The sequence below is a fragment of the Schistocerca gregaria genome, chromosome 7, assembly GCF_023897955.1.
Source record: "Schistocerca gregaria isolate iqSchGreg1 chromosome 7, iqSchGreg1.2, whole genome shotgun sequence".
In the NCBI taxonomy this organism is placed as follows: Eukaryota; Metazoa; Arthropoda; class Insecta; order Orthoptera; family Acrididae; genus Schistocerca; species Schistocerca gregaria.
In genome coordinates this window covers 103,397,237-103,469,325 of record NC_064926.1, presented here as the reverse complement: position 1 = coordinate 103,469,325, position 72,089 = coordinate 103,397,237, and the positions used below count along the sequence as shown (strand labels likewise).

Below are 72,089 nucleotides of genomic sequence, written 5' to 3'. Positions count from 1 at the left end.
GACTATTGATGCCTTATTACGAGTGAGCTGTTAACAATGAATCTGGTAGATCGGTCTATCGAGTACTGATATGTGTAAAAATGCCTACTGAGGAGAAAAAATTCTTAAGGTTTAACGATTTTCTCCATGAGTAGCGAGTACCCTTTGCCGTATATGCAGACTTTGAATGTAATCTCGCTCCTGTGGTGGGCTGTGAGGGTGATCCCACTGCCTCACATTCTCATCTTACACGATGGCATGAACCTTCTGTGGTAGCATATCAAAATGAATGCGCATATTATTCTAGCCTTAATAATTTTGATTCATACCTGGGGATAATTCAGTGGGATGGTTGCTCTCTGAGCTTGCAATCCTGCAATGAAAGTTGATGAGATTTATAGCACTGCCGTTTCTGTGACCAAAATGCAGGAAGATAAATTACTGTAAAGGAATGCAGACACAGAGCCAGAAATATCTCATAGAGATTATTGCCACTTATCGGGCAAATTCCATGGTACTGCACACAATGCATGCAACTTGAATCACCAACTCCCAGGACACATACCTGTTTTCATCCACAATTTGTGGTTATATGCTTACTTCCTAGTCGAGCCCTTGACTCATTACAGGCTCATCAAAATCAGGGTAGTATCCTACCTAAGAGATAGATTTCATTTTTGAAGAGAATCACCAAAAATGTTAGACTAGATTTACTTGACTCACAGGTATTCTTACTGGCACTACTACAGAAAATTGTTGAAACCAAGCATTAGGAGGGTTTACATCTTTCGAGCGATGATTTTAAGTTTCAGCTCATAACGAAGAAGGAGGTTTTTCCCATATAAATATCTGGATTCGAGGGAGAAAATAAATCCATATTGCCTGACATAACCGCATTCGCCATAAACTCTCAGGTATTTATATAGTGGATGTGGAGCATGAGGACATAATGAGCGTATGGCAGGAATGCTTCATCTCTAAATTAGAGAAATATGCAGAGTTTTGTGTGGCCACAGACGTGCACTTCCTTGCAGACATTTTTGAACGATCGCAGAGTGTATGCCTGGAAATATACTATCTGGAACCTGTCTACTACTACGCTTTCATGGGACGCCATGTTGAAAAAGATATGTGTCAACATTGAACTCTTAACTGCTGTTGACATCCTGCTATTTCTCAAATGAGGTATAGTGGGAGACTTTGCCCATGTGTCCATAGGTACACCAAGGCATATAGTCCACAATAGCATGAACAGTTCAGTGCATCTGGCGATTTAAGTTACATAATGAACTTAGATGTAAACATCTTGAATGTAAATGCTGTGGAACAATCTCTACCCACTGAAGAGTTTCTATAGTTGCCTGATAAAGAAATAGTCAGATTGGATAAAAAAATTAAAGATGTGCCGACAGATTCTGAAACGTGATAAATTTGGAGGTGCATTTAAGGTATCCTAGAGTCTGCATGACAGGCACATAGATTTGCTGCTGTGTCCAGAGCTCCCAGTTCTGGAAAATGGTTTCCACCTCAACCAGATGACAACACAGGAGGAAACAGCAAGATACATACTACATTACCGTCATCTCCAGCAATGTGTTAAGTTTGGGTTGCTACTGGATACAGTCGCCCACTTCACATACTTTAAGCGGTGCCCTGGTTGAAGCAATACATTGAATTACATACCAAAAAAAGGACTCCGCAATTTGCGTATTTGAGAAAGAGTTTTAAAAATTTATGATAGAGAGACTCTTGGCACAACTGTGCAAAATATCCGAGAACACTGTGAAACTCAGTTAGTTATCCATTGAGATGGGCATCGTGGTGCAGCAGATTGTATCGCTAGGACAAATTTTAAATGGGCCTCAGTGTTCAATAAAGTTATCGTTGAACTGAGAAACTGTGTGGGGCTCAAAATTGAACCGTATGGGACTTTGCAGTACAAAACTTATTACGAACATCAGACGATGCATATGAAATGTGTGCTGAGATGTAGAACAACTGGCTGCTTTGCCAATGGATGCGACATCAGCACTAATGGGGGCTTTTAATGCTGCATTAAAAACATGGGACGAAGCTGACCATGTAGCGAGTCAGATTATTGTCAGAACTAACAAAGGAAGAGTCATGGCATTGTTGGTTGTCTGTGAGAGTGCACGAGATGTGTGTTCTGTTTGAACAGAAAACAAAGCAAGCTGCGTATTCTATTCAGTCAGAATTCTTCAGTTTTCACATGCGTTCAGGTGATGATATGATGACACATATCATTCGATTTCAAAAGTTGCTTCAACGAATGCAACACCGCACTGTGAAACCTGATGAATAATGAGTAATGGTGCAACTACCTGTCACGCTGCCTGACAGTTACGGAAGTGTACAACAGTCATAGAGGGCAAAAAAAAATGGTTCAAATGGCTCTGAGCACTATGGGACTTAACATCTGAGATCATCAGTCTCGTAGAACTTAGAACTACTTAAACCTAAGTAACCTAAAGACATCACACACATCCATGCCCGAAGCAGGATTCGAACCTGCGACTGTGGCGGTCGCGCGGTTCCAGACTGTAGCGCCTAGAACAGCTCGACCACTCCGGTTGGCCCATAGAGGGCAATATCCAAAGATTAACAGACACTAAAACATTTAATGGATGTATTAAATCCTAACGATAGTCGATGTGCTTAACAGAGAGAGAAGTGAGACGAGTTAAATGCACTCTTCACTATCAAGACAAATCTTAAAGAATCGAAAAATGCATGCCACACCACTGGCAGGAATGTTATTTCATCAACTAAATACAAAAACTCGATATACAAAAATAAGCTGAAATGTTTTGGTTGTCGTTGATTTGGTCATATAAAAAATGTGTCTAAATTTCAAACAAAAGTAAAAAACTCTTCATAATCAAAATAAAACTGTAGCTTTGGCAATTACAGCTAAAAAACTTGTACAATATGAATGACTGTCAAACAATTTAAAATCCGATATGGTAAAATAATCTATATTCAACTGAGTGAGAGTCCAAGGATTTGAACTTTCACCCAGTTTAATGGAGACCATTTATCGTCTCTGATTTTAAATTGTTTGATTGTCCCTCACACTGTGTAAAAGTGAAATGGCTGAGTTGACCTTCAGTGATGAAGAAATGAGTTCAGAGTAGGATGAGAACTCGTGAATTGCCGATTGTGGAGCAACATGGCCAAGAAAACTGAGTGGTATACATTGTTTATTAAGTTTGCAAAATCACAGCAGATATGCATGGGGAATGATTTGACTCGGAATACACAAGTTAATGGCACTATTTATTTTGAAGCCTTCATTGAGAACAGAAGTAACGTCTTATGGATATGTTTTGTGTACTCCAGAAGGTCAGAAAAAAATCTACTTTCTGTGTAATCTGCTATGGACAAAGGATTAGACTTTTATTCATCGTAACAGAAGTGTGTGTTTCGAAACATTGTGTTGTAAAAGCATGTGGTATACACACTGGCAGCTTATTGAAGATGCTGACTTGAGTGACAAAACAAATTCATCCTTGTAATCCAGAGATAAATCTTGCATCAAAAGAATCTCTGCTTGGGTCATCAGAATAAACAGCATGTCCAACAATTCCTGACGCAATGCAATGTTCATCTACATCTACATCCATACTCCGCAAGCCACCTGACGGTGTGTGGCGGAGGGTACCCTGAGTACCTCTATCGGTTCTCCCTTCTATTCCAGTCTCGTATTGTACGTGGAAAGAAGGATTGTCAGTATGCTTCTGTGTGGGCTCTAATCTCTCTGATTTTATCCTCATGGTCTCTTCGCGAGATATACGTAGGAGGGAGCAATATACTGCTTGACTCTTCGGTGAAGGTATGTTCTCGAAACTTTAACAAAAGCCCGTACCGAGCTACTGAGCGTCTCTCCTGCAGAGTCTTCCACTGGAGTTTATCTATCATCTCCGTAACGCTTTCGCAATTACTAAATGATCCTGTAACGAAGCGCGCTGCTCTCCGTTGGATCTTCTCTATCTCTTCTATCAACCCTACCTGGTACGGATCCCACACTGCTGAGCAGTATTCAAGCATTGGGCGAACAAGCGTACTGTAACCTACTTCCTTTGTTGTCGGATTGCATTTCCTTAAGATTCTTCCAATGAATCTCAGTCTGGCATCTGCTTTACCGACGACCAACTTTATATGATCATTCCATTTTAAATCACTCCTAATGAGTACTCCCAGATAATTTATGGAATTAACTACTTCCAGTTGCTGACCTGCTATTTTGTAGCTAAATGATAAGGGACCTATCTTTCTATGTATTCGCATCACATTACACTTGTCTACATTGAGATTCAATTGCCATTCCGTGCACCATGCGTCAATTCGCTGCAGATCCTCCTGCATTTCAGTACAATTTTCCATTGTTGCAACCTCTCAATACACCACAGCATCATCTGCAAAAAGCCTCAGTGAACTTCCGATGTCATCCACCAGGTCATTTATGTATATTGTGAATAGCAACGGTCCTATGACACTCCCCTGCGGCACACCTGAAATCACTCTTACTTTGGAAGACTTCTCTCCATTGAGAATGACATGCTGCGTTCTGTTATCTAGGAACTCCTCAATCCAATCACACAATTGATCTGATAGTCCGTATGCTCTTACTTTGTTCATTAAACGACTGTGGGGAACTGTGTCAAACGCCTTGCGGAAGTCAAGAAACACGGCATCTACCTGTGAACTCGTGTCTAAGGCCCTCTGAGTCTCGTGGACGAATAGCGAGAGCTGGGTTTCACACGATCGTCTTTTTCGAAACCCATGCTGATTCCTACAGAGTAGATTTCTAGTCTCCAGAAAAGACATTATACTCGAACATAATACGTGTTCCAAAATTCTACAACTGATCGACGTTAGAGATATAGGTCTATAGTTCTGCACATCTGTTTGACGTCCCTTCTTGAAAACTGGGATGACCTGTGCCCTTTTCCAATCCTTTGGAACGCTTCGCTCTTCTAGAGACCTACGGTACACCGCTGCAAGAAGGGGGGCAAGTTCCTTCGCGTACTCTGTGTAAAATCGAACTGGTATTCCATCAGGACCAGCGGCCTTTCCTCCTTTGAGCGATTTTAATTGTTTCTCTATCCCTCTGTCGTCTATTTCGATATCTACCATTTTGTCAACTGTGCGACAATCTAGAGAAGGAACTACAGTGCAGTCTTCCTCTGTGAAACAGCTTTGGAAGAAGACATTTAGTAATTCGGCCTTTAGTCTGTCATCCTCTGTTTCAGTACCATTTTGGTCACAGAGTGTCTGGACATTTTGTTTTGATCCACCTACCGCTTTGACATAGGACCAAAATTTCTTAGGATTTTCTGCCAAGTCAGTACATAGAACTTTACTTTCGAATTCATTGAAAGCCTCTCGCATAGCCCTCCTCACACTGCATTTCGCTTCGCGTAATTTTTGTTTGTCTGCAAGGCTTTGGCTATGTTTATGTTTGCTGTGAAGTTCCCTTTGCTTCCGCAGCAGTTTTCTAACTCGGTTGTTGTACCACGGTGGCTCTTTCCCATCTCTTACGATCCTGCTTGGCACATACTCATCTAACGCATATTGTACCATGGTTTTGAACTTTGTCCACTGATCCTCAACACTGTCTGTACTTGAGACAAAACTTTTGTGTTGAGCCACCAAGTACTCTGAAATCTGCTTTTTGTCACTTTTGCTAAACAGAAAAATCTTCCTACCTTTTTTAATATTTCTATTTACGGCTGAAATCATCGATGCAGTAACCGCTTTATGATCGCTGATTCCCTGTTCTGCATTAACTGATTCAAATAGTTCGGGTCTGTTTGTCACCAGAAGGTCTAATATGTTATCGCCACGAGTCGGTTTTCTGTTTAACTGCTCAAGGTAGTTTTCAGATAAAGCACTTAAAAATATTTCACTAGATTCTTTGTCCCTGCCACCCGTTATGAACGTCTGAGTTTCCCAGTCTATATCCGGCAAATTAAAATCTCCACCCAGAACTATAACATGGTGGGGAAATCTACTCGAAATATTTTCCAAATTATTCTTCAGGTGCTGAGCCACAACAGCTGCTGAGCCTGGGGGCCTATAGAGACATCCAATTACCATGTCTGAGCCTGCTTTAACCGTGACCTTCACCCAAATCATTTCACAATTCGAATCTCCGTCAATTTCCTTCGATACTATTGCACTTCTTATCGCTATAAACACGCCTCCCCCTTCACTGTCCAGCCTATCTCTGCGGTATACATTCCAATCCGAGTTTAGCATTTCATTACTGTTTACGTCTGGTTTCAGCCAACTTTCTGTTCCTAGTACTATATGGGCGTTGTGACCGTTTATTAATGAGAGCAGTTCTGGGACCTTTCTATAGACGCTCCTGCAGTTTACTATAAGCACATTAATATTGTTATTCCTTGTTGCGTTTTGCCTACTGCCTTGCCGCGTCTCAGGAGGCGTCTTGTCGGGCCTAGGGAGGGAATTCTCTAACCTAAAAAAACCCCATGTGCACTCCATGTTGAAGGTGAAGACTTTCTGGAAAAATTTTGTGAGGCAGTAGCGTCGACGCAGTTTTCAGTCATGACTGTAGCGAACCATGCAACATGGAGGAGTGACTAATGCTGATCTGTATTAACTTATTTAGTGTAAATCATTGGGAGGAACTGAATATTTTTGCTGCTTTACTTGTGATTTTTCAAGGCAACACATGGTACATTTTCTCAAGCAGAAGTCTGAGACTGCAGAGAAATTTGCAGATGTCGTGAGCATTATGAAGAATTTTTGTTCAACTACCAGAAACATTTCAATGTGATGGCATACGAGAATGTGATAATATTGAAGTTAAAGATTTGATGAAATTAAATAGTATATAACTTATCATCACAAATCCTTGCACTCCAGAGCAGAATGGATGTGGTGAGCATACCGACAGAACTGTTGTGGAACTACATCGAACCATGTTGCCAGCTAATGGTCCACCCGAGTTTTGGGGGGAAGAAACGATAAACATAGCTGTTTATGCGTTAAATAGAATTGGTACAAATTTTGTGAATGGCGGAACACCCTACCAAGTATTCACTGGAAAGATGATGCAGCCAAATAAACTTCATATTTTTTGGACAAAGTGTTTTGCTCATATTCCAAAAGAAAAGCGAAAGAAGTGGGATCCAAAAAGAACACAAAGACCCTTTGCTGGTTATTATAATGAAATTGATGGCTTCTGAGTGTGGATTGAATCAGAAAAAGGGATTTCTTGCAGTAAGGCTATTTCTTTTGAACCCAAGATAACTGGGAAGTCAATGGTATTGCTGCCAAATCAAATGGGCGATGAAGAATCGAAGAGTCATCTTGAAGATGACGCAAGTGTGTTTAAACAACCTGCAGAAGGAAATTCTAGCGAAGGAGAACTGAGGAATAGGCAACAGCCAAAGACACCAGAAGGTTTCATTCAAATTATACTGGGTGAAATAAATGAGCGTAAGAATTATACAGAGGTTTATTGTATCCTGCCTACTCATCAAATATGGGGTGCCTAGGAAACCTGCTTTCTCGGATTGCTAGACAACAATTCAAGCAAATCGTATTAATGAGCTCTTATTACAGTAAGATGAATGACAATACTTAACTTTGAGAAGCAAGCAAAGGATGACACGCAAATAAGAAAACTGTTCAGTATATAGAATGCTACACAGTAAAAGTGAAATGGTTGTTCTTGATGCTATTCTTTAAGTCGCTGCTGAAGAACTCGTAGGACTGGTGGTCTTCAACTGGGCCACGGCCAGGCGCTGCGTTGCTTATGCCCTCTCCATGTCGTGGGCGCTGCCATGCGGTTGGCGTCCTAGAGAGGGGTCAGTCTGTGTGCAATTGGCTGACGTTGTCTCACAGCCCTCTCTGCTCTAATGTTCCCCCACTTGGCTTTACACTAGAACAAGGTTAGTGATTCTATAGACCATGAACACTGGAGAATAGCAGTGGAGGAAGAAATGGCTTCGTTGGAAGAAAATGCTATGTGGCCTGTGGAACCTCTGTCACTAGATCATAAGCCCATTACAGACCATTGGATTTATACGATTATGCGTAAAGCTGGTGGTAAAATTGATTGCTACAAAGCAAGACTAGTTGTTCCTGGATTTAGTCTACAAGAAATTATTGACTATAATTAAATGTTTAGTCCTTTTCCTAGATATGGTATAATTAGTACAATAAAACAATTTTGAGTGTTGGTGCTAGTGAGCATCTTCAATTGGCATAGTCTGATGTAAAATCTGTTTTTAATGACTTCTTAAAGAGAGAGAGAGAGAGAGAGAGAGAGAGAGAGAGAGAGAGAGAGAGAGAGAGAGAGAGAGAGAGAGAGAGAGAGAGAGAGAGAGCAGCCTGAGGAATTTAATTATGGGACCGATAGGGTGTGCAAGCTTTTTAAAAGTTTATATGTTTTGAAACAGCTTCCAAGGTGCTAGAACCGATGGTTAAAGGACATACTAATGAATGTTGGTCTTGTGGAAAGTTTGGCAGATCTGTGCCTTTTCTATCAAGAAAATTGCAATGTGAAGTTGATGATAGTTCTGTATGTCGATGATGGATTAATACCTGCAAGTAAGAAGGACATTGACGTTTTCCTAAGGAAAATTCAAGATGAGTTTAAGACTGCTGCTGAATGTATAGGATTTTTCTTTAATATTATTATGACATGTCATGAAAATGGATTAACAGAGATTAATCAAGAAAATTATAATAAGACATTCTTCAATGGATTAACATGACAGAGGCAATTCCTGTATCAACTCCAGTTGAGCAATATCTACAGCCAGATGAGCTGACCAATTATAAACCAATTTATGCTCAATATCGAGAAGGAGCTGGCTGTCTCGTGTATTTACCTGTTGGTACAAGGCCTGATATAGCATTTTTAGTGAGCTATGTGTCGAAATTGTTATGACGAAAATCGTTGATCTTTGGTAAAAAGGATTCTAAAGTATATTAAAGGTTCAGTGTCACTGGGTATATGCAGACAGAAGGCTGGAGATGCTGATTCTGCCAGTGATCCAGCAGCTCAATGCCCAGTTAGCAAAGTGATCGCAAGATTTTGTGGAGGGCGGTTTTCTGGGCTAGTAAGCGGCAACAATGCATATCATGGCCAACAACTGAGTCAGAATATTTGGCTGCCAATGAATGGGCAAGAGAAGGAATATCGCTATCCAAGCTATATGAAGTAATTTCACCACTGGAGAGTTTTCCTATTCTCCTGGTTGATAATGCAAGTGCCATTAAACGGGGTCAAAATCTTGAATTTCACAAGAGATTAAACCATACTGATGTTTGTATGCACTAAATCTGTGAGAAAATTCAAAGTCAACTATTCATCGAGCAAGTACTGGGCAATAAGCAAGCTACAGATATTCTCACCAAACCAGTGTCATGTGTCCAGCTTGAATATTTAAAATCGTTTATGGGGTTGTGTTGAGCAATATAAGCATTTAGGGGAATTGCTGAAGTGAAATGTTTATATTAATCTCTATTCAATGCAGCATATCTCTGTTTTTCGTTGCTGTCCTAAGATATGTGTGTCTTATTATAGCAACCACGTTGTGAGTGTGCTTTATACTGTACCCTTTCTTCATAAAGGTTAGGCAATAGTCTGCACAGCAAAAGGCTTTTGACAACTCATGAAAAATTCCAGTATGTGACGTGTTGTTATTTATTGACTGAAGAATTATATTTGCGAGGGGGAAAAATAGCTTGTTCTATTACTTTGCTTTTTTTAGACAAAATTGGTCTCTATTGACTATATTGTGAACGAACTTGGACAGCATGGTCCAGAGGCATAACAATGATCTGGTGATACAGTTGGGTTAAAACAATAATCTAGTTCGCAATAGTATTTTATTAGTGATCAGTTTGGATTTTACGTAGAAGTGAACTTCAAAAAATGAATACTATAAGAACAGTAGCAGAGTTACAAGAGGTTTGGTGTATATGGTGTCAGAGGAGTATAATGAAGTAGCGATGTAGCATTCAACCATCTAGCTGCTGCTGGCAGTTCCTTCCATGCTCAAGCAGCACAATCATAAACTGCTGAGAGATGGCTGTGGGGCCATGGCTTAAATAGAATGCGAAATCATGTCAGACACAGATCACGTCAGCCCCTGACAAAATGTGAGATATTGATATTATTTAGTATTCACTAAATAAGTTATTATAAACTATGTACGAATTTACAGACAGATAAGTAGTTACATATCGTCAGACAGGTAGTCTTTTTCATGTTAAATTAGTGAGTTTACAGAATGAAAGAAAATGAAATGCCACCTAGCACCACTGGTACAAGGTGTGAAGACATCATTCTTAATAGTTCCCAGCTGATATACAAAAGAACACAACAAAAATTAATTTTTATATGCATGTTGGTGTAATATGACATACAACTAGCAAATAATTTCATTAAATGATGAAAATATACAGATAACGCTATTTATCTGCTAAGCAATAGTCTGTAATGTGTATTCAAAGTGACGCCATTGTCCAAGTAAAGCCAGGTTTCCATATGCATGAATTTCTTACATGTGCAACCCTTACCACTATGCTTAGTGTTTTGACATGTCAGGTAGGGAATGCTAGTTACGCGACTTTCAAGATAGCACCAAGTGAAATTATCCATACAGGAGTTTAACAGCTTTCAGCTGAAGATCTTAAAGCGATGTCGATGAACGAAAATAGGAAGCACAAATGTTGGGTATGGAAATGGGCATCTCGTAGGGATTGTTTGGGAGCATGCAATAACCTGATAAGGGAGATATCTGCTGAGGACAACAGTTCATTCGAAAATCAATCTCGAATGAGTAAAATCAATTTTGACATCTTTGTAAGTTACATTTCTGGGTCTATATGAAAGTCTAACACACATTTGCAAGATGCTGTGCCACCTCGCATTAAATTACAAACACTGAAATATCTGGGTGCAGGAGTCAGTGGAATACATGTAATGTATTTCAAAGAGCACTGTTTCTAAATGTTTTTTGTTATCTACAACACACTGAAGGTAGCTTGGAAAGTAAGGTTTTTGTTAGCAGTTTTATTTTATTGGTTAATCAAGATTCTGATAAGTCGCAAGTGCTGTAAATATACGTTTGTTTTACTGGTGTAGTAATTTTACAGCCAAATTTTGTACTACTGTGCAAAACAGTCATTACTCAATGGCAGGGCCAATATGGACACTGTCATACTTGCATAGGGTTATAATGAGGGCCAAGAGGAGTTTTAAATCTCTAAAGCTACAAATAAATTTCAATTTTGTCGACTCAAATGACGTTTTGTTACTGTACTATAAGTACGTTTTTATTAAAGAGTTACTGAATGCAGGAAAGATGTTCCTATCCCACTGTTTAAGGATATTTTGCCACTTTACAAAGTATTTATTTACTTAGCTGGAGACTAACTTTCCATAGTGCTGACTCACCATGTTCATAAACAAACAATTCTAGATCTGAGTGTCAAACTAATCAGAGGAAACTGAGACCAGATCCACCTGTCCTCCTGCTGAGGCTCATAGGCGATGGTGGGGGAAGTGACATCGTGCAAGAAAGCAGGCAAGACAGTGGGTAAGTAGGGTATTACCATATGTAAGTTGACACACGAGTGGTGGATGGGGTATGCACATGTAAGAAATTTATGCCTGTTGGAACCCGACTTAAAACAATGACCTTCGAGCAGCTAATAAATCAAAGAAGTATGCAAAGGGACTTCATCTGATTTCAGTCTGTAAGCTCACTAATTAACATAAAAAAGACTACCTGTCTGACGATCTGTACTATTTTTGTTTATGTATTCTTACCTAGTTTACAATCACTTCTTTTTAATTCCATATGACATCAATATATTTTTTGAAGTGTTTATCATTGGCTGGGGCTCACATGATCTGTTCCTGGAGTGAAATTTGCAAAGTATTTAAGCAGAAGCACTGTAGCCATCGGTCAGCAGTTTACCATTGTGTTCCATGCGAGCATCTGAGGAGCCACCAGCAGCAGTCAGATGGACAAATGCTGCATCATTATTTCATTATAGTTTCCTATGACGCTATACTCACAAAACCTTCTGTAACTCTGCTGTTATTGTTCTTACAGTACTCACTTTCTAAAGATGAGTTCTACATGAAATCGAAACTAGTCATTAGTAAAATATTATTGCGATCTAGACTGTTGTTTCAACATAGATGTCGTAAATGTAGAGGTCGTCTACAATTCTTTTGCACATTACTTTGTCGAATATTTTCGAGAAATGACTTAGCAGAGACATTGGACGCTATTTGGATAAATTAGTTATATCACCCTTGTTAAAAAGCAAACAATAGCAAACTTTAATCTTTCTTGGGTGCCACCTTGCTGCAAAGATCAATTGCAGATATATACACTCCTGGAAATTGAAATAAGAACACCGTGAATTCATTGTCCCAGGAAGGGGAAAATTTATTGACACATTCCTGGGGTCAGATACATCACATGATCACACTGACAGAACCACAGGCACATAGACACAGGCAACAGAGCATGCACAATGTCGGCACTAGTATAGTGTATATCCACCATTCGCAGCAATGTAGGCTGCTATTCTCCCATGGAGACGATCGTAGAGATGCTGGATGTAGTCCTGTGGAACGGCTTGCCATGCCATTTCCACCTGGCGCCTCTGTTGGACCAGCGTTCGTGCTGGACGTGCAGACCGCGTGAGACGACACTTCATCCAGTCCCAAACATGCTCAATGGGGGACAGATCCGGAGATCTTGCTGGCCAGGGTAGTTGACTTACACCTTCTAGAGCACGTTGGGTGTCACGGGATACATGCGGACGTGCATTGTCCTGTTGGAACAGCAAGTTCCCTTGCCGGTCTAGGAATGGTAGAACGATGGGTTCGATGACGGTTTGGATGTACCGTGCACTATTCAGTGTCCCCTCGACGATCACCAGAGGTGTACGGCCAGTGTAGGAGATCGCTCCCCACACCATGATGCCGGGTGTTGGCCCTGTGTTCCTCGGTCGTATGCAGTCCTGATTGTGGCGCTCACCTGCACGGCGCCAAACACGCATACGACCATCATTGGCACCAAGGCAGAAGCGACTCTCATCGCTGAAGACGACACGTCTCCATTCGTCCCTCCATTCACGCCTGTCGCGACGCCACTGGAGGCGGGCTGCACAATGTTGGGGCGTGAGCGGAAGACGGCCTAACGGTGTGTGGGACCGTAGCCCAGCTTCATGGAGACGGTTGCGAATGGTCCTCGCCGATACCCCAGGAGCAACAATGTCCCTAATTTGCTGGGAAGTGGCGGTGCGGTCCCCTACGGCACTGCGTAGGATCCTACGGTCTTGGCGTGCATCCGTGCGTCGCTGCGGTCTGGTCCCAGGTCGACGGGCACGTGCACCTTCCGCCGACCACTGGCGACAACATCGATTTACTGTGGAGACCTCACGCACCACGTGTTGAGCAATTCGGCGGTACGTCCACCCGGCCTCCCGCATGCCCACTATACGCCCTCGCTCAAAGTCCGTCAACTGCACATACAGTTCACGTCCACGCTGTCGCGGCATGCTACCAGTGTTAAAGACTGTGATGGAGCTCCGTATGCCACGGCAAACTGGCTGACACTGACGGCGGCGGTGCACAAATGCTGCGCAGCTAGCGCCATTCAACGGCCAACACCGCGGTTCCTGGTGTGTCCGCTGTGCTGTGCGTGTGATTATTGCTTGTACAGCCCTCTCGCAGTGTCCGGAGCAAGTATGGTGGGTCTGACACACCGGTGTCAATGTGTTCTTTTTTCCATTTCCAGGAGTGTATATAGGACAGCACAGAGAGCCATGGAGAGATCAATGCTGGGTTATACAAGAAAGGACAGGAAAAGGGCAGATGACATCCAGTCTGTGACGAAGGGTAATGACATCTAAGAGAGAGTAGGTTCCTTGAAATGGCAGTGGGCTGGCCATGTCGCAAGAAGAAAAGACAACTGATGGTCGAAGCTAGTGCTGGAGTGGAGTCCGAGAGAGCACCAGAGGCCTAGAGGAAGACCACCAAACAGATGGGACAAAGACATCAAGAAGATCGCTGGCAACACCTGGCAGAGAACTGCCCAAGACCGTCCCACTTGGAGAAGACTTCTGAAACCCCACGTGAATCCACGACTCGAAGAGGCCACATCACACACACACACACACACACACACACACACAGATATATATATATATATATATATATATATATATATATATATATATATATATATATTTTAACACAAACCTACGTTTTTTTAAAATGGAACCCCGTTAGTTTTGTTAGCACATCTGAACATGTAAACAAATGCGTAATCGGTGACGTTTGTTGCATTGTAAAATATTAATTACATCCGGAGATATTGTAACTTAAAGTTGAAGCTTGAAACCTCCGACGTTCAGTTGCGTGTTGTAACAAACACGGGCCACAGTCCGCGAGCAGCATCTGCAGGGACATGTTTACGAATACGACCGTGTTTACGAGTGTGGCTGTAATGCACTGTTGTGGATTGGTCTAGCTGTCGCAGTGTCCGCATGTAGCTCTTGCTGCTATTGTTATTCTGCATTCGTCTCTGTACGCAGACCAACTGTAGTACACCGTGTTAGCAGACGTCTGTGATAGTGTAGTGTTGTAGGAACTGTGATCATGGTGTATTCGAACTCTGAAAAGGCGGAGATGATACTCATCTATGACGAGTGTCGACGAAATGCAGCTGAAGCCTGCAGGGTGTATGCAGAACGGTACCCAGACAGAGAGCATCCAACGTGCCGCACATTGCAAAACATCTACCGCCAACTATATGCAACAGGTATGGTCGTAGCACTCAAACGGGTCCCTAACAGACCCGTCACAGGAGAAGCGGGTGCAGTTGGTGTGTTAGCTGCTGTTGCCATGAACCCACACGCGAGTACACGGGACATTGGGAGAGCTGGTGGACTGAGTCAAAGTAGTGTCATGCGCATACTGCATCGTCACCGCTTTCACCCGTTTCATGTGTCGCTACATCAGCAATTACATGGTGATGACTTTAATCATCAGGTGCAATTCTGTCAATGGGAATTAACAGAGAATGCGTTGCAGTTCTATCTGTTTACCGATGAAGCGGGTTTCACAAACCACAGGGCAGTGAATGTACAGAACATGCATTACTGGTCCGTGGACAATCCTCGCTGGCTCAGACAGGTAGAGCGACAGCAACCGTGGACTCTAAATGTATGGTGCGGAATCAATGGCAACCACCTCATGGGTCCTCACTTCATTGCAGGGGCCCAAACAGCTGCAACATACATCGCTTTTCTACAGAATGATCGGCCAACGTTGCTCGAAAATGTCCCACTGGAAACGTGTCGACATATGTTGTATCAGCATGATGGTGCACCTGCACATTCCGCAATTAACACTAGGCTGACCCTTGACAGGATGTTCGACGGGCGTTTCATAGGACGTGGAGGACGCATAAATTGGCCATCCCGTTCTCCTGATCTTACACCTCTGGACTTCTTTCTGTGGGGAACGTTAAAGGAGAATGTGTACCGTGATGTGCCTACAACCCCAGAGGATATGAAACAACGTATTGTGGTAGCCTACGGCGACATTACACCAGATGTACTGCGGCGTGTACGACATTCATTGCGCCAGAGATTGCAATTGTGTGAAGCAAATGATGGCCACCACATTGAACATCTACTGGCCTGACATGTTGGGACACACTCTATTCCACTCCGTAATTGAAAACGGAAACCACGTGTGTATGTGTACCTAACCCCTCATGGTAATGAACATGTGTATCAGTGAAAAAGACCAATGAAAAGGTGTTAGCATGTGGAAGTAATGTGCTGTTCCAGTCTCTTCTGTACCTAAGGTCCATCACCATTCCCTTTGGATCCCTACGTAATTCGGTGCTCTCTGATAAACACGATCGAACAGCGGAGGAGTGGTACTCAAGTGTCAACTTTAGGTTACAATATCTCCAGATGTAGTTAACATTTTACAATGCAACAACGGCACTGATTACGTATGTGTTTATATGTTCAAATGTGCTAACAAAACTAACGGGGTTCCATTTTTAAAAAACGTAGGTTTGTGTTAAAAAACATACTTCCGTGCATTTTTTTTATTGTTAGTATTAACCAATTACACTAGCCCCTCTCCTCACGTTCTGTCTGTGGAATCGATTCGTCAGTATTTGATGTGGTTTACGAAATATATCCAGCAGTAATGTTAGGTGACTCACCCTGTATATAGAATCACTACAATGTTTTAGAATCTGAGATGAAATGTTATCAATACCTGTGTTATTTTTCTGTGTCCTTGATTATATGTTTAAAAAGAGCGCCAGTTTGATATATCAAAGAAAGAAGTTTATTTTTACAAAAAACACAAACAAAAATCAGAAAGAGGTGCATATAAACTTCTCCTTTCGTGTAAGAAAAATGTGAGGCGTACGACCACCTCTATTGCACTGTCATGCAAGAACTTTGTCCATTAAATTAACTATGACTGCACGACAAGTTTCACTGACAACTTGTCGAATTTTCTCTTTCAAGTCATGGTTGTTTTGGGGTTTTTTGGTATACATTATTGATTTAACATGACCCCCAAGACAAAAAACCACAAGGAAGTAAGTCACATGACCTTGATGGCCATTGATGATCAGCATTGCACGAAATGAGGCGATCTGGGAACCGGTCATGAAGCAACTGGAAGTATGGTAGTTGGTAATATCCTGTTGAAACCACAACTTCAGTGTCCATACCATCCAAATGCTACAACAGCTCCTTTATCATCCATCATACAATACTATTAGATATTGACTCTAATTAGTCCTCAGTGAGATTAGAAAGTTGACCTTTTAATCAAATATGATATACACCATATTGCCAGGAACACACATTTTTAGAGACCATTTATTCAACGAAGTACATAATGAAGATCAGGGAGAAAACATAAACTACCATACATATAACACATCAAAGAGTAAAATATGAATGTTCCCAACACCCCCCACAAGTTCTCGAGATGTCAGTTCGTAAACTCTGAAAGTCCCACAGCTTGACAGCACCACTGATGTTTACCTTTAGGCAGTGCCTTTGTCAAAAAATCCGCTTGCTGCTTATCGGTACTTACAGGTTTCACACTGCATTTTCCTGTCTTAATTAAATCGCGAATATAGTGGGCCTCACATCAGTATGTTTTGTTAGAACGTGATGCACACCATTGTTACTCAGTGCAATGGCAAACCTCTATTTTCACAGCATACACTTACTAGTTTTTCACTATGCGTAAGACACAATTCACGAAGAGCAATCCTTGAAGGTATACCGCTTCTTGCGCTGCTGCTGATAGAGCCATGTACTCAGCTTCTGTAGTTGATAGAGCGACGGTTTGTTGTCGTTTTGAAGTCCAGGAAACTGCTGCCCCAGCTAACTTGAAGATATAACCGGTCGTTGATACCCGCTGACGGAGGTCTGATGCGTAATCAGCGTCACAGAAACCTTCAATTTCAGTTGTACCACTTTTTCGGAAAGTTAGTACTAAATCTATCGCATAATTCGCTTGACCGCTTCCCAGTGGATTTTCCGATAAATAGAATTGAACCTTCATATGCAACGTCCGGTCTTGTGCTTTGAGCTAAATACAGTAGTGATCCTACAGCTTGCTGATAAGGAATGCGATGTAACAAAAGGTTTTCATCATCTGTCGATTTATTTTCACATTTTTGCAGCTTTGAACCAGGTTCAAATGGATATGCAACCGGTTTACAATGTTCCATACCAAATTTCTTGCGTATGTTTGCTGCATATTTGCTTTGATCAATAATAATCGTCCTTTGTTTCCTGTTTCGTTTTATTCTCATGCCAAGACACCAACTAAGTTCACCAAGATCTCTCATCTTAAACTGATTCATTAATCCTTTCTTCAATTCTTTCTTCCACCTATTATTTCTATTAGAGAAAATGATCAAGTCTTCTACATAAAAAGCTATAATGAGTATATTTTGTTTCTCAATTCTGAAGTAAATGCAAGAATCATATTCGGACTTCTTTAGGTTCATTTTATGTAATGTCACATCTAATTTCATATTCCAAATGAGTGACGCTTGTTTTAGACCATAAATTGCCTTCTTCAGCTTGCAAACCTTCATCTCCTCCCCCTTCTTCACGTAGCCTTCACGTTGACGAATGTAAACTTCTTCATCGAGATCACCATATAGGAACGCAGTTTGAACATCCATATGTTCAATGTCAAGATCAAATTCAGCTGATAAAGCTAACAGGATGCGAAGTGAAGAATGATGAACAACAGGTGTTAACGTTTCATCAAAGTCTATTCCTGGTATTTGGGAATAAACTTTCGCTACAAAACGAGCCTTATAACGTTCAATTTCACCATTTGACGTTTCTTTCACTTTGAACGCGATTTCGAATTATTTACCTTCCTGGCTGGTGGTAAATCAGTCAAAATCCACGTTTCATTTTCAAGTAAAGATTTATATTCATTATCTAAGGTTTCCTTCCATTTTTCACAGTCATCACAATTCATTGCTTCTTCATACGAATTTGGGTCAGAAATACAAGCAAGACAAGCAAAATCATCATTAAAATATTTAGTATTTCGTTTTCTTTCACGTGATCATTTTCTAATTTCTAGTTGCATTTATAGCTGCGCAACTTACATGTGGCTGTGTATGTTGCTATTTATTGTTTTCTCTGTGTCACTTTGTGCTAATTCAAGATAAACTGCATTTCTGTCAACTTCAGCAGGTTGTGTCAGTCCAGTTGCCTCTTCATTGATGTTAGGTGCTGGCGCTAGTTGACGACTGTCTATACGATTATCGTCAATTGAGTTACTATTTGGAATACTGTTTCCACAAGTGCACTTTGAGTTTTCGATGAATTGCACATCACAGGTTTTCACAATTGCCTTTGGTGAATTTGGATCAATCAGATGATATGCTTTAGAATCTTCGCAATATCCAACAAAGATAAGTTCCTTAGATTTGTCTTCTAATTTCGTCCTTTTTTTCTTTTGGTATATGTACAAATGCTCGACATCCAAAGATTCGTAAATGACTCAGATGTTTCCGACGACCACTCCATAATTCCTCAGGAGTGACATTCTTAACAGATTTTGTTGGAGATCGATTCTTCAAATAAATTGCTGTGTTTACAGCTTCAATCCAAAATTGTCTACTTAGACTTGCATCTGTTAACATTGATCTTGCTTTTTCAATGATTGTCCGATTTAAGCGTTCTGCAACACCATTCTGTTCTGGCGTGTAAGGAGTTGTTGTTTCATGTTGAATTCCATTCGTCTTTAGAAATAACTTCATGCGCCGATTGGCGACCTCTTTTCCATTGTCTGTTCGAAGTATTTTGATTTTTCGACCAGTTTCATTTTCTACTCGTGCTTTGAATTGGATGAATGTGTCAAAGACTTCTGTTATTGATTTTAGCATATAACCAAAGGATTTTCTTGAGAGATCATCGGTAAAAGTGAGAAGATATCGTGATCCTCCCCATGCTCATTGATCCACAAACATCAAAATGCACAATGTCAAGTTGATCTTTTGCTCTTCTACCTAATTTTTTCGGAAAAGGTTGTCGAGACTGTTTACCTTTTATGCAGGAACGACATGGATCTAAATTGACGTTCGTCCAGTTCAGACAATCAGCCATTTTTCTTTTAATAAATGCACGCTTACACGATTCAAATGTCCCAGTCTTCGATGCCACAATTCATAACTGTCAATTTCTACAACATTTGCGTAATTATGCACTTCATTTAATTGATACATACCATTTATTTGAGTTGCAGTTGCTACTGGCGTTCCAGAAACAATTACATCACTTTTATTTTATACACCGCACTCCACATTGTCAAACAATACACACAATACACGTTTTGTCATCTGACTAACTTTGTTGCAAGCAAGGCTTGGAACATACACAAGATCATTAGCAGTTATCTGTTTATTCTTGTCATCACAAGTAACAAGAAGATAAACATCGCCTTCTCAAATAGCCTGAAGATTGATATTATCTGCTACTGTCACTTTAGCAGCTGTGATCGATTGGAAAGTGTTCAACGAGTCTCTTTGATTCGTCATGTGTCGTGAACACCCGGAACCCACATACCAGCCATCAATATGATGCGTAGATGCAGTTAGAGCCATTAACACAGTTTCGTTTTCAGTGTGTTCAACGAGTCTCTTTGATTCGTCATATGTCGTGAACACCCGGAATCCACATACCAGCCATCACTATGATGCGAAGATGCAGTTAGAGCCATTAACACAGTTTCGTTTTCAGTACTCACTGCATTCGCAGAATTTGAAAATTTATTTGGTTTCTTCTTTGTTCTACACCCATTCGCCTTGTGACCAGGTTTCTGTCGTTTATAACACTTAAAAGGGTTGATATTTCGCACATCACATTGGATATTCGTCTTTTGGTGTTTACTGTCCTGCTTCCTAGCTGGAAGTCCACTTAGCATAATTGCAGCTACGAAATTATCGTCCATATTCTTATCAATGCTTCGAATCTGTTGAGCAATTTTCGACAAATACGCCTCCATATTTTTCTCAGAAGCCAATCGTACATTCATTAATTTTTGTAACAGCCCAATATAACTAGATAAATGCTTATCTTCAAATGCAGATTGTAAATTTTTCCATGCTTCTTTAGTAGTCGTTGCTCCACGAAGTTTTGGATACACAGATAAATTTACAGATAAACATAATTTTGATAATGCTTTCTGCACATTCTTCTCATCTTCGTCATTGCCAGCAATGGTGTCCCTTAGTCCCTCACGTATCAGGTACATTTCCATCGTGAATTTCCACTCGTTGTAGTTTGTCATATCGGTCAACTTTTCAAAATTAAACAGTGATTGTCCACCCAAAGCCATCTTGAATACGTTCAGATAGTTAAACAAATAAATCTTGAAAGTTTCTCTGCATAAAGCAAATACGATAGCAACACATTTAACACTCGCAAAAATTATGTAACTTTGATTTATATTTATTTCTTTGGTATGGAAAGTTCCCTAATCTCTCTTGGGCACATAACTTATTAGATATTGACTCTAATTAGCTCTTAGTTAGATTAGAAAGTTGACTTTTAATCAAATACGCAATACACCATATTTCCAGGAACACACATTTTTAGAGACCATTTATTCAACGATGTAGCTGGCCAGTGTGGCCGAGTGGTTCTAGGAGCTTCAGTCTGGAACCGCGTGACTGCTATGGTCGCAAGCTCGAATCCTACCTCAGGCATGGATATGTGTGATGTCTTTAGGTTAGTTAGGTTTAAGTAGTTCTAAGTTCTAGGGGACTGATGAACTCAGATGTTAAGTTCCATAGTGCTCAAAGCCATTTGAACCATTTTCAACTATGTACATAACGCAGGTCAAGGAGAAAACATAAACTCCCATATATCTAACAAATCAAAGAGTAAAATATGAATGTTCCCAACAAGTACCAGTCTTTACTGACTGTCACAGTTTGCCCTGCTTTATCTTCAAAAAATAGGTGCTGACGACACCACACAGCCAAAAACCACACCACTTGTTATGGATGCGTTTCCCTTTCTTGGATCGTGTAAGGATTTTAAGTATGCTTTGTCACCAAAGATGATTTTGTTTTCAAAGTTGTCACCGTCACAGAACATAGTCAACAAACTCTCGTCTCTTCTGGTAAATAAATGTAAATGTCATGACTAGGGCCTTCCGTCAGGTAGACCATTCGCTGGATGCAAGTCTTTCGATTTGACGCCACTTCGGCGACTTGCGCGTCGATAGGGATGAAATGATGGTGATTAGGAGAACCAACTCCCAGTCCCTGACCGGAAAAAATCGCTGGGAAAGCCGGGAATCGAACTCGGGGCCTTAAGATTGACATTCTGTCGCGCTGATCACTCAGCTACCAGGGGCAGACGTCTCTTGTGGTGATCTGTCACTTTCAGCTGCTACATCAAGTGACTTTTATAGGGCCGTTAATGGAGATTATATGGGAGAATTCTCCATACTGAAGAAAAGCTTAAGCCCAGTGTTGGAAACGGTAACGAACTGAAATTCATCGGGCTAACAGCAACATTACCATGAACCACTCAGCCAGAAAGATGACGCTCAATGATTCATTTGGTGCCTCATTACGCCCGAGAATCGCGCGATGTTGCCTAACAGTTGCTGCTTAACTTTGTAAATTCTGATAACACGTTTTCACGATTAGCATACGTTATATAGAATTTAATAGCTCAATGATTAGACACCAAATGCGAGAAATTCAAACCGACTGAACAGTCAGAATGTTTCCTGGAAATAGAAATGAATCAAAACAATGTAACTAACAGACAAAGAAGAATTTACCAGCCGATTCAAAACTGGCGCTCTTTTTGAACCACCCTTTATTTTTAACTTCACAAGGCATGGCCTACATCTCAATAGGAAAGGGAAGGGTAAACTGGCAGAGTTGTTAACAAAATCCATAAGGGGGGACACTAGTACTCATGGATGTACCTCTTTTTTTAGGCTAATATCAGTATCCAATGAGAAGTTCAGGCAGGCAGGTGCTAAAGAGGTCCAAAACTCACAAAATTCTCACAACAGGAAAGTAAATATTAATATTACCATATTTAACCAAAATATTGGTGGATTAAAGATAAAAGTAGATTCTCCGAAAAGTAAAGTAAAAAATAATGTTACCATTTTTCACCAAAACATTCCGGGATTGAAGAATAAAGTAGATGAGCTCCTGGTTTGTTTAGATGACATTAAATCTAATAATGTAATAGATATGTTATGCCTGTCTGAGCATCACATTGCGTCTGATATGGAAAAAGTAAACAAACATCAGTGGTTATCAACTAGCTGCACATATGAGTAGAGAGAACAGGGTGGGAGGACGAGTTGCCACATATGTCAAAAGTTATCACTGTGTAGAAAACTTAGATAAAAAAAGTTTTGTCTAGAGCAAAGATATAGAAGCATGTGAAAGTCAACTTAAACTGGAGGGCTCTTTTATAATATTTGTTCCTGGAAAAATTGGATGCCTTGTTGTGCTATGTCAGATAGGGGAAAGCAAATTATTATTTGTGGGGACTTCAATGTTGATTCATTGAAAGAGTGTAATAGGAAGAATGACCTGGAAGTCTTGCTCGGTTCTTTCAATTTGACATCTGTCATTAATTTTCCTACTCGGATAGTAAAGGACAGCAGCACATAGATAGATAACACTTTTATAGACCAAGGCAGATTTAAAAACATAAATTCTTGACCTGTTGAGAATGGGTTTTCTTATCATGATGCTCAGTAGTTACAGTATATGAGATAGCTCCAGTCAGTAATTCAAAACTACCCTACAAAGTTGTGTGTTCAATTAATGACTCAGCAATTAGAAATTTCAGAGAAAATCTTCAGCAGTTAGACTGGCATGAGGTGTACAAGGAACCTGATGCTAATTTAAAATATAACTTACTTCATGATACACTTATAAGACGATTTGAAAACTTTAACCCCAAGAAAGTAGTTGAATCTAATTATAAGAAACTATGCAAAAAACCTTGGCTTACTAAAGGAATAAAAATATCTTGTAACCACAAAAGGGAACTGTATCCAACAGTGAGAAAGAATAATGACCCAGAAACAGCCAAATATTATAAAAACTACTGTGCTACATTAAGAAAGGTATTAAAAAGTCCAGAAGCATGTGCATCATGTCTGAGATTAATACCTCTGATAACAAAATCAAAACAATTTGGAATATTATTACAAGGTAGACAGGACAACAAAGAATACACGATGACGGCATCACCATCAAAGCCAAAGGAAACTTGATAAACAACAAGTTGGAAGTTGAAAACATTTTGAATAATCATTTTTTAAATGTTGTAGAGAAAATAGGATCTAAATGTTCATTAGAAGAAGCAAGGCAGTTAATGGAAGAGGCCTTACCCACACTATTTGATATAATTGAAATTCCACCCACCTCACCATCTGAAATTAGGAAGATAATAAACTCTCTCAAGAATAAATGCTCACATGGGATTGATGGCATTTCCAGCAGGATAATAAAAGTTTGTTCCCAAGAAATAAGTGGGATTCTTAGCCACATATGTAATAGCTCTCTGATGCAGGGTATTTTCCCATATAGACTGAAGTATGCCATTGTTATACCACTGCATGAAAAAGGGGATACGTCTGATGACAACTACCGCCCAATCTCTGTTCTGACTGTGTTATCCAAAATTCTTGAAAAACTAGTGTATTGTAGAGTAGCTTCACGCCTTTGTAAAAATAAAGTTTTAACAAAATGTCAGTTTGGTTTCCAGAAGGGTTTTGCAACGGAAAATGCTATATATACTTTCACTAATGAAATATTAAATGCGCTGAGCAACCGGAAGTCACCTGTTGGGATTTTTTGTGATCTATCAAAGGCTTTTGATTGTGTAAATCATGGAATACGTCTAGATAAGCTCAAGTACTGTAATATGAATGGGACAGTGCTCAAATGGTTTAAATCATACCTAACTGGAAGAGTGCGGAAAGTTGAAATAAACAGTTCACATAATATGCAAAAAACTGCTGATGTCTCAAACTGGGGAACAATCAAGAATGGGGTGCCACAAGGTTCCTCTGCTGTTCTTAATATATGTTAATGACTTGCCATTCTATATTCACGAAGACGCAAAGCTGGAACTTTTTGCCGATGATACAAGTATAGCTATCACACCCGACAGACAAGAATTAACTGGTCAAATTGTAAACGATGTTTTTCAGAAAATCATCAAGTGGTTCTCTACTAATGGGCTCTCACTAAACTTTGACAAAACACAGTATATGCAGTTCCACACAGTAAATGGAATGACCTCATTAATAAATATAGACTTCAATCACAAATTGGTAGCTAAGGTAGAATATTCAAAATTTCTAGGAGTATGCATAGATGAGGGGTTGAACTACTAAAAACACAGCTACTTATGCTATTAGGGTCATCGCAAATTTTGGCGATATACATCTGAGTAAATTGGCTTACTACACCTATTTTCATCCTCTGCTTTCGTGTGGCATCATATTCTGGGCTAACTCGTCATTGAGTAAACGAGAGTTCATTGCACAAAAGTGTGTAATCAGAATAATTGCTGGAGCTCATCCAAGATCATCCTGCAGACAGTTATTTATCCTCACACATATGTATATATGTATATATGTATGTATATATATTCACTTATGAAATTTGTTATTAACAATCCGAATGAATTCAAAAGTAATGGCAATGAACATGGCTACAACACTAGGAGAAAGGATGATCTTCACTACTCAAGGTTAAATCTAACTTTGGCTCAGAAGGGGGTAAATTATGCTCCCACAAAAGTCTTTAGTCACACTTATGTAATAGCATCAAAAGTCGGCCAGATAGAATTTCAAAGGAAATAAATAGAATTTCTTAGTGGCAGTTCCTTCTACTCATTAAATGAATTTTTGGATATAGTAAGTGGGTAACTTCCGAATCTCAAAAAAAAAAAAAAAAAAATTGAGTGTCATGTAATATTTTGTATAATGTAATATCTTGTATAGATACCTTTTATTAACTTGACACGTTCCACATCATTACAAAGTGTCGTATTCATGATATATGGAACAAGTACTAATCTAATCTAATCTAATTTAATCATTGTGCCAAAAAGGCACACTACATACTGGGATAAAGATTTTCAATAATCTACCTAACCATATTAAATCAATAGGTAAACTCTGTAGTTTTATGGCTGAAGCAAAGGCATATTTAACTGATCATTGTTTTTACAGTCTAACAGAATATATAAAAGCCAAACAACAAAAATAAAGACGCATTATTAATATTCTATCTTGTATGTTGCCTGTAATGTTTGTTGTATGTATGAATCTTTGCTAAATTACTTTAATATCTAGTCCTTAGGATTGGAATACAAACTGTATTTTACCTTGTAAATACCTAACCATGTCCAATATCATTGTATATATTCTATACATATGCTATTTGAAGGACAAAATAAATAAATAAATACTATAGACCACAGTCTAACATTAGACTGCGGTATAGACTGTGACGAGGAAGTTTCGGTCACCGCTATTGGCTACCCTGTAAGCTGAGTTGGAACTTGACAGTAAAACAAGTGAACGTGGAGAAATCGCGCGGTGGGTTTTCTGAACTTATGAGTTGGAAATATTTATATTATTATTGAAGGTACGTTTCAGAGAATAAACTAACGTATTCATAGTCTTACTATGGAAATCCGTAAATATTAAAGACTTCGTGTATTTAAATTCACTGCTCTTGGAAAGTCGAGCCATTAGGTGTAAAAGATTTCGTTGTGTCATATAATGTTCAGCGGATAAAGATTTTACTTATTTATGGGTCTCAGTGACACTTTTAAAGTACCTTATGTAGTGAGAGTCTTAATTACCAACTGCTGTCCACAGCACTGAAGTAGGGTACTAAATTGATTAAGAGCTGCGAAACGAAGCCGATATTGGTTTTCTGACCTTTTACCAAAACATTTCATGTGGACGCGGAGACATTTCAAAGTATTCTCTAACGTTTCCTTCACCGATGTGAAAAGCCTGCTGAATGCTCAGTATTCAGCGACTTGCCTATTGACAGGGTGTTGACCAGAATAAAATACCATTTGATATTGACTTCAACCAAAAGTTCCCCGATGCATGTCATGCTAGAAAATGTCCTGGCTCTCGTTCCGCGAGCCCCACCCCTCATTGCCGCTCTCACTCTTCCGTACTATGTTTCAGTAATTTCAGCCACATTTTCTTAAATATAAGAACAATTCTGCAATACGGAACTAACTTAGTGCATAAGATTATGGTAACAGTTGTTAATTTCTCTTTATGTACGTAATACCCATAAAAAGTCGCATATGTTGCATTATCTGTGCTTAGCTTTCTGTTAATCCGTTGCTGTCATGATAGGGATGTTTGCAGTTTTGTATATTTCCGCCTTTGTTCCTTCATTCCTGTGTGGTATTCTCTCCACACATTGTAATGTCACATATTGCTTTGTCTTTTCCCCATGATTCTTAAATCTATCTTCCAATGTCATCCTTATCAGGGTTTTTAACAGCTTGATATTGTGTTGATAAATTGATGGGCTTGAACTGGTAATTTTCTTATTAACCCCCTCAGATGCATAAAGACTTTAATCTATTGTACTAAAATAGGAAAGTAGGGGTTTTGGTCAGAAATGCAGATGTAACTGGAATACTGAATGTATAATAAATATTCATTTTACTGGCTTTGCAACTCACACTAGACTTCATTCCAGCCTGACGTAGTCATCTGGCTATGATATAGTTCAGTCTGGATTGCAGGCTTGTGTAGTGCATGATCCAAAATGTTCTTCCTCCCAATGGATCACGATCTTCACTAGATCTGTTTGGGTCAAGTAAACAGTGTTATGTAAGCCACAACCCACAATAAATAAATGACATACTTCAAACAAAATGCAGTACTGACATTTATCACTAAACATACAAACAAAAACAGGTCAGGCAACATATATGTTTTGTATATCATCAAACTTAAAAGAATTCATCAATTGCTCACATTGTCCATGAGACCCAGTTTCCCTGTATAGTTTATCAGAACTTTTCTGTATGTGCTCCTGTCTTATTATTTAAATGTAGACCAGATTTATGTACTTAGCAAAACCTCAATAAATTTCCAATTTCCCTCTTAATTGGACATTTCCTGTGCTTACTGGTCATGTCTGTCAGTTGGAAGAGGGCAGTGAATGTAGAAGAGCTTTCCAGTAGGCATTCATGTGTCTTTGAGAGTTTTGTTGTGGCTCGTGCTTTCTATTCTGTAGTGTACTGTGATCCTTTCAATTTCATATTCCACATAGGCACCAGCATTAGTAACACATTTTTCCAGTCGGAGTGACAGACCTTTGCAACATATCATTTGGTACACGCGCATGCTCTTACCTGATGACTGCTTCTGAAGTGGCCAAGTCATGCGGTTTTCTGGCATATGCTTTCAATTAACCCCAGAGGAAAATATCGAGTGGTGTCATTCGACTTTTCGGTGGCCACTCATTTCCACAATGTCCAATACCTGGAAAAGCATTGTCAAGCCATTCTCATGAAATCACTGCAAACTGGGGAGATGCCCCATTGTGCATAAAGTGCAGATTGTCCATACTGCCCCAAGTTAAAACAATGAGATAAACAAAAGTTAGTAGTGTGTCTCCCCCCCCCCCCCCCCCCTCCCCCAACACCCCTACCTCTGTGCCTTCGTTGTTTCATGGAGAATATAAGGACTGATTAGAGCATCAACATGAATACCACACTACAGTCAATGAAGGACACGCTGCAGTTTTTCAGTCATAACTTCAGGACTGTAGTTACTTAGACTGTAGTAATAGCAATTTATGAACCCACCCATATGGAACAAGGCTTTGTCTGACCATAACATCTGGTTTGTCTTCCATCATTTGTAATGTGGATTCAGCAAACTCCATTAACATCAGAGCCTTAAAGTGACAATGCTTAGAAAAAATGCAATTTACACTGTCTCCAGTCAATCACCTTCATTATCTGTTGTACTGAACCATATGATAAACTAGTTTCCCTCTGATATTGTGTCAGGGATTTTGTACATATGCTGCAACAATGCTGGTTTTACTCTCTTCAGTGAAAACTGTCTTTGGGGGTCCATCACCTCTTTGGTAAATAACTAAACTTGTACGCAACAAATTTGCATGCAGTCTCTTTATTGTTTTCACATCCAGAGTTGTGTGTCTCTTCTATCCCACCTCCACCATCATTGCACCATTAGAGGTGACCGCCTCCACCCTAATCGCAGTGTGGGCATGATCAGAAATTTCTAATCTCTGTGCCATTTTCACTTAATTCATGGTTAGAACTGCAACAAACAACAGATGTGTAACAATTACATAATGACATACAACATAGCATAAAGTATGGTAGAGTGATCTTACATTGTTTGTGATGGAATAGTAGTCAAATAAAAACAGGGATATGATAATGGATCTCCTTGCACATGCTGTTGAATTGCACCATGGTACAAAGCCAATGACAAACTGTGGCTCCTGCTGTAACTGACTGGCTAAGTCAGTTCATAGATTAGAGGAAGGTCAGGATTCACCACCTCCAAATCAGCACTTGGGTTTTGGCTGATTTAGATACTATATACAACTCTAATTGTGTTTTTGTTAATCAGTCCCTTTTTTCTGTTAGCTTGTTATGACGTTTCGAAGATTTATTTAAATTTTAATTATTTTTGTCTTTTTCCCAGAAATGACGTGTGTTGGTAAGATGTACCATTCAGCATTTGTACTTCTGGTTATCAGTGTAGCTCTGGCCATTCCAAAACCAGAAGACAAAGAAAAAAAAGACAGAGTCTTGAACAATGTAAGTTATATTCACATAGAATTTATGAGAATAATATATGTATCTTAATTTCACTAAATGGAAAACTTCCTTTTATTAGGATCTGAGTGATCAGGAACATTACCAGAATGCAGAGCATAATACCCAGTATGACCATGAAGCATTCTTGGGAGAAGAGGCAAAGACATTTGATCAGCTGTCACCTGAAGAAAGCAAAAGGAGATTGGGGTAAGGAGCTTCCAGTTCTGGAACTAAGATTAACTACATGATCATTAACACAAACAGTATGTAAGACTCAGGTACTTGACTGCATGTACTGATTCTGGAACTGGTTTTTTGGTTTCTGTTGCCTTCATCTGGTAAATTTTGATAACTGGCTACACTATAGATTAAGGCTATTGATGGCCATAAACACTACCAGAATACAAAATGAAAAGGGGGAAAAAAACCTGTCGGACACATTTGATAAGTCATAGTAAGAGACTAGATCAGGGGAAGTGGCAACATGTGTAGCAGTGCAGTGTTGGCAGGGTTCAGTGTGAGATATGAAAGGAAAGTAAGGTGTGTGTGTGTGTGTGTGTGTGTGTGTGTGTGTGTGTGTGTGTGTGTGTGTGTGTGTGTGTGTGTCCAATAAGAAAGCAGCTGTGATGTACAAAACTACCATCCAATATTCTTGACATCCATTCATTTTATAATCATAGAATATATTCTGAGTTCAAATGTAATGAGCTAATTTGAACAGAATGACCTCCTCCAAACTAACCAGACAATACTAATAGTAACATCAGCCTTTTTGCAGATGATATAGTTATATATAAGGAAGTGCTCTCAGAAAAAGCTGCACAAATATTGATAGGACTTCAAAGTTTTGCATAGATTGGCAACTTGCTGAAAATTTTCAATAATGTAAAACTGTGCGTTTCACAAAAATAAAAAAAGGGTAGTATTCTGTCACTAAAATATGAATAAGTCGCAGTTGGCATCGCTCAGCTCAAATACCTAGGGTAGCCATTTGTAAGGATATGTCCCGGAACAATTGCATAGCCTAATCGTAGGTAAAATGTGGTAGATTTCAATCAGTTGGTGAACAGGTAGGAGAATGCAATCAATCTGCAAAAGGAAATTGCTTACAAAACACTTTTGCACCATGTCCTAGAATATTGCCAAGTATGTGGGGTCAGTGCCAGCATCTAACAGAGAATGTTGAACATGTACATGGCAGCACAAATGTTCACAGGTTTGTTTGACCCATGGGAGAATGTCAAGGAGATGCTGAAAGAAATCAACTGGCAAACTCTTGAAGATATATGCAACATATTCCATGAAAGCCTACCCAGTTTAAAGAGCCAACTTAAATTGATGATTTCTGGAATATTCTTAAACCTCCTACCTATTGCTTCCATAGAAGCTGCGAAGACAAGAGTAGTGTGATTACTGTGATAACAAAGGTGTTTATGTAATCATCCTTCCCACACTCCATACGTGAATAGGATAGGAAAAAGTCCTAATAATTTGTACACAACAAGCCAAAAACTGTTACAGCTTATTCTTGAAAACTCAGGCTTTTAATTTCAAACAAAATCATATAGTGAAAACTCTAATGAGGCACATCAACAATGTAAGGAAAGGAAATATTGCTACGGGGAAGGGTGAAGGATAACAGTCTATGGGTTGGGAGAGAGAAGTGTGCTGTCTGGCAGTGTGGGCTGGGGCTAGACTGCCAACAGGCACAGTGTTGGATGGTGTGGAGGGAGGAGGAATGGAGTGAAAAAGGAGAGAAGGGAGGAAAGATGGGTGGCTGCGTAGGCAGAGAGTGGTGCACACAGAGGGTGGAAGATGAGAACAGTGATAGGACAGACAGAATAGGTGATAGGACAGAGGGGTGGAAACTGTTAGGTTTAGGGAGTGGGGACGTGTGATACCATAGGATGAGACCAGATAATTTTGGAAGCGGAGATTGTGTTATAAGGATAACTCCCATAATCGCAGTACAGTTAAGCTGGTGGTGGAGGGCAGGATCCAGTTGGCTCAAGTAGTGAAGCAACCATTGAAATAAAGCATGTTGTGGCACAGGATTATCTACCTTGCTCTTGGTCACAGTTGGGCAGTGGTTGTTCGTCCTGGTGGACAGCTGATTGTTAGTCATATCGATAGAAGTTGTGCAGTTACTGCAGCTGAACTGGTATGACATTGCTGCTTTCACACATGACATGGCCTGTGATGGGATAGGATAAACCTGTGACAAGACTGGAATAGGAAGTGGTGGGTGGGCAAGTCTTGCACGTAGGTCTTCCACAGGGATATGATACAAGTGGCAGAGGGTTGGGATTGTGAGTGGCATAGAGGTGAACTAGGATGTTGTGGGGGTTAGGTGAGCAATGGAACTTTATTTTTAGAAGGATGGGAATGATCTTGAGTATGGTTTTATGTTCAGGACATGGTGATAGATAATCAAAGCCCTGGTGAAAGATATGGTTCAGTTACCCCAGTCCGGAATGGTTTTGGGTCACAAAGGCAGTAGTGCCTGTCTGTGAAAGCCTTGTTCAGACCCTCAGCATACTGGGCAAGGGAGTTCTTGATACTGCATATATATTACCATTCCTGGATGGCTGGGCTGTATGGGAGGGTTTTTTTGTTGTAGAAAGGATGACAGCTGTCAAAATGCAGGCACTGTTGATTGTTGGTGGGTTTAATGTGGATAGAGGTGTGAATGGAACCAGCAGAGAGTAGATGCTAAACGTATGTTGGTTAACTTGAGTTTGGAGAACCAGGTGTAGTGGATGGCAAAAAAAAGGTGTTGAGACTGTGAACGAAAGAAGATAGGGTGTTTTGGCCCTTAGTCCAAACCATGAAGATATCAGCATGAAGCCTGAATCAGGATTCCTGATCCAGGTTAGGAGTTTGGTGTCTTTGGATGCTAGGAATATCTCTAGATGACCTATAAACAGGTTTGCATGGGAAGGTGTAATGAAGGTGCACATGGCTGTTCCACAGTGTATACCTTCCTGTCAACAGAGAAGTAATTATGAGTTTGGCTAATGTTAGTAAGGCATAAAAGGAATGAGGTGGTGGGTTTGGAGTCTGGAGGATTTTGGGAAAGGTACTGTTCAATAACTATAAGACCATGGGCATGAGGGATGTGGGTGTGTAGAGCGATGGTGTCAACACTGACGAGTAAAGACCCGGAGCTGAAGGGGTGGGGATGGTGGTGGTTGGTATTTTTGATGTAGAAGTCTACATTACGGGCACTTGGTTGGAGGTGTTGGTCAGTGAGATCTGGAAATCTGTCAGTGGTGGCTCAATAACGAGCCACAATGGAATGTCAAGGATTGTTGGGTTTGTGAATTTTGGGAGTATATAGAAGGTGTGTGTGTGAGGAGGGAAGTGGATTCAGGGGAGAGGTTATGAGAAGGGCCTAAAGATTTAAGCAGGAATTGGAGGTTATGTTGGACTTCTGGTATGGGACCATTCTGGCAGAGTTTATAGATGGATGATTCAGGTAACTGGCAGAGGCATTCTGCAAGGTGGTCACTGTGATTCATAACATCAGTGGTGTAACCTTTGTCTGTAGGTAACCTGATTATGTCAGGGTTTGTTTTGAGGTTGTGTATGGCTGGTCTTTCTTCTGCTTAAAGTTTGTTGTTCTGAGGAAAGGACCTGGGTAAAGATGGTGAGGCCAAGTTGGAGGATGACTAGCAGGTGGTTAGGTGGGAGGGGGAGAGGATTATATTTGGATGGTGATATGAACTGCTAGAGGCAGGGTTCCATATTGGGATTAATTTGGCTTTGGCTGGAGGATTGGAAGCAAAGAAATGTTTCCATTGCAGGGATCAGGAGGAGGAGAGTAGGCCTTTGACAGGTCTAGCATGGTTAAATTTGAATGCAGTGTTGAAGGTGAGGTTTTTGTATAGGACCGATACTTCTATGGGGCAGAGGATTTCGGTGGAAAGTTTAAAAACAGTGTTGCAGAAAAGCTTCAGCTCTAGTCTGGTGTAGTGTTGGTTGGGAGTTTAGGGGGATGTGGCAAGTTGAAAAAGTCAGCAAGGGAGGGTTTGGGTGCTGTTGGGGGGTTGATGAGGAGGGACACTGTGGGTAGGATAATTATGGCCCGTGCCGTCAGCTGCATGTCAGCAAGTTGGATAACTTATGGATGTGGTGTCTGGAATGATCCTCAAGGTGCTGAAGAGCAAAGCATTCAGTTTCAGAGATTTAAATAAAATAGAAAGAAACTTCCACATGGGAAAAATATATTAAAAACAAAGATTCCAAGACTTACCAAGCGGGAAAGCGCCGACAGACAGGCACATGAACAAAACACACAAACACACACACAGAATTACTAGCTTTCGCAACCGATGGTTGCTTCTTCAGGAAGGAGAGGGAAAGACGAAAGGATGTGGATTTTAAGGGAGAGGGTAAGGAGTCATTCCAATCCCGGGAGCGGAAAGACTTCCCTTAGGGGGAAAAAAGGACAGGTGTACACTCGCGCACACACACACACACACTCACACACACACTCACGCACACACACACACATATATCCATCCGCACATACACAGACACAAGCAGACATATCGTGTGCGTGAGTGTACACCTGTCCTTTTTTTCCCCTAAGGGAAGTCTTTCCGCTCCCGGGATTGGAATGACTCCTTACCCTCTCCCTTAAAACCCACATCCTTTCGTCTTTCCCTCTCCTTCCTGAAGAAGCAACCATCGGTTGCGAAAGCTAGTAATTCTGTGTGTGTGTTTTGTTCATGTGCCTGTCTGCCGGCGCTTTCCCGCTTGGTAAGTCTTGGAATCTTTGTTTTTAATATAGTTTCAGAGATTTGATATATGGCTCAGGGATTGCACAGTAGCAGTATCTTGTGGAGGGAGCAAAGGTGATTTTGGGATGCCTGTGCCATGGAGATGTGTCTTTGCAGTGCCAGGTCAATCGGAAAATGTGAAGGTCATTGTTGAAAGAGGGGTTGGATGCAAAGAAAGAAACTTTATGGTTAGGTCATTGGGGAAGGGGGGGATTCCATGGCTTAGGCAGCATTTAAGAGACAGAATGTGGGACTGGGTTTTAGTTGGTGAAAGGGATACTTTTCTGAACTGATGCAGAAAGATGAAGCAGGAGTCCACTGTTGCAGGGGTGCCATAGGGGAAATGGGAATGACGTGGAAGTGGCAAAACAAGGTGTTGGATGGTTGTGAGGGGAACTCGATAAGGGAAAGGATGTGTAAATAGTATATAGAGACATACAAAAACATGCACAGATATGTAAAACATACAGAAATGTGGGAGAAAAGGAATGGATGATTTATGGGATTATTTGTGTGTTGCAGTAAGGGATGAGAGGGGCAGGGGGATTGATTAGAGGGAGATTTAAAGGTTCATGTGGTGCAGGTAGGTGTGGAAAATAAAATGTTCAAGTATGTAAGGTTGAGGGAGGAAGTGGGATCAATATGAATAAAAATACTCATTGGGAAGAATTTTGGGCATCGGTTCAACAACCTATGCAGATGATCATTGATACAGTGTGGCTCAGAAGTTCGTGTGGTGTGGAAAGTGGTGAAAGAAGAGAGAGAACACACCCTGATAAGAATAATGCTATAGAAAATAGTAACAGAGAAAAACATCAGAGGGTTGTGGGATGGAAGAAAAGCCATCGGGCAAAATCAAACATTGGAAACTCCAGGTTGGAATATCAACAATGTAAGGAAAAGGTAGATTGCTATTTATCGTAAAGATGACATATTAGGTTGTAGACTTTGTAATTTGAGCCACAGGACGTTTCTTCAAATTCTTTCTGACCTTCTAGCAATGTGTGTTTCACATGTTTAATTTCTGTGACAAAAGGATTCTGAATCCAATCTGATTATTTGTAAGTTTTGGTAGAAAATACATCTAAAAATGATTTTCCAGACATAACAAAGGATCAGTTACGTGTGTGTGTGTGTGTGTGTGTGTGTGTGTGTGTGAGAGAGAGAGAGAGAGAGAGAGAGAGAGAGAGAGAGAGAGAGAGAGAGAGAGAGAGAACGGGAGGGGGGATGTTAGTCAGGGCGAGTTGTAGAATGTGAATGTAAGAGCTGTTAGAGGCTGGTTGAAAGTTGTGGTGTTCTGCTGATGTTCTGTGAAGAGTTCATGGAAGAGCGAGCAGGAAGGGGTAATTATGATGATGATCCTCTACTGGAATTTTTCTGTGTTGTTGTATCTATTAATGTACAAACAGTGAGTTGTTTGTCGTGCTTTCTTGATCATTCAACAGGGTTTTCTGTTGTGCTTTGACTTTTTGTATGTCGTAATTTTCTTGTGGTGTTAAAGGTGTCTTGTACTGTTTGGATTTATATTTGTCTTCTTCTCTGGAGTTTGGCTTGTGATTGTGATCTCGTAGGTGCTCTGCAAATTTGGAGTGGTTTGTCCCATACATCCAGGCTCTCACATGTTTGTATCTGATATCAGACATTTAGCCTGTTTTTCTTGTAATATATCTGCCATTACAGGGGTTAACTTTGATATAAACTTGCTTTCTGCTATATGTGTATGTCTCTTGTCAGTTTCCAGGTTTATTTTTGGATAGAATTGTCTGTTGTGTGTGCTGTGTTTGTGCCCTGTCCTTTGAAAATGTTAGTGATTTTATGTGAGAGTTTGTATTTGTATCTCATTGTGTACCATTTTGTCTCTTATGTTTTCCTGATTATTCTGTGTAGTTGTTATGGCACAGAATGTTCGTGATTGTGTTTGGTTCAGTTGTGGTGTTGTCTGTGGTTTTGTGTTTCTTTTGATTTTCTTAGTTAGAACCATGGACCTTGCCGTTGGTCGGGAGGCTTGCGTGCCTCAGCGATACAGATAGCCGTATGGTAGGAGCAACCACAACGGAGGGATATCTGTTGAGAGCCCAGACAAACGTGTGGTTCCTGAAGAGGGGCAGCAGCCTTTTCAGTAGTTGCAGGGGCAACAGTCTGGATGATTGACTGATCTGGCCTTGCAACACTAACCAAAACGGCCTTGCTGTGCTGGTACTGTGAACGGTTGAAAGCAAGAGGAAACTGCAGCCGTAATTTTTCCTGAGGACATGCAGCTTTATTGTATGGCTAATGATGATGGCATCCTCTTGGGTAAAATATTCCACAGGTAAAATAGTTCCCCATTCGGATCTCTGTGCAGGGACTACTCAAGAGGACGTCGTTATCAGGAGAAAGAAAACTGGCATTCTACGGATCGGAGCGTGGAATGTCAGATCCCTTAATCAGGCAGGTAGGTTACAAAATTTAAATAGGGAAATGGATGGGTTAAATTTAGATACAGTGGGAATTAGTGAAGTTTGCTGGCAGGGGGAACAAGACTTTTGGTCAGGCGAATACAGGATTATAAATACAAAGTCAAATAGGGGTAATGCAGGAGTAGGTTTAATAATGAATTTAAAAAAATAGGATTTGGGGTAAGCTACTACAAACAGCATAGTGAACGCATTATTGTGCCCAAGATAGACACGAAGCCCACACCTACTACAGCAGTACAAGTTCATATGCCAACTAGCACTGCAGATGACGAAGAAATTGAAGAAATGTGTGATGAAATAAAAGAAATTATTCAGGTAGTGAAGGGAGACTAAAATTTAATAGTCATGGGTAACTGGAATTCGGTAGTAGGAAAAGGGAGAGAAGGAAACGTAGTAGATGAATATGGATTGGGGGTAGGAAATGAAAGAGGAAGCCGCCTCGTAGAATTTTGTACAGAGCACAACTTAATCATAGCTAACACTTGGTTCAAGAATCATAAAAGAAGGTTGTATACATGGAAAAAAGCCTGGAGATACTAGAAGGTTTCAGATAGATTATATAATGGTAAGACAGAGATTCAGGAACCAGATTTTAAATTGTAAGACATTTCCAGGGGCAGATGTGGACTCTGACCACAATCTATTGGTTATGAACTGTAGATTAAATCTGAAGAAACTGCAAAAAGGTGCTTGTTTAAGGAGATGGGACGTGGATAAACTGAAAGAACCAGAGGTTGTAGAGAGTTTCAGGGAGAGCATAAGGGAACAATTGACACAAATGGGGGATAGAAATACAGTAGAAGAAGAATGGGTAGCTTTGAGGGATGAAGTAGTGACAGCAGCAGAGGATCGAGTAGGTAAAAAGGTGAGGGCTAGTAGACATCCTTGGGTAACGGAAGAAATATTGAATTTAATTAATGAAAGGAGAAAATATAAAAATGCAGTAAATTAATCAGCAAAAAGTAATACAAACGTCTCAAAAATGAGATTGACACGAATTGCAAAATGGCTGAGCAGGGATGGCTAGAGAACAAATGTAAGGATGTAGAGGCTTATCTCAATAGGGGTAAGATAGGTACAGCCTACAGGAAAATTAGAAAGACCTTTGGAGAAAAGAGAACCACTTGTATTAATATCAAGAGCTCAGGTGGAAACCCAGTTCTAAGCAAAGAAGGGAAAGCAGAAAGGTGGAAGGAATATAGAGAAGGTCTATACAAGGGCGATGGTCTTGAGGACAATATTATGGAAATGGAAAAGGATGTGGATGAAGATGAAATGGGAGATAGGATATTGCGTGAAGAATTTGACAGAGCACTGAAAGACCTGAGTCGAAACAAGGCCCCGGGGGTGGATAACATTCCATTAGAACTACTGACAGCCTGGGGAGAGCCAGTCCTGACAAAACTCTACCATCTGGTGAGCAAAATGTTTGAGACAGGCGAAATTTTCTCAGACTTCAAAAGAATATAATAATTCGAATACCAAAGAAAGCAGGTGTTGACAATGTGAAAATTACCGAACTATCAGTTTAATAAGTCACGGTTGCAAAATACTAACGCGAATTCTTTACAGATGAATGGAAAAACTAGTAGAAGCTGACCGCGGGGAAGATCAGTTTGGATTCCGTAGAAGTATTGGAACACGCAATACTGACCGTACGACTTACCTTGGAAGCTAGATTAAGGAAAGGCAAACCTACGTTTCTAGCATTTGTAGACTTAGAGAAAGCTTTTGACAATGTTGACTGGAATACTCTTTCAGATTCTGAAGGTGGCAGGGGTAAAATACAGAGAGTGAAAGGCTATTTACAATTTGTACAGAAACCAAATGGCAGTTATAAAAGTTGAGGGGCATGAAAGGGAAGCAGTGGTTGGGAAGGGAGTGAGACAGGGTTGTAGCCTCTCCCCGATGTTTTCAATCTGTATATTGACCAAGCACTGAAGGAAACAAAAGAAAAGTTTGGAGTAGGTATTAAAATCCATGGAGAAGAAATAAAAACTTTGAGGTTCACCGATGACATTGTAATTCTGTCAGAGACAGCAAAGGACTTGGAAGAGCAGATGAACGGAATGGATAGCGTCTTGAAAGGAGGATATAAGATGAACATCAACAAAAGCAAAACAAGGATAATGGAATGTAGTCGAACTAAGTTGGGAGATGCTGAGGGAATTAGATTAGTAAATGAGATGCTTAAAGCAGTACAGGATTTTTGCTATTTGGGGAGCAAAATAACTGATGATGGTTGAAGTAGAGAGGATATAAAATGTAGACTGGCAATGGCAAGGAAAGCGTTTCTGAAGAAGAGAAATTTGTTAACATCGAGTATTGATTTAAGTGTCGGGAAGTCGTTTCTGAAAGTATTCGTATGGAGTGTAGCCATGTATGGAAGTGAAACATGGACGATAAATAGTTTGGACAAGAAGAGAATAGAAGCTTTCGACATGTTTGGTGCTACAGAAAAATGCTGAAGATTTGATGGGTAGATCCCATAACTAATGAGGAGGTATTGAATAGAATTGGGGAGAAGAGGAGTTTGTGGCACAACTTGACTAGAAGAAGGGATCGATTGGTAGGACATGTTCTGAGGCATCATGGGATCACAAAATTAGCATTGGAGGGCAGTGTGGAGGGTAAAAATCGTAGAGGAGACCAAGAGATGAATACACTAAGCAGATTCAGAAGGATGTAGGTTGCAGTAGGTACTGGGAGATGAAGAAGTTTGCACAGGATAGAGTAGCATGGGGAGCTGCATCAAACCAGTCTTAGGACTGAAGACAACAACAACAACAAGTTTGCTTTATGACTGTTACTATTGTAACCATTGTTTTTTACTATCCAGATCATTATGTCAAATTCTTTTTGGTAGTTTTCTTTTTTATTATTATTATGGGGCATGTGTTAGTGTTGCTTGCATTTGCAAGTGTGGGTGCTTCAAGGATTGAGCGGTGATAAGACATTTGCTGTGGGTTTACAGTACGTATTGTTTTATTTTTTTATTGTTATATCCAGAAAGTTAATTTGATTTCACTTGTGAATATTATTTGTATATTTTGTTGACTTCAGTATTTAGTTTATAAATTTTTGTTTGTGGTTCATCTGTTAAGCAGAGGATTTCATCCATATACCTGAATAGTATAATCTATTGTATTCATTTGCTGCCATTTTTGTGAAAATTATGCATTCAGTGGGATTTCGAAAAATACTTGCAAAGTCTCTTGAAACTGGGGATCCCATTGGTAATCCATTTTTTTTGTAAATGAAATTTATTATTAAATTAATAGTAGTTTTGTTTATTAATGGAAATATGTCATTATTCTATTCATAAGGGAGTTGACTTTGTGTTTTCAAGTTTTTGTCTGTGATGTCTATTGTTTCTGGTACTGGTATGTTGGTATACATGTTTTCTACATCAGACAAGATAAGTATTGCTGCTTGTGGGATTTTTATATATTTTATTTGTTGTGTTAACTGTGTAGTGATTCAATGGTTCTGAATTCTTGTACTTTGAAGTTTTCAGACAATAATTTTAACATGGGTCTTGCTAGCTTGTAAGTGGAGGATTTTCTGAAATCCAGTGTCAGTGTCACTGGGATATTTGGTTAGTGGACCTTTGATTGGCTTTGGAGGAGAGGTTCAGTAGGAATATTGTGTCAGCTTTCTTTTTTCTATATTATTTAGGATGCTGTCCATATTTTTCAGTGTGTTATTTTACTTTTATCTGGAGTCCCTTTTTGATTTTAGTTTGTTATTTTGACAGATGAATTCTTGCATTTTTTCAATGTATTGTTCTTTATCTAAAAGTACTACTGTGTTCCCCTTATTTGCTTCTTTGTTGTTTTTATGTTGATTATTATATTATGATTTTTTTTTTTTTTTTGCTAGTTCTCTAGTTAATCCATTGTTGACCCTGCTGTATTCTCTCTCAACTTCCTTTCCCTGTCAATAGACTTTCTGCTTCTATAATTAGATTTTTTTGCTTAATCCTCATCTATTTTTTTAAATTTATATTGTATTTTAATCTTTTTTCTAACAGTTGTCTTTCTTTGCTATTTTTTGTGTGTCTATAAGGTGTACTTGAGTTGAATTTGTGCGTGTTTTTTTGTTGGTTGTGTTTAGGGTTATTGTGTTGACTGGAATTCTTTGAATTGACTAACCTTTCTTCTATGCACTGTTTCCATTCTTTGCACAGTGGTTTTTGTGTGACTTTCGACCTTGCTGACCAGATGGGAAAAAACTGTCGTATTATTAATGGAGTTTGCAAGTTGCAAATGCGTTCTACATAACTCGTAATTTAGCTCTTATTTTGTATTGCAAAGGGATTTGATTTCTAACTAACCGCATTTTTTGTGCAACATTAATGGCTGTTTGAGTGCTGGGTGAATGGTTTCTAATCTTTCCATTGATACAAATAGGTACAGTATCATTACATTTGCATATGGTGTTAAATTTTGCGTGTTACATGGTTTTACGAACATTCAGGTGAAGTCTTCTTAATTTATGGTAAAGACTGCATGGAAACACCTGGCATAGTCTAAATAACAAGTTTGTTTGCGTGGCCATGATCTACAGCAAGCACAAAAATATTCCTTTTGTGTGTGTGTGTGTGTGTGTGTGTGTGTGTGTGTGTGTGTGAGGGTGTGAGGGTGAGTTGTAGAATGTTGAATGTGATTGTAATAGCTTATTTATTTATACATTTTTCCATAGATCATATTTTGCAATAATATTACACATGTCATGTATACAGTTTTATACAAAATAAAACAAATTCTTTAGAAATTTTTTGTGGACACAAAAAGATTTTCTGTGTAATAATGCTTTATAGAGAATCAGTACTAACACACAATGATGAAATATTAATGTTGTTGTTGTTGTCCTGAGACTGGTTTGATGCAGCTCTCCATGCTACTCTATCCTGTGCAAGCTTCATCATCTCCCAGTACCTACTGCAGCCTACATCCTTCTGAATCTGCTTAGTCTATTCATCTCTTGGTCTCCCTCTACGATTTTTACCCTCCACGCTGCCCTCCAATACTAAATTGGTGATCCCTCGATGTCTCAGAACATGTCCTACCAAAAGATCCGTTCTTCTAATCAAGTTGTGCCACAAGCTCCTCTTCTCCCCAATTCTGTTCAATACCTCCTCATTAGTTATGTGATCTACCCATCAAATCTTCAGCATTCTTCTGTAGCACCACATTTCGAAAGCTTCTATCGTCCATGTTTCACTTCCATACATGGATATACTCCATACAAATACTTTCAGAAACGACTTCCTGACATTTAAATCTATACTAGATGTTAACAAATTTCTCTTCTTCAGAAACGCTTTCCTTGCCATTGCCAGTCTACATTTTATATCCTCTCTAATTCGACCATCATCAGTTATTTTGCTCCCCAAATAGCAAAACTCCTTTACTACTTTGTGTCTCATTTCCTAATCTAATTCCCTTAGCATCACCCGACTTAATTCGACTACATTCAATTATCCTCATTTTGCTTTTGTTGAAGTTTATCCTATATCCCTCTTTCAACTGCTGTTCCAAGTCCTTTGCTGTCTCTGACAGAATTACAATGTCGTCGGCGAACCTCAAAGTTTTTATTTCTTCTCCATGGATTTTAATACCTACTCCAAACTAGTCTTTTGTTTCCTTTATTGCTTGCTCAATATACAGATTGAATAACATGGGGGAGATGCTACAACCCTGTCTCACTCCCTTCCCAACCACGGCTTCCCTTTCGTGTCCCTTGACTCTTATAACTGCCATCTGCTTTCTGTACAAATTGTAAATAGCCTTTCGCTCCCTGTATTTTACCCCTGTCACCTTCCGAATTTGAAAGAGAGTATTCCAGTCAACATTGTCAAAAGCTTTCTCTAAGTCTACAAATGCTACACTCCTGGAAATGGAAAAAAGAACACATTGACACCGGTGTGTCAGACCCACCATACTTGCTCCGGACACTGTGAGAGGGCTGTACAAGCAATGATCACACGCACGGCACAGCAGACACACCAGGAACCGCGGTGTTGGCCGTCGAATGGCGCTAGCTGCGCAGCATTTGTGCACCACCGCCGTCAGTGTCAGCCAGTTTGCCGTGGCATACGGAGCTTCATCGCAGTCTTTAACACTGGTAGCATGCCGCGACAGCATGGATGTGAACCGTATGTGCAGTTGACGGACATTGAGCGAGGGCGTATAGTGGGCAAGCGGGAGGCCGGGTGGACGTACCGCCGAATTGCTCAACACGTGGGGCGTGAGGTCTCCACAGTACATAGATGTTGTCGCCAGTGGTCGGCGGAAGGTGCACGTGCCCGTCGACCTGGGACCGGACCGCAGTGACGCACGGATGCACGCCAAGACCGTAGGATCCTACGCAGTGCCGTAGGGGACCGCACCGCCACTTCCCAGCAAATTAGGGACACTGTTGCTCCTGGGGTATCGGCGAGGACCATTCGCAACCCTCTCCATGGAGCTGGGCTACGGTCCCGCACACCGTTAGGCCGTCTTCCGCTCACGCCCCAACATCGTGCAGCCCGCCTCCAGTGGTGTCGCGACAGGCGTGAATGGAGGGACGAATGGAGACGTGTCGTCTTCAGCGATGAGAGTCGCTTCGTGTTTGGCGCCGTGCAGGTGAGCGCCACAATCAGGACTGCATACGACCAAGGCACACAGGGCCAATACCCGGCATCATGGTGTGGGGAGCGATCTCCTACACTGGCCGTACACCTCTGGTGATCGTCGAGGGGACACTGAATAGTGCACAGTACATCCAAACCGTCATCGAACCCATCGTTCTACCATTCCTAGACCGGTAAGGGAACTTGCGGTTCCAACAGGACAATGCACGTCCGCATGTATCCCGTGCCACCCAACGTGCTCTAGAAGGTGTAAGTCAACTACCCTGGCCAGCAAGATCTCCGGATCTGTCCCCCATTGAGCATGTTTGGGACTGGATGAAGCGTCGTCTCACACGGTCTGCACGTCCAGCACGAACGCTGGTCCAACTGAGGCGCCAGGTGGAAATGGCATGGCAAGCCGTTCCACAGGACTACATCCAGCATCTCTACTATCGTCTCCATGGGAGAATAGCAGCCTGCAATGCTGCGAAAGGTGGATATACACTGCACTAGTGCCGACATTGTGCATGCTCTGTTGCCTGTGCCTATGTGCCTGTGGTTCTGTCAATGTGATCATGTGATGTATCTGACCCCAGGAATGTGTCAATAAAGTTTCCCCTTCCTGGGACAATGAATTCACGGTGTTCTTATTTCAATTTCCAGGAGTGTAGAAATGTAGTATATTAATAGCTTAAGTAAATTTATGCAACACTCCTCCGTAAAAGCAGATACTACAAAGCTATATGTCTGTGCTATACTGCTGAAAATGCTAATACAGTGACTGTTGCAGAAAATGTTTGGACATACACACACAGTGAAAAACATTTAAATCGTATCTGCAAATGCTTTGTATGTTCTCTTCTGCAATTTCAACACTACACTTCGTTTTCCATTTTCCTTCTTTCAGGAAATTTGTTTCCACATGAAAAAGAAACTGCTTTACTCCATATTCAACTTTGTTTGTGCTATGGATGTGCCTACAGGTATTTCTTACCGTGTACCGATATCCAGAGACGAGATGTTCCTTCCGTTTCCTTTTGGAGGTGCTCACTTCCTTTATGCTCTTTATGTTAAGTTACAGTCTGTTATAAAATAAGCTTCGTGCATTTATAGGTCCCCTATTTATCATTTTCTAGCTTTTGGTGCAGATAAAGTAGTTATCTCTATTTCTTGTGTTGTGGTCATGTATATGTCTCAAAGGGATACAACAATGTTTGAATCCCAGATTTATTTCTAGCTTTGTACGCCTTTAGTAGGCCATTAAAACGACATAATGTGCATGTTGTAAGGTGTACTGTTCTGACAGTTCTGAGAAAATTTCAAGCACTTAGCGTTCGCACATTGTGAATGGGTCGTGGAGGAGGCAGTGGTTTCAATCCTACTCCTACAACATTTCTATTATTTAATTTGTATGACATTTGAGAGAGAATATAATGAAAAAACACGTGTATTCGCATGTAGTTTTAATTTATGTTTCACATGTCCATAGAGGCCGACCTGTGGTCTAGGGGTAGCGTCTTTGATTCATAATCAAAAACGTCTTCGGTCCCGGGTTCGATCCCCGCCACTGCCTAAATTTTGATAAATAATCAGCATTGGCGGCCGAAGACTTCCGGCGTAAGAAGTCAGCCTCATTCTGCCAATGGCCTTGTCGAAGAGGGCAGAGGAGCGGATAGAGGTTCAGGGCACTCTCTTGTCCTAGGGGTGGGAAATTGCCCCTAAATGCGGAAGAACCAGCAATGATCAATGACATGAGGATGCAGAAGGCAATGGAAACCACTGCATTAAAGACACGTAACGTGTATCCACAGGACATGTGGCCTGTAGTTGAAGAAGTGTCATGATGATCTCTCCATTGGCAAAAGATTCCGGAATAGTCCCCCATTCGGATCTCCGGGAGGGGACTGCCAAGGGGGAGGTTACCATGAGAAAAAGATTGAATAATCAAAGAAAGGATAATGTTCTACGAGTCAGGGTGTGGAATGTCAGAAGCTTGAACGTGGTAGGGAAACTAGAAAATCTGAAAAGGAAAATGCAAAGGCTCAATCTAGATATAGCAGGGGTCAGTGAAGTGAAGTGGAAGGAAGACAAGGATTTCTGGTCAGATGAGTATCGGGTAATATCAACAGCAGCAGAAAATGGTATAACAGGTGTAGGATTCGTTATGAACAGGAAGGTAGGGCAGAGGGTGTGTTACTGTGAACAGTTAAGTGACCGGATTGTTCTAATCAGAATCGACAGCAGACCAACACCCAATGATAGTTCAGGTATACATGCCGACGTCGCAAGCTGAAGATGAACAGATAGAGAAAGTGTATGAGGATATTGAAAGGGTAATGCAGTACGCAAAGGGGGACGAAAATCTAATAGTCATGGGCGACTGGAATGCAGTTGTAGGGGAAGGAGTAGAAGAAAAGGTTACAGGAGAGTATGGGCTTCGGACAAGGAATGAAAGAGGAGAAAGACTAATTGAGTTCTGTAACAAGTTTCAGCTAGTAATAGCGAATACCCTGTTCAAGAATCACAAGAGAAGGAGGTATAGTTGGAAAAGGCCGGGAGATACGGGAAGATTTCAATTAGATTACATCATGGTCAGGCAGAGATTCCGAAATCAGATACTGGATTGTAAGGCGTACCCAGGAGCAGATATAGACTCAGATCACAATATAGTAGTGATGAAGAGTAGGCTGAAGTTCAAGACATTAGTCAGGAAGAATCAATATGCTAAGAAGTGGGATACGGAAGTTCTAAGGAATGACGAGATACGTTTGAAGTTCTCTAACGCTATAGATACAGCTATAAGGAATAGCGCAGTAGGCAGTACAGTTGAAGAGGAATGGAAATCTCTAAAAAGGGCCATAACAGAAGTTGGGAAATAAAGCATAGGTACAAAGAAGGTAGCTGCGAAGAAACCATGGGTAACAGAAGAAATACTTCAGTTGATTGATGAAAGGAGGAAGTACAAACATGTTCCGGGAAAATCAGGAATACAGAAATACAAGTCGCTGAGGAATGAAATAAATAGGAAGTGCAGGGAAGGTAAGACGAAATGGCTGCAGGAAAAATGTGAAGACATTGAAAAAGATATGATTGTCGGAAGGACAGACTCAGCATACAGGAAAGTCAAAACAACCTTTGGTGACATTAAAAGCAACACGGTGGTAGCTTTAAGAGTGCAACGGGAGTTCCACTGTTAAATGCAGAGGAGAAAGCACATAGGTGGAAAGAATACGTTGAAAGCCTCTATGAGGGTGAAGATTTGTCTGATGTGATAGAAGAAGAAACAGGAGTCGATTTAGAAGAGATAGGGGATCCAGTATTAGAATCGGAATTTAAAAGGGCTTTGGAGGATCTACGGTCAAATAAGGCAGAAGGGATAGATAACATTCCATCAGAATTTCTAAAATCATTAGGGGAAGTGGCAACAAAACGACTATTCACGTTGGTGTGTAGAATATATGAGTCTGGCGACATACCATCTGACTTTCGGAAAAGCATCATCCACACAATTCCGAAGACGGCAAGAGCTGACAAGTGCGAGAATTATCGCTCAATCAGCTTAACAGTTCATACATCGAAGCTGCTTACAAGAATAATTTACAGAAGAATGGAAAAGAAAGTTGAGAATGCGCTAGGTGACGATCAGTTTGGCTTTAGGAAAAGTAAAGGCACGAGAGAGGCAATTCTGACGTTACAGTTAATAATGGAAGCAAGGCTAAAGAAAAATCAAGACACGTTCATAGGATTTGTCGGCCTGGAAAAAGCGTTCGACAATATAAAATGGTGCAAGCTGTTACAGATACTGAAAAAAGGAGGGGTAAGCTATAGGGAGAGACGGGTCATATACAATATATACAACAATCAAGAGGGAATAATAAGAGTGGACGATCAAGAACGAAGTGCTTGTATTAAGAAGGGTGTAAGACAAGGTTGTAGCCTTTCGCCCCTACTCTTCAATCTGTTCATCGAGGAAGCAATGATGGAAATAAAAGAAAGGTTCAGGAGTGGAATTAAAATGCAAGGTGGAAAGGATATTAATGATACTATTCGCTGATGACATTGCTATCCTGAGTGAAAGTGAAGAAGAATTAAATGATCTGCTGAACGGAATGAACAGTCTAATGAGTACAAAGTATGGTCTGAGAGTAAATCGGAGAAAGATGAAAGTAATGAGAAGTAGTAGAAATGAGAACAGCGAGAAACTTAACATCAGGATTGATGGTCACGAAGTCAATGAAGTTAAGGAATTCTGCTACCTAGGCAGTAAAATAACCAATGACGGACGGAGCAAGGAAGACATCAAAAGCAGACTCGCTATGGCAAAAAAGGCATTTCTGGCCAAGAGAAGTCTACTAATATCAAATACCGGCCTTAATTTGAGGAAGAAATTTCTGAGGATGTACGTCTGGAGTACAGCATTGTATGGTAGTAAAACATGGACTGTTGGAAAACCGGAACAGAAAAGAATCGAAGCATTTGAGATGTGGTGCTATAGACAAATGTTGAAAATTAGGTGGATTGATAAGGTAAGGAATGAGGAGGTTTTATGCAGAATCGGAGAGGAAAGCAATATGTGGAAAACACTGATAAGACATGAGGGAATGACTTCCATGGTACTAGAGGGAGCTGTAGAGGGCAAAAACTGTAGAGGAAGACAGAGATTGGTATACGTCAAGCAAATAATTGAGGACCTAGGTTGCAAGTGCTACTCTGAGATGAAGAGGTTGGCACAGGAAAGGAATTCGTGGCGGGCCGCATCAAACCAGTCAGTAGACTGATGACAAAAAAAAAGGTCCATATGACAAATACCATCCTGAAACATGTGATGCGTAGAGCACATCCAAGTAATTGTACCTTATTCTTGTGGTCTGGCACATTGTGACTTAATATATTGCTAATTGTCAATAACGTCATTCACATAATTATTTATCGATGTTTAACTTGGGCTTTCCAATCCTGTCCCAAGCCCTTGAAAATTTAATTAGAAAGAGCAAATAGTCAAATAATACATGAAATTCACTACTTCATCAAAATCCACATGTTCTTTTTTCATTATATTACCTCTCAAATGTCATATAAATTAAATAATGTGACCAGTAATGAAAAAATATCATAACACATAAGCTTTCACAGCCGGTATCTTCATGAACTAAAACTTCCGGGCTGAATTGCTGTGGTCCATATATAAAAATACTTCTCCTTCCTGATGTTTCGTTGCCTACTGCGGGCAACATCTTCTGAGGTGAGTCGGCGACTGGCTGCTAGGTGCTGGTGGTCCCGCTTAGATGGCGTCACCATTTGTCATGTGCTTTCAACTTTAAAACTATCTCTGGCTTGTGCCATCTCTCTCGATTACAGGTAATTGATTGTCACTTTGTTGGTACAAAGTCAACCGCCATATCTTGTCTAGTTTTAATCCTTCTTCTTTTCTATTAAAATTATTTCCATGCATGTAGATCTCTATAGCTTCTCTATACATGCAAGTATAATAATGTATAGAGCAGCTATAGAGATCTACAAGCACGGAAATAATTTTAATAGAAAAGAAGGATTAAAACTAGACAAGATATGGCGGTCGACTTTGTACCAACGAAGTGACAATCGATTACCTGTAATTGAGAGAGATGGCACTAGCCAGTGATAGTTTTAAAGTCGAAAGCATGTGACGAGTGGTGGCGCCATCTAAGTGCTCTATATAAACGGGACCAACAGTGCCTAGCAGCCAGTTGCCGACTCACCTCAGAAGGAGAAGTAGTTTTATATATCGACCACGACAATTCAGCCCGGAAGTTTTAATTAATTAAAAAATATCAATTAAAAGAATCCAGCAATATGAGGATACGAAGTGCCGCCTCCTCCAAGACTAGTTTGCAACGTGTGAATGCTAACTGCTTGATCATAATGACTTCTTACGACTAGCTCCTTTGCTCAGATACATCAGTTACATATTAGATGTTTAAAACTTTTCTTGCAATTTTCTCAGAATTCCAAGAGTAGTACACCTTACTACTTGCACATTGTTGTTTTAATGGCCCGCTAACGGTGTACAAAGTTTGAAGTAAGTCCGTGTTCCCAACGTCATGGCCTCTTCTTGTCTCTTTAGAGGTGCTGTGTAACTTGGCACCGTTATTATTTCAAATTCTATGAATTTGTTTTTGCAGGATTTCCATGGTGTTAGTGCAGCTAGGCATCTGATGGCTTTCTTTTGAAGTTTTAAGATTCTCTAAATGTGTGTGTGTGTACTGCTCCTCCCCATATGGTATACAGTACAGTATGTGTGGGGAGATACGTCTATATTTTTATCACAGTTTCTGTGTCCACTGCATACCACATTCTTTTCAATGAGAACATATTTATATCCCTCTGTGGGTCCGGGAGCTAGAATAGGACCGAGGTATTCCTGCCTGTCGTATGAGGTGACTAAAAAGAGTTTCACACGTTTCGGCCTTTATGTGATGGTCACCTGTAGGGTTTGACCTCCATTCTTCAAAATTTTCCCGATGAGCGAGCCAATTGCGGAAGGGCGCCTTACAAGGTGTGTCGCGTCCATCGTGCATTGAGATCCTTAGCCCACTTTCTCATTGTCGCATTGCATTCCTGCCCATTCTCCATCTCTTGGGCGAGGACACCTTCGTGGGTGCATTTCTGCGCATGCACTATGCAGTGTAGATTTCTGCGTTGACTATGACCATGGACTTTTTTGCACCTGATATCCAGCACAGTAGCCAGTCCGTTGTGGTGGGGCCGCCGTGTACCCTGTAGGTTGTAGCCCCCTGACCACACAGGGATCGCTCTGCTGGTGCCTGCGCCATTAACTCCCCACGTATGCCAAGGGGTAGATGCCCATCCCCCTAGGGCAACGGGACTCATGGCAGGTAGCCTTCGCTGCAGCTGGTTGGCGCCTTTGGTGGAGGGCCCCTGGTCGGAGTGTGTCGCATCAGGGCAGATGACGCGATACAGCCTAGTCCATCATCTCTTGCTGGTGGTGAAACACCAGCAGTCTCTAAGCGATCACGAGCTCAATTCAATGACAGAAGTATGACCACAAATCGTTCCCTTCCCTAGCCACACCGTGGGAGGAACGTCAGGCTAAGGATGGCAGCGGATCTTATTCGGCCTGGTACCTTGTATGTTCAAGAGCTGATGGGGAATGTTTCATGGCGAAGAAGCCTCAGTTTTTTGTTGAGTATTTAGAGGACAAGTTCGGGGAGGTGGAGGACTTGTCCAAAATGAGATCTGAGTCAGTCTTGATCAAAACAGTATCCTCTGCCCAGTCATGGGAGTTACTCGATTGTGACAAGCTGTGGGGTGTTTCTGTAACCATCATGCCCCATAAGAGCTTAAATATGGTCCAGGCTATCATATTTCATAGAGTCCAAGAATGAGCAGCGCACCAATTTCGAGCGGCGGGGTGTATATTTCGTCCGGTGTGTCCACCGGGGTCCGAAGGATAATCAGGTTGCCACCGGTGCCTTCATCTTGGCCTTAGAGGGTGATACATTGCCCAAGAAGGTCAAGGTGATGGTCTACCAGTGTGTTGTAAAGCCCTATATCCCTCCCTCGATGCGGTGCTTTAAGTGCTAGAAGTTCGGCCATATGTCTTCCCACTGTACTTCCAGCATCACATGCCGAGATCGCAGACGCCCATAACATCCCAATACTCAGTGTGCCCCATCTCCCATCTGTGTCAACTGTGGAGAACACCATTCGCCTTGCTCACCTGACTGCAGTATTCTCCAGAAAGAAAGGAAAATAATGGAGTACAAGACCCTGGATAGACTGACCTACACTAAGGCTAAGAGAAAATTTGAATGCCTGCATCCTATGCTTATGACATTGTCTTAAGCTGCTGCTGCTACAACAGTTGTGGCACCATCCAAAAAGAAAACCCCTAAGACCAAAGAAATTGCAGTGGCACCCACACCACCGCTACCTACAAGCTCTGCGGCTGCGGCTGAGGATGGGGTGGAGATTTTGGTGTCCGCTGAGACCCTAGATCTCGCCAGAGCCTCAAGACACAATGGATATAGATTGCTCAGGTAATAAATCAGTGGCAGCAGGTGACTCTGAGGCGTAAACTGCCTCATTGAATGTTCCATACCTTCCCAGTCTCATGATGTGATCCTCCAATGGAATTGCAGTGGTCTTTTTCACCGCCTGGCTGAGCAGTGGTAACTTGTTAAGCTATACACCTGCAATCTGCATTGAACTCCAGGAAACATGGTTCCCAGCTGTGCGGATCCCTGCCCTCCGCCGCTATAAGGGATATTCCAGGAACCGTAGCGACCATAATAGTGTGTCAGGTGGAGTTTGTGTTTATGTCCTAAACTCAGACTGTATTGAACATGTGCCCCTTCAAACCCCTCTGGAAGCTGTGGCTGTCAGAATAAGGATGACACAGGAAATAACTGTCTTTAATTTGTATCTTCCTCCAGATGGTGCAGTACCCCTGAATGTATTAACTGCACTGACTGATCAACTTCCTAAAACTTTCCTACTTCTGGGAGATTTTAATGCCCATAACCTCTTGTGGGTGATACCATGCTTATTGGCCAAGGCAGAGATGTCGAAACTTAACTGATGCTATTCAACCTGTGGCTCTTAAATACTGGGGCCGCCACATGTTTCAGTGTGACTCATGGAAGTTACTCAGCCATTGATTTATCAGTTTGCAGCCCAGGACTTCTCCCATCTATCCACTGGAGAGCACATGACAACCTGTGTGGTAGTGACCACTTCCCCATCTTCCTGTCACTGCCTCAGTGTCAGGCACACGGACGTCTGCCCAGATGGGCTTTGAACAAGGCGGACTGGGGAACTTTCACCTCTGCTGTCGCCGCTGAATCTCCCCCACACAGTAACATCGATGTGATGGTTGAGCAAGGGACTAGCACAGTTGTTTCTGCTGCAGAAAATGCAATCCCTCTCTCGTTAGGGTGCCCAAGGCGTAAGGCAGTCCCTTGGTGGTTGCCAGAAGTTGCTGAAGCAATTAAGGAGTGTCGGCGGGCTCTACAACAGCATAAGCAGCACCCTTCCCTGGAGCACCTCATAGCCTTTAAACAGCTCCATGCCCGTGCTCACCACCTCATCAAACAACGGAAGGAGTGTAGGGAGAGATACATCTCCACCATTAGGTGCCACACGTCACCTTTCCAAGTCTGGGCAAAGATCAAACATCTTTTCAGGTACCAGTCCCCATTAGCTGTCCCCGGTGTTACCATAAATGGCGAGTTATGTACCAAAGCAAACGCGATTGCTGAGCACTTTGCTCGAGCTTCTGTGTCAGAGAACTATCCCACCACCTTTCGCACACTCAGGCGGCGGCTGGAATGGAACGCCCTCTCATTCACTACACGGTGCAGTGAATCCTATAACAGTCGGGCCCTCTGTCCCACCTTCTCTGTATGCAGACAACTTCTGCATTTTGTACTGCTGCTCCAGTAGTGTTATTGCTGAGCAGAGCCTCCAGGGAGCCATCCACAAGGTGCAGGCATGGGCTCTAGTTCACGGCTTCCAGTTTTCAGCTGCAAAGTTTTGTGTCATGCGCTTCTGTCGGCGTCATACAGTTCATCCGGAACCCACACTTTACCTTAATGATGATTCACTCTCTGTTGTGGAGATTTATAAATTAAGCAGAAGTGCTGGCAGTACCTCAATGCCCTCCATTGCCTGAGCAACACCAATTAGGGTGCAGATCGCTGCATGCTGCTGCAGCTCTACAGAGCCCTTGTCCATTCCCGAATTGACTATGGGAGTGTGGTTTATGGTTGGGCAGCACCTTCAGCATTGCATTTACTCGACCCTGTGCACCGCTGTGGGGTTCAGTTGGCGACAGGAGCTTTTAGGACGAGTCTGGTGACCAGCGTAATGGTGGAGGCTGGTGTCCCTCCACTACAGATCAGACTTGTGCAACTGCTCGCCAGTTACGCAGCACACACGCATAGTTTGCTTGTACAGCCAAATAATTATATGCTTTTCCCGCCCATGGCAGTCCATCTCCTGCATCTGTGGCCCAGATCGGGGCTAATGATTGCGGTTCGCATGCGGTCCCTTCTCTCCAAACTGGAGTCCTTCCCTGTACCACCTCTGCTTGCGGGATGTTCACATACGCCTCCGTGGTGTACACCTCGGCCGCAGCTTCGTCTGGACCTTTTGCATGGCCCTAAGGACTTTGTTAAGCCTGCCTCTCTCTGCTGTCAATTTCTCTTGATTCTTGACATGTTCTGGGGCTCTAAAGTGGTTTACATCGAAGGCTCAATGGCTGATGGTCACATAGGCTTTGCATATGTTCATGGAGGACATTTTGAGCAGCACTCCTTGCCAGTTGGCTGCAGTGTTTTCATTGCAGAGCTGGCGGCCATACCTCGTGCTCCTGAGTACATCCGCTCATGTCCTGGTGAGTCATTTCTCCTGTGTAGTGACTTATTGAACAGCCTACAAGCTATCGGCCAGTGCTACCCTCACCAGCCTCTGGTAGCATCCATTCAGGAGTCCATCTATGCCCTGGAACAGTCCCGTTGCTCCGTGGTGTTTATGTGGACGCCAGGACACGTCGGAATCCCCGGCAGTGAATTTGCCGACTGGCTGGCCAAAACAGGCGACACCAAAACCACTTCTGGAGATAGGCATCTCCGAAGCTGACCTGCGTTCTGTCTTATACCACAGGGTTTTCCAGCTTTGGGAGATGGAATGGCATAACAGAATGCATAATAAACTGCGTGTCATTAAGGAGACTATGAATATGTGGAAGTCTTCCATGCGGGCCTCTCGAAGGGAATCAGTTGTCCTCTGCCGGCTCCGCATTGGCCATATGTGGCTAACGCATGGATACCTACTCTGTCTGACCCACCTCAGTGTCGCTGCGGCTCTCAAATGACAGTTGTCCACCTCTTGCTGGACTGTCCACTTTTAGCTGCTCTGCAGCAGAATTTTAACTTTCCAAGCACTATGCCTTCGGTGTTGGGCGACAATGCCTCCGCAGCAGTTTTAGTTTTACGTTTTATCTGTGAGAATGGGTTTTATACTTCTATGTAAGTCTTAGCACATGTCCTTTGTCACTCTGTCTTCCACCCTAGTGCTTTTGGGGTGGAAGTTTTAATGTGTTGCAGAGTGGCTGGCTTTCCATTTTTATTCTCTAGGTTGGCCAACCACTGTAAAGTGCTTTCATGTTTTACTCTCTTCGGTTTCTAGTGTCTCTGTTTTCTTGTCCTCTTTTGTTCCTTTTAGTGTTCATTGCTTTCCCTTTTTTCCATTTTGTGTTCTATTTTTTGTTCGTTTTCTTCTCAGACTTGTGGCACTGTTTTATTAGTAACGAGGGGCCCGATGACCTCGTAGTTTGGTCCCCTCTCTCGCCTTTAAACCAACCAGCCGACATATTTATATTTATTTTTGAACAAATATCATCAGTGTGGTTTTCTCATGTTATAAATGTGTCTACTTCTATTTCCAGAAACCAGTTACAGTTCACTTCTGTCCCCAATGCTCAGAATAAATTCCTCTGAGCTTTTAGTTATTCGTTTCAAATTTTGTACACACAGTTTTGTTTTACTGTTGATCAGTAAATTATTTTCTCTAATAAACTGTTCTTCCATGTCCAGATTCTCAATGGATCCCTTTTTCCAAATCCTCCACTGAGTCTCTAAATACTAGTAAAGTTGTGTAATTGGCATACGTAATGTTTGCAGCTTTTCATTTTATCCCATAGTGGTCTAGGTTTTTCTATAAGAATTTGATGACACAATTAAAAGCTTTTGGAAGGTCTAAGTATATACTAGATATTTTACCACGATGATCCAGTGCTTCAGTGTTATGAAATTTGCCACTGCAGTCTTAATGGATCTCCCCTTTCTAAATCCATGTTGTGCTTTAAGATGTTTTGTTTCTCAATGAAGTTAGAATTCTGTCTTTAATCACTGCTTCCACTATTTTAGACAAAACAGTTTGGATCGTTATACCTATACAGTTACCTGGATTCCTTTCTTCCCTCCTTTAAATAGTGCCACTACCTTGCTCCTTTTTAAACATTTTGGGAATATGCCTTCCTTCATTACTAAATTTATCAGGAATGTCAGAGGATTTGCAAGAGCCACTTACCCACTTTCTCCATGACCCCTCTGAGGATGGATTTGTGGCTTCACATCAAATCCCTTTTTATATGTGTGTGGTGTCGTGCAGTTCTCTTCATGAAATGTTTTGTCCTCCTCGAGTTAAGTACTGAAATTGGAAATTAGCATTTGTGTTAGTTTTGGTGGCCTTTGGCACTTCCTCCATGCTGTCCAGTGCCCCCCTCCCTTTTTCCTATGTTTTGTCTGGTCTTTTGTGCCATTTTGTTCCTTCTTTCTTTGTGTCTTCTCTTTGTGGCATTTTCCCTGCTGTGTCATGATCACGGTTTTGTGTGAGGATCCAGATGGGTCAGCGGTGATGCTGTCGCCCTGTTGTGTGTCGAGTGCCTCCAGAGCATCCCCTGCTCTTAGCCCTTCCTCCTCCCCCTCCCCCTCCCCCTGTCCCTCCTGTTCTTTGCTCTTCCTGCCACCACAGTGTTCCCTATAGCTCTTTGCTTGCCTGTTTTCCTTTCCCATTGACTGGACTGTGCTGTAGGTGTTGTTCCTCTCTTAATTTCTATCAACTTGAACTTTGGGACCAGTGACGTCACTGTTTGGTAACCCCACCCCCTTCTCCCCTAATCAATTGACCAACCTCAGCATAATGATCCCTGACATATGCCAACAGCTTGAAAGTTTGTTATCTGTCAGTTCATCTACCTGAAGTGCAAGTTTTGAACTTCCTTTAATTCTTGCTCTAAGTTTCACACACGAGCCGGTGCTAATTTCCAAGATACATCTACTTACTTTATCATTTGACACCGGAACTTTGTTTTAATTTATTTGCGAATATTTGGTCCAGAATAATTTCTTTAATTCTTACTTTAATTGTTAACAATAAACCTTTGCCTGTAGTATCAAGTGATAAAGTAAGAGGCTTCATAGACTGCTTTTAGGAGCTTCTTATTGACCAGTGAATGGTATCTTTCACTTTTTGCGTGTCAAGGCACAATTCCTGCACTTTTATCTATCTTGTCATACCTATTGTTGCTGGATAGTCCTTCTGCTATAGAAAGTATCACTTCAGCATTGTCTGTTATCTTAGTCTTTGAGAAACCAATGTTAGGATACTTGGATTATTTTTGGCTTTGAAATAATGCCAGCCAATAACTTGACGCAGTTCACTCGCTTGTTTCTTACTTTGGATATAGCATTCTATAAGTAATGCATTAAACTTATAACCAGGTAAACATGGTGACCAAAACTATGAAACTTGCTAGATCACTGAACACAGCGCATCACAAACTGTTACTAGCCATTCACACAATGTTGGCATAAACGTCAACACAGCTAGACCATGAACATGGTTGATGCAATCAGAAGGGAGTTGATCGTACACCAATGATCACACATTGGCCAAATTATAGGGAACAGAGTGGGGCCATATGTCACAACAAACAAATCTTAGCTTGTGTCGTTATTGATGATGGTGATTGAAATAAAGTGTGAAAATATGTAACCAAGTGGTAAAAGCTTTTCACCTTTTACTGCTCAACAAACAGTACTAACACCTTTGTTGAAAGTGAAGGATAAGATAAAAAATTAAGGAAACATAGCTTTTTCTGTATTATGTGATCACCAGATTTAGCTTCTGTTTGCTGTTAACGGCATTGTCTCAGGATGCAGAAAAAATGAAAATGTTTTGCATGATGCTTAAAATTTTGTTTCTTCATTGGTATTGTGCATTTGTCTTTTCAGAGCAAGTACTTTTAATAATTTTTAACTGGAAGACAGTGGATACATACTTTTGTGGTAATACTTAAATTATTCACAAATTTGTACTTCTTTTAATTGCAGTTTAATAGTGGACAAGATTGACAAAGATAAGGATGGTTTTATTTCTCAAGAAGAACTTAAGGAATGGATACAATTCACTCAGAGGCGATATATTGTTGATGATGTTGAACGGCAGTGGAAGACTCACAATCCAGACAATAAAGATAAAATTACATGGGAAGAATACAAGAAGATGGTTTATGGTTTTATGGATGGTATGCATTTTCTTCAATTTTAGTTACCGTATAGCACATGTTATTCCTGCAACATTAATTTTATGTGGCCATTAGCTATTTAGAAACCTTGATTACAAGTCACCTACTTCCTGTGCCAATAGGGAGGGAAGGGGTGGGGAGGCACATCAGTTGTATTCATTTGATTGTGTGACAGCTCCGTATAAAACTGTTAAGTAACAGTTTTTGTGTGTTTTAACTGACATTTATGTGAAAGTGTTACCATTCTGTTTATGGAGCAAAAACCATTGGATTACTCGAAGCACTTATTTTTGGTCGGTCTGAATTTCCCATCATAAGTTAGGATGTACACTGAAAATTATCATACACTAGCTGTGACAAAGCTGCCAGTACAATCCCTTGCCTATAATTTTCAAATCTTGTTTGTTTGTTTTTTAAGGGGGGGGGGGAGGGGGGGGGGAGTGAGCAAGAAATGGACAGTGTGCTGTTTGTATTCTTTTTCCCATATGCTGCATCCTGTTTTTTTTCTGTCATAAATTTTAGACAATGAACTGATAATGTTGTTGTAAACATTGTGGAATGTGTATGTTAGTTGCATTACAGAATTCAGTTTTCTGTCTGAAATATGTTATATCTCAATCTATTTGTCTTGGCATTAAGTTGTCCTCATATTGTATTATGGCATACAAATATTGAAGAAAGGAATGTGGTTTAAAATTTTGTGTAACAACAAATTAAAAGCAGGAAGAAAGGCTAAGTTCTTATGTCCTGTCGGCAACAATATCTTTACTGATGGAGCACGAACTAGAGTAGGAAATTGGCAATCATCTGTGCATTTGTGAAAACTGATTTAGGGAAATCAAAGGAAATCCAAATCTAGATGGGGATTCAGTCAGTCACCTCACAAATGTGGGTTCAGTTACTTACCATTGCACCACCTTGCCCTACCCCATCAACTGTAAGTTTTACTCTCTCTCTCTCTCTCTCTCTCTCTCTCTCTCTCTCTCTCTCTCTCTCTCTCTGTGTGTGTGTGTGTGTGTGTGTGTGTGTGTGTGTGTGTGTGTGTGTGTGTGTGTGTTTGTTTTATATAATTATTTTTTGTTATGTTTTAGATTGTGTCTCTTCTACATTTCAGACATGGACCCATCAGAGTTGGAAAAAGAGGGTGAGGGATTCTCCTACCAAAACATGTTGCGTCGTGACCAAAGGAGATGGGATGTGGCAGATGTAGATGGTGACCGTGCTCTTACAAAGGAAGAGTTCACTGGTTTCTTGCACCCAGAAGAAACAGGACATATGAGAGATATTGTTGTAGTTGAAACCATGGAGGACATTGACAAGGACAAAGATGGAAAGATCTCCTTGTCTGAATACATTGGCGATATGTATAGAGGATCAGAAGGAGAAGAGGAGCCAGAATGGGTGAAAAATGAACGAGAACAGTTTTCCCAGTACAGAGACAAGGATGGGGATGGATTTATGGACAAGGAAGAGGTTTGCGAACTTCACTTTTAATTCTAAAAATTGTGGTGCTTTGTTCTACAACACTGTGGAAAGTTTTTTTATGAAAATAATTTTTTTCTTCTACATAGGTGAAGAACTGGATAATTCCACCTGACTTTGATCATGCAGAAGCTGAAGCAAGACATCTAATCTATGAGTCAGATTCTGATGCAGACCAAAAACTGACCAAAGAAGAAGTACTTAACAAATACGATTTATTTGTTGGCTCACAGGCTACAGATTTTGGTGAAGCTCTTGCGAGACATGACGAATTTTAATTTATATTTCTTATTTGCTTTTAGCTTAAAAATTTACATTTCTAGATGAGAATATGCTGTCAGAAATGTATTTTCCTAACCAAGCAAATATGTGGATGAGCCTGGAATTTGTGTTGTTCTGTGAAGTACTAAAAATTGTGCTTATCAGAAAGAAGTCATTTGTTTAGTACTTAGTTAAAATAGTTCATTTCTTAATTAACATTTATAGACTTTGAAAGTCAGCATTTACTGAGTACTCCTGAGTGAATTATAAAATCATTGCAAGGCATACCTCATTTTTAATGTGCAGGCTTGCCTTGAAATATTTCAGGTTGAGAAGAAATTGCTGTACAGATTGTACTGTACTGCTAACAGGTCCTAAGATGTCTGTATTTGAATCTCAATTTGGTGTGTTGCTACAAACTGGAAAAAATATTGTGAAGCAAGAATTGGAAAATCTTTCTCTAATAATGTTGATAAAATTGTAAAATTGAAACAAATTGTTTACAGGACAGGTGAATATCATGTTAGTATGTGTATTATTCATTTATAAAATAATACAATTTTGTAAGCCCTTTACAGAAGGAAACTTACTAAAGTTGTGGCAGAAAGTATGATTGTAGCAAACTAAATTCCATGTGACTGAACAATAACAAGTACATGCATTTACATGAAGGTATTCTGAACTTCGTCTTAGTGCCTTGTCTTCCATTTTAAAAGCTTGTTCTAATGTTAGTCATATTGACTGAACTGATGACTCTAGTGTTTGGTAGCTATGAAACAATGCTCTACAAATCATAAATACAACTTCAGGTGTGTTATTTTATTTAGCCATCCATCATTCTTGCACTATATGTTCATTATCATATGAATTTGATTCTCTTTTAATTGTATGTAAGAAACCAAAAATTGCCCAGAAAATTACTCATCAAATCTTTTTATGATAACCAATCATAGAATATTAAAAAACAGTTAACATTTGTATACTTTGTAAGGGCAGTATATTGGGATGCATTCACATGACATTGGTGGCTACTGTTTTAGTGCAATTATTGCCTTTCCAATTAAGGAAAGGATGTAGGTGGTAATTTACTATAGTGAGAGAATGGTTGACACTGGGAATGAGATCCGCTGTTGGCAAAAGTGCAGTAGTTGCAGGTTCATTCTCAAAGTTATATTACTTTAAATATTTCAAAGCCGAGACAGAGTAAAAGTAAAATGTTTGGAATCCAAACTGACTGGTCTGCATTACCAATATCAAAATTGGTTGTTGCTCTCCTGTGTGTAAACTGTTATGAAAAGTGAAGTATATTTCATGTCTCTTGTGTAAAGGTTAGCGATGTGGCAGCTTTACATAATTTAGAAGATCAACTTTTACCAGATTTGTGAGAGGCTGGTTTAGCTGTCCATTTACTTAAAATTCACACTTGTTAGCCACTGATAAGTGTTTGATTCTGTACAACATTACAACAATTTAAAATATCCCTTTTTTAAGTGAAAATTTTGTGTAACTTTAACTTCAGGTTTATATTTATTTGTTAAGATATGTTTGTGCCAAAGCTTACAAATAGAGAAAAATGGAAGAGGAAGTATGAATGTTATATTGGTGCTGTGTATAAAATATTTATAGTTTAATTAGTCACTGTTTTCTACTTTTTTATTTCTCTTTTTATATGTTATGTATCTTGTGCTAAAGATTTTGTATAATTTGTGCTTTAAATTTCATTTTATTTGGAAATAAGATTTCCTGTATTACTGCCATTAATGTAACAGATATAATTACAGGAAAATACTTACTATTTTTATTGTGTGTGTAAATGCTGTTTTAAATGTTGTGGAGTATTGCCTATTTTCCCCTTCCTCTTGATTACATGCAAGGGCATTCAATAAGCAATGCATCACATTTTTTTTTATCTGAAAGCATTCTTTTGGCATAAAAGCTTTCCAACATAATCTTCATTCAATGTGACAACCTTATGTCACCTTACTGGAAGAGCCTGTTTGTCTGCATGGACCACTCTACAGCTTGATATTGGAGCCAAAGTATTGCTGCAGCAGTAACCACCTCATCAACCATGTATTGCTTCCTGCAGTGTGTGTCCTTCATTGGGCCAAACAGATGGAAGGTGCAAGATACAGATCGTAGGGTGGAGGAAGAACGGTACCATGAAGTTTTGAGTGTCTTCGGGTGCACAGACGTGTGAAGCGTTCCATTGTCATGAAGGAGGAGAAGTTTATTTGGATTTTTGCAGTGATGAATGTCCTGAAGTAGTTTCTTCAATTTCTGAGGGTAACATAATACATGTCAGAGTTGACCGTTGAACCATGGGGGAGGTCATCAAACATCCACTCCATGGATTGGTGTTTTGTTTCTGGTTTGAAGTGATAAACCAATGTTTCATTGCCTATGATGATGATTGGCAAAAAATTGTCATAATCAGACTCATAATGCTAAAGTAATTTCACATAATTGGTGCTTGGTTGCTGTTTAAGCTCTTCCGTTAGGTGGCGAGGAATGCAGCAGGTGCACATCTTTGAGTACTCCAGCTGTTGGATAGAGTGTCAGCACTACAGAGACATCCAATTGAGCAGTTACGTGTTTGATTGTGATCTATTGAATGGGAGTTTCCACACATTCCATTATTGCAGGAATCACAGCTGTGTGCAACTGATTGGGAGATGGAAGATTGGATGGATTTGTGTGACCTTGTTGCGATGGTGACGGATGCCTTGCCCAGTGACTCATTGTGCTTGTGTTAACTGCTATTCTCTGCAGACATTCTGCAAGCGCCATAAACATCTTTGATGCTCTAGTTCTTTGCCAAAAGAAACTCGCTGACAGCTCTCTTCTTGGAACACACGTAGGGGCCAAAGCAGGAATATTCCAAGATCTCCCATGTTTAACTCCACTTCATGTGAAATTGGGGGAGGAAAAAGTATGTGGCATTACTTATTGAATTCCTCCAATAGTAAAGTGATAGAAACAATGCCAACCATGAAGGTTGCTCCCTGCATTATGTTGCATAACCTTATATTAATCATAGAAGTAGCAGAAAATGGTATGTAAATAACGTTCTTTAGTAATGTTGGAGCTGACCATGCCAACAGGTAAAAAAAGTAATTTTATATTATTGGGGCAGGTACTGTTTGCTCTCAAATTTGTTTGTCCACTGATTCACTTAATGCGTTCTCCAGAGCCTATCCTAAATGCCCCCCCCCCCCCCCCTATGGATTTGAAACAAATGAAGATATGCAGCTGTTAGAAAATGTTTTGGTTTATTCCACTAACTGATTTTAATTGTGTAACCATATACTGCTTATGCTTAGAAAGTTTATGTGATGATGTGATACACGGTGCTCCTTTTCTTGTTTCAAGCAGTGGAAAGTCCAGGTTGGAATAATGACAATATTAGGAGAAAGGTAAATTGATCCTCACTGTAAAGATGGTACACTAAGTTGAAGATTTTGGCCGGAGCTTTCTTCAGCAAAGACAACACATACACTGGCACATTCACACAAACAAGCATGCCTCTCGCACATATGACCGCTATCTCTGACAACTGTGATGTACAAAAGCAGCAGGTGCAGGGAGAGATTATCACTGTCTGGAGTAATGTCCAGGGTCTACACTGAAGAGGCAAAGAAACTGGTATAGGCATGTGTATTCAAATACAGAGATATGTAAACAGGGAGAATATGGCGCAGCAGTCGGAAACGCCTATATAAGACAAATGTGGGGTGCAGTAGTTTGATCAGTTACTGCCGCCAGAAAGGCAGGTTATCAAGATTTAAGTGAGTTTGAATGTGGTGTTATAATTGACGCATGACGGTGGGACATGCCATCTCTGAGGTAGCAATAAAGTGGGGATTTTCCCATACGACCATTTGACGAATGTACAGTGAATATGGGAACCCGGTAGAACATCAAATCTCCGACATCACTACGGCCGGAAAAAGATCCTGCAAGAACGGGACCAATGATGACTGAAGAGATTCATTTGTGACAGAAGTGCAATCCTTCCACAAATTGCTGCAGGGGTGTGTGTCTGTGAAGGCTTTGGTAAGACCTTCAGCATACTGGTCAAGGGAGGTCTTATCACTGCAGATACATCATCCCTGGGTGGCCAGGCTGTATGGGAGGGATTTCTGGGAGCTCCACCAGACAGCACTCTTCTTTTCCCCATTACCTTACCCACCTATGCCACTACCCCCATCTCCTTTGTCCACACTACAGATTGTTGCTTTCATTCAATGTGACAGCTACATTCTGATTGGAGCTTCTGGAGATAGTTGTCATGTGTATGTGATAGCTGCACTGGGTTTGGCCAAAATCTATGTGTAACAGTGTTCTCTTGTTTACTACTCAGCTGCTGTTTGTTACTTCATGCTCAGTATTTGAGACTGTACGGATGAATTTCTTTTAATAGTTATTATGTGCAGTATACATGGAGGTACATTCAATTGTTCCTTGCAGTGTTAGGTGTATTGTCAGTTTTCTTCTCAATTCGTCTTGTGGTGTCCCCGACTGTGCTCCAAGGTGACATTCCTGTGTCACCTTTTTCCTAGTAAGAGGATCTGATGCTCAATGTCCATACCATTTTATAAGCAAACACTTGTGGCATATATCACACAATTGGTATGCGTCTTAATTGCTCAGGAGTGGTAGTGTGGCAAAACTGCAATTTCTGAGGCTGAGTGGTTAATACTACAAATTCTGTACTGTCATAAAGTCTGGATATAATTAAGGAGATAAGATCTTAGTTTAACTGGCTAGGTAAAGTGTAGTACAAACTTTTATAATTAGCTGGCCAGCTGTAAAGGGAGCTGTGTGCTGTTGGAGTATAATGGCTTCTGATGTGAAACAACTTGAATGAGCAATCTATGGGGTACCTGCCATGCCTCGATAGTATGTGATACTGCTCAGGTGTGTGGACATTGCTTCAGTGAACTTTCATTTATACAGCTTTTCCAGGAGGGAAACAATAACATCCACTATGCAAAGGGGGATTCAGACAGTCTCATCAAGAGAATCATATCAATATAGAATTCTTGTCTGGTAATAGTTCTGTGAATGTTTTCCCTGAAATAGAGAGAAGGCACCTTTGTCATTGTAAAGGCTGCTATAGCAGATATGTTGGAGTCTGTTAAATGTTCAAGAAATTGTACACTTTTGATGGAAATTGCTACATCTTTACAAACGACTGTGTCAGAAAGCAAAAATGCTTGGTCATTACCTTGTTTGTAGATGTCTTGAAGTGCAGTAAGGGTATTTTTATATTTTTTTCCCTCATGACATTCCCCCAGCATCAATAGTATGCTTTTTAAATTTGATGTCATTCGGAGTAGTGGTCCTCCTTCCACAGGGTTCTGAAACTTGAACTTTACGGACACCCTGTATATACATCAAGGGATGTAAGTGAGCATCTTCTCCAGATCTATCAGTCAGTAATGGAGGAGGATGGTGTAGGTTACCTTCAGTCATGAAGATTCCCAATAATTAGTAAAAAAAATGATATTTATTAAATATGAAGAAATACTCAACTGAAATGATGCTGCTTCTTGTGAAACATCCCACACAATTAGACATTTGAAATTATTACAAGTCCTCTAAAATATTATAGTCCTGTCACTGTCTCAGAATGTTGCCTTCATAGAGTCCAGAGCTGGTTTACAATGCATGAGGAGCATAAGTCTCGGAGATGGCGTGGCAACTGGAGACTGTGCATGACTCGGCCAACTGAGCTCAGTGCTCCGGTATTTAATGAGACATTGATCAATTGCTATCCACGTTCATGATGCCAATGGGTTGTCAGCTGCAGCCCCTGGCAGACCTTGGTATAGTTTGTACTGCCAACCCATACAGCTGTTGCACTGCAAGTGTTTCGAATGTGGCTTATTACTTTTGGTGCAGTACTTTCTGGAGTCTCCCCTCCCTCCCCAAATTGATGCATATCTTTAGAGGACATTGGAAGGTGGAAAGGGAAGGGGTGGGCCCGCAACTGACATCTGCCGTATGAGCATCCTCTAAGAAATTTTTGGCAGCCTTCACACACAGGGCAGGTCTTCAGGTTATCCAGGAGGCGAAGCGTCCATGGTGGTTCTCGAAGGTAGTTGGCAATGGAGGTGATGTCAGTGCATCCAGGTCCATGGGGGGTCGGGTCGTCCAGTGACGACGGGTCCATGTCCATGTGGGCTGGCAGAGGGGAAGATGGTGCCACTGGTGAAGGCGTGCAGAGGCGACTGCGTCCTGGGGTTGGGGCAGCCAGAGGAAATGCCACAAAGCCAGAGAGAAGCCCTGCTGCCCAAAGGGAGACAGAGCAATGTGCTGAAGCTCTGGATGGTGATCGGTTGGAATCTGTGGAAGGAAATTTCACTGCAGAATTGCTATAATCATCATAATAGGGGGGGGGGGGGGGGGGGGGCTCAGTTGGTTCTTCTGCCAATGACAGATATGACCAAAAGCCAACGAGACGTCATAATGTGCCTGACCATGAGTGGTGACCACAGTGCCCGGTTCCCAAGCACGTTGCTGATTTATATGCAGAATTATACCTTGTCAGACACTGTGAATTTTGTGCGAAACTGCTGAGCAGAAGACATAGTTCAAGGATGCAGTGAGCTCAAAATAGTACCATGAGGATGTCCATGTAGAGGCTGTGCTGGAGACTTGCCACCAGAAGGCAGAGAATGGTAAGAACTGAGGAACAAGAGAAGAGAATTCTCTCTGGAATTTTCTTGGCGGAGCTTCATCATCTGCGTCTTAAAACATTCTTATGAAGTGTTCAGCTTCCCCATTGCTTTATGGTGAAAAAGGCAGTGTACTCAAATGATTAATTTTATCGAGGGAACAAAACTTATAAAATTCTGCTGCAAAAGGTTGAGGTCGATTGTCAGAAACAATCACTTTTGGTAATCCCTATGAACAGAAAATAGTTTTCAATGCATAAATGGTGCTCGTTGACGACGTAGGGCGCATAGGGCACAGAATGGAAATCTACTGTATGTGTCCACTATAGTTAGCCATCTCATATTCCAGAATGGTCCACTAAAGTCAATATGAATATGTTCCCATTGAACAGTAGGACAATATCGACGAGCAAGCTGTTTAGTCTTGACAAGACCCCCAGTGTCCCATATGGAGTTGGTGTAAAACAGAAGCTTGACACTTGCGAGAATCTAGGGCTCAAGTAAGTCTGTTTGGTGAGTGAATCAGAATAACACGTTGCTCTATTGACAGTGCCTGCCATTGTGGAAAGTAACAATCACTGATAGGATCTGTGAACTCCAATCCATTAGTCGGCCGTCTATGTTTGATGAATTGAGAAAGCAGTTTCAATTGCAGATCATATGCGGTGACTGAAGCAATGATCCGCACATTGATCAGGAAGGATTGCAATGTTTCAACTTCACACTGAGCCCATTGACAACAAGAATCAAAAACTGGGTCTTCACTTTCTGGCAGACGTGAAAGTGTTTCTTCATTTACATGCTTAGTGGTGGGGCTATAGACAATATCATAATTACAATCAGAAAGGATAATTGCCCAATGTTGAAGTTTCTGAGCTGTTCGATCTGATATATTCTTGGACGGATGAAACAAAAAAGTCAGTGACTTATGGTCAGTGATTAAAGTAAACCATTTTCCATAGAGGTACTGTTTAAGTCCATAGATGCCAAAAATGATGACCAGTACCACCTCCTCTATCTGGCTGTAATGACATTGTGTCTCAGTAAGCAACCTGGATGCGAACATAATGGGTTGTTACAAGGAGCCCAATTTTTGTAACAGCACTGCCACTACACCGACATTAGAAGCATCCATTGCAAGGTTAAATGGCTTCACCAGATCAAAAGGCATGAGGCAAGGGTCTCTGAGAGGTGCATACTTAAGTTTTTGGGAAGAACATTGCCCACTGAAAATGTACATGCTTCCAGCAAAGGCAGTGAGGCGGAGCAACGATTTGAGCTGCATTGAGGCTGAATGAATGTAACAAGGCAACTTCCCCAAAATAGTCTGTAGTGCTGGTAACCAACAGATAGTGTCCAAATGCTTTTGAGATGTGTGAATGCCTGATTTATCCAAATATTCTAACTTAGGAACAAAAAATACAAACTTGTCATGATTACATTGAAGCTAAAACATTTCTGAGGTTATTCAAGGGATCCTCAGCTGATCTTCCTGAAACTAAAATATCATCCAGATATGTGTCACAAAATGGAACATTACACAATAGTTTTTCTAAGTACTTTTGAAATAATGCAAGAACAGAAGAGCTACGAACGGTAAAAGTTGGAAATGAAAGAAGCTAATGTGAGTATTGATCACCATGAACTGTTGGATTTCTTCATCCAGTGGTACTTCTTTTAGATCAGTTTTGGAGAAGAATGTGCCAGATTGAAATTTATCAGTGAGATCTTCAGGGTGAGAGAGAGGAAAAGTATCAACTATGGTCTGGGCCTTTACAGTAGATTTCAAATCCACAAAAATTTTGATGTCTCCAGTAGTTCTGGTTATTACGATGAGAGGTGATGACCACTAACTTGCTGTAATAGGCTGCCAAATGCCAATGCTTCGCAAAGTGGTATTACTATTCTTCAAGACAATTAGGCAGTCACAAACACTTACAGCAGCTTCACCTTTTTCATTTATAGCAGCAACAGCAGACTTAACATGTGTTGTAGGTGTAGGATTTTGTTGCTACAGTAATGTCAGGTGTCAGGTGGCATTTTAGGGTTGCCAACTGCAAATTGGTAACATCCATAGGCATTTATAGCTCTCATATAAAAAGGGACCACTTGTCTTGTTTGGCATTATTGTATTCATAAAACATTCTTCTTTTATATTAAGCTACTCTAGCTCCTTAAAATGCCAATAAAATTTAGGAGACACTATTTTGTGAAGCACTGCATCTGCAGCCATGAGATTTCTAGCTGGGGCAGTGTTATTTCCCTTTATGGGAACTCTACCTTCAATTGTTATACATGCAATAATGATGGTAGTCATTACTGCATTTACTCACTACACACAAAACAATAATAAAGCTTACACAATAGAATATCAACACAGTAGTTGTCATTGAAGAACATACACTGGTCAGTCAGAACAGGTTTTGAGTATGCTGGTTTTAGGTGGTCAACTGACATCATGTCTTGTTTACCATTTGCAATGGAGCCACTGATGCGCTATGTGATCTTGATACAGCTCCATCATTGATCATGTTATTGAATTACAGCTCTGCTGAAGGTAACAAATCAGGAGGCGAGCTTCGAAGTCTGAAAGCCAGAAGCTAACCCGGTGTTGTCCTAATATAATGTTGAGCTGAATGACTTCTGTTGCTCTTGGATAACACAGGATCCATCAGCACAGGATAATTAGCAGCAGCTGTTGGCCAAGGTTGTTGCCAATGCACAAGCAGCCTTGGAGAAAGAATCTGAACCACTGCCTGACACTGTGGCAGTGCAGTGCAGGTGCTGTAACTGTTCATATGTGCAGTCCAACTCTTTTTGTGATACAGAAATTTTCCTTCACAGTTTCATCTTGTAATTCATAAGCAGTCGACCTTTCTGCAGAACACACTCCTTGCATCTCAGAAATTTGTGTTCAAGTACCTTGCAGGTTTCCTTCAACCCCAGATGCCCAATTGTTTCATGCATGTACATGCATCATGTACACTCTGCAGTGAGATGGTAGCAATCTTGACTGCTGTATAACCACTGTGGGTAGTCTGCAATGCTTTGCATGAGTGAAAACAGCAGAGCCATGCAGTGTGTGATTTGATGTGGTGGTGGGTTTGAGGGAAAGAGATATTTGCCCTAAGCATTGGTGCAGTAAATCTGGTACAATTGAAAAATGTCAGAGAAAGACAGCTCCTAAAATTGGTCTAATCAAAACAATGTATTATTAGATGGTGACAAGATGCATTAAGTAGTTAACCCATTTAGATCTATAGCATATTATAGTGTACAAAAATTTAGAACCAAATAAATTTATGCTAAATTGAGGAAATTGGTATAAATCACACAGCTCTTTTTTGGCAGAATATTGATTTTTTACTCTCTGGCAATAACAAATGTACATGTAGGATGGGAGTTTCATCAAGTTCCAGAGTTAGTGTTTTCTCCCTGTATGTTATGACTGCAGAACTGTTGGCAGCCATGAGAAACATTTTTCCAACATTCATTCATAATTTTTGGATAGATGCCAATTTTTGAACCAGTGTTTACTAGGAAACGTGCACCAGATTCCTGTCTTTGATAAATAATCAAGTGGAGTCCACAACAGCTGACACTGTTGTCTGCATTTTTGGTGCTGTGAAAAATCCTATTAAATGTGCATGTCTCCTGATACACATCACTCCCATGTGGGTACATGCACACATGGGTTGTGCACTGCCTCACTGCTTGACAAAATTCTTGTGGCACCAACACCACTTTACGTGTTGCTGCTTGTTCATCCCTCAAACTGTTGTTGTTGACATGCCTCTTCAGCCTAGCATTTTGTCTGGCTGTTTATTCATTAACTGTCCCATAGGCACCTCGACCTGTGGGCCTTGTGCATGTGATGCTGCTATGCATGGGTCATGGCTCCCTGCTGCAGCTGTAGTCACAATGCACGGTCCAGGATCTTCTACAATAGCCTTATTGACAGCAAGCAGCACAGGCTGTTTTACCTATAGGGGAGAGTGGGGCACATTGAACCATAAAACATATTTCTCTGTGTTACTCATGCAATAATTGTATTACAGAATTGTGATTTACAGATGTTACAGTTTAATCATTCATGTATCAAATGGCCTTATATGAATGCACTGTCATTAATTGTTTTTTAGCTGCATGCCTTTGAAGAAAATTTGGTAAATGGTTCATTGTGCCCCACATGTGGGGTACAATGAACCACTTTAAACAGGTTCACTGAAAGAACCTATTTAGCATACAAAATAAGTGTACACGTACTTTAAACATAGTGTTTACATTTATTCCACATGTGAATCATATAATTAAATCTGTAGGCACAAAATCATGTAACTTATTTTGGAATTACCAAACATCAATGCACTTGAAGCTGATTCCAAATTTGAAATATGATTTTTGCCTCTTTGTCACACCACCACTAGCAGGTCGTGGGAGCGCGTACAGTATGTTGCTAGCTGGAACAAAAAGCTTCATCCTTTACCTGATGAAAATAAAACTTCCCCCCCATTTTTTCACTTTTTCTCAAAAATGGTACCTGATAGTCTCATGCTTCATCCTTTGGTTTCAAAATCTTCCCCACATAGTAAACTGGTGTTTTGTTTTTCAGTTCAAATTTGGTCAAAACAAAATCATCTATTTCTGGTAATTTGTCCAAGTCTTCAAAGTTGTACTCAAATTCACCAGACACATCCACGTTGGCATCGTTCTCTTCATAATGTGCCTCACTAATGTCATCATCTGACTCCTGCTCATAAAGCTTCCGTTTGACCTTTTTATTGGGATGTTTTGTGGCTTGCAAAAAATCTTTCTCTGGTGTATCAGTTGCAATTAAACTTTGTCCTCTTTTACGTTTATTTTTCTTCTTTCTGTTCTCTGCTTTTGGATATCCTCGAATTATTTCAGGAGAAACTGCATTAGGAAAAGCTGTTTGGGTGTTAAGCACTGCAGATGGTCCTGCTTGCTGCAGATCTTGTGACTGGCTGACACCGACTGAGGCTTGTCCTGCAGATTGTGCATCCTTGATATGATGAAGAGAATTAACATCTGAAGTTATTCTATTTATCTCCACGACCCTGTCTGTTACTTCGCTGACCATAAAGTCTTTGGCAGTGAAGATGTCTTCATCAAATGGAAATATTCCACATTTCTTGAAAGCCGAACATTTGTTAGCGGGTGTCATTGATCTGTCATGAGCAATTTTGACACTTGCAGCTACATCATAAATAGTGAGAGGTGTGCCTTTCCTGTGTAGGAGTTTTGAATTTAATGCTGAGTGATAAGTTCCATTGAATGAAGAAAACACTCCTGCATCTAGAGGCTGCAGTTTGTTTGAGGTATGTGGGGGTGCAGTTAGCATAACCACTCCATTGCCCTTTTGCTACATCTATTACCTCAATTGACAGATGGCTTTCATGATTGTCTAAAATTAGAAGTGCAGGATTGTCTTTGCTACTACTGGATTTGTTGATGAAATGTTTCATGACATCCACAAAAAGTTTGCTGTCCATCCAGCCAGTCTTTGTAGCTAACCCCAGGGTGCCTGTTGGTGCATTACTTATCATATGTTGTTTAAAATGTACTCGAGGAAATATCATTGGTGGGGGCAGGAAAGTACCACCTGCACTGATTATGCAACAGGTGGTCACTAAGACACCATGTTCTCCACTAGTAGCTTGAGAAATCTGTTTACTTCCCTTTTGTGCCACTACCTTTGGAAGTCTATTTGGTACAGTTGAGGTACTGGTTTCATCCAGATTGAAAACCCTTGTACCATCAGCGAAAGTAGGGTATCTCTGGTAAAGGTCTTTCAAGTTTTGATGAAATTTGAAACAGTATACCTATTAAAGGATGTTGCTCTGGATAAGCTGCAGCCCTCTGGGGTTCAGACACTTAAACTGGGATTTTGTTTCATGAACCCATAGAATCAATCTACACCAGCCATTCCCTCCTTCTAGTTCTCAGGACATTTCAGACCATTTTTCAAAGCCAGCTCACTTGCTAAGTGTTTGCATGTTTTAGTGTCAACACCAAAGTATATCTGACAAGAATGCAACAAATGCTCCACTAATTCTTACTTTTGCTCCACAGAAAATACCTTGCTTGGCGAACTGCCATGCCCTTATGAAGAACATCCTGTACAGATTCTTGCATAACATCGTGGTCAGTTTTACCTCTGTCTGTCTTCCTGTGGTATGAACAAACCATCTTCAAACCTGATAATATAAAACAAGACTGCTGAACATCTGTGATTTAAAA

The 72,089-nt window shown here is 40.8% G+C and overlaps 2 protein-coding genes across 2 annotated transcripts; one reads left to right on the top strand and one right to left on the bottom strand.

Annotated features, from left to right (window-relative positions):
* Nucleotides 1-17,047: 17,047 nt before the first annotated feature.
* LOC126282307 (uncharacterized) lies at nucleotides 17,048-19,484 on the bottom strand. The gene is made up of 4 exons (XM_049981962.1): nucleotides 19,354-19,484; nucleotides 18,702-18,887; nucleotides 17,292-17,540; nucleotides 17,048-17,162 (listed from the first exon to the last, which is right to left on the bottom strand). Exons 1-4 carry the CDS (start codon nucleotides 19,482-19,484, stop codon nucleotides 17,048-17,050), a joined length of 681 nt encoding a protein of 226 aa, XP_049837919.1.
* A 6,444-nt stretch (nucleotides 19,485-25,928) lies between these two features.
* Nucleotides 25,929-60,946, top strand: LOC126281195 (calumenin). The gene is made up of 6 exons (XM_049979904.1): nucleotides 25,929-26,252; nucleotides 29,336-29,451; nucleotides 29,531-29,658; nucleotides 57,209-57,402; nucleotides 58,517-58,875; nucleotides 58,974-60,946. Exons 2-6 carry the CDS (start codon nucleotides 29,338-29,340, stop codon nucleotides 59,160-59,162), a joined length of 984 nt encoding a protein of 327 aa, XP_049835861.1. The 5' UTR covers nucleotides 25,929-26,252; nucleotides 29,336-29,337; the 3' UTR covers nucleotides 59,163-60,946.
* The last annotated feature ends 11,143 nt before the right edge of the window (nucleotides 60,947-72,089 follow it).

Coding starts and splice junctions, on each gene's coding strand:
- LOC126282307 (XM_049981962.1), bottom strand. CDS start 19,484: ATGCTAAAATCAATAACAGAAGTCTTTGACACATTCATCCAATTCAAA. Junction 18,888..19,353: donor GTCGCCAATCGGCGCATGAA/GTTATTTCTAAA, acceptor TTGTGGAAACAG/TATTCCAAATAGTAACTCAA. Junction 17,541..18,701: donor AGCAACATACACAGCCACAT/GTAAGTTGCGCA, acceptor TTTCCGAAAAAG/TGGTACAACTGAAATTGAAG.
- LOC126281195 (XM_049979904.1), top strand. CDS start 29,338: ATGACGTGTGTTGGTAAGATGTACCATTCAGCATTTGTACTTCTGGTT. Junction 29,452..29,530: donor AAGACAGAGTCTTGAACAAT/GTAAGTTATATT, acceptor TCCTTTTATTAG/GATCTGAGTGATCAGGAACA. Junction 58,876..58,973: donor GATTTATGGACAAGGAAGAG/GTTTGCGAACTT, acceptor TCTTCTACATAG/GTGAAGAACTGGATAATTCC.